The following is a 72,089-nucleotide window of genomic DNA, read 5'->3' as shown; positions in this document are numbered from 1 at the left end:
AGCATGCCTTGATCAATGCCTTGTCTATTGTCTAGTGTTGAATTTGACCGTTGACCATTGGATTTTTGAGTAATTTTGTAACACCCCCTCTAGCACGTATCACAATATTGTCCGTTTTGGGTCACTCGGCAAGGGGACTGCCCACGGGGGTCACCCATCCCGGTACTACTCCCGCCCGAGCACGCTTAACTGCAGAGTTCTTATGGGATCTTCAGCCCTCACGGCTTTAAAACGTGTTATGACAAGGATGGTATCCACACCCCTTATAAAGAGTGTTTAGTTCTCCTTCCAAGCCGATGTGGGATCAGGTGCAACCCACCTTCACCCCCCATTATAGGGTTCGACATCTCCATCGAACACATCGACCTGTGCCCCATCTCTGATACCATTTGTAACACCCCCTCTAGCATGTATCACGATATTATCCGCTTTGGGTCACTCGGCAAGAGAACTTCCTACGGGGGTCACCCATCCCGGTACTACTCCCGCCCGAGCAGGCTTAACTGCAAATGTCTTATGGGATCTACTGCCCTTACGGGTTTAAAATGTGTTGTGACAAGGAAGGTATCCACACCCCTTATAAAGAGTGTTTAGTTCTCCTTGCAAGCCGATGTGGGATCAGGTGCAACCCACCTTAGCTGTAACACCCTGTTTCCAAAAGAAACCATAAAATCAGAAAAAATGTGTTTAAGTATTATTTATTCTGATTTATGATTAGTGGAAAAGTGTGTAACTGACATTATAATTGGTTTTGGAGGTCTAAAGAGTGCCTTCGGGATTCGTAGTGAGAAGAATATTTGAATATATGGCTAGAGAGTAATCAATTGGGTTCGTTTTGTTGTTTGTGGACTTATATTGGAAATATTTTGTAAAAGAGATGCCATTTGGGTAAATATGGATTTAATTTGAAAGGAAAAGAGAAGGGAAGGGTTGAATATGTCATAGTTGAGAATTGGGGGTTAAAAAGGTAAATCCTTGATTAGTTTTGGCAAAGATTCTCAAAGTGGAGGGTTGTTAGGTAAATTTAGTGCCTAAATTGTAATGGATTTTGATGCTGAGGGTTTAAATGGTAAATATTGGCCTTATTTTGAAAGAAATGTCAAGGGGAGGGTCCGTTTGTAACATTATGGAAATAAGTTTGTAGGGGATCGGGGGTATATAACCCGTCACCCCGTCCAAACCCTAACCCTATGGAAAGTGATAGCAGCCGCAAACCTTATGACTCCCACCGGCACCACCATCCTTCCTCGGCCACCGTACAGTCACCCTTGAGCTGGGAAACCGCCAAGACCATCGGTTGAGTGAGTATTTTTGCTGAGAGAGTCAGGAGCGACCGGAAAACCACTGGTAAGCCTATCTGCCACCTTCCCTTCTCCTCTACTTTGCTATTCTTGGTGATTCGGCACCATATACGTCGGATGTTGGTGCCAACAGCCTTTTAGTCATCGTTTTGGGCCGCTGCCGCCATTGGTCGTCATTTTTATGACATTCCGACGATGTCATGTCACCTTGTAGGTGGTTGAGTGTGTGAGTGTTCGCCTTTATGGGCTGTTTTAGAAACTAATAATGAAGCATGTGCGTTTTTGTCGGCAGGAATCAAGTGATCACCGCCACCACCGTGAGGTGGTGGATGCCATCCGAAATCTGTTGTTATCGCTACCATGAGCTACCAGGTTGGTGGCTGGATCGTATAGTGCAATTTGAAGTGTGTGAATGTGTGTCTAGAAGACCAAGAATGCCACTGCCACCACCATGAGGTGGTGGCTGCTGCCATGCGCCACCGCCAGCCACCATTAGGTGGTTGTATGTGTGTTTATTTTTAGTGTGTGTGTTTATTTTTAGTGTGTGTGTGTTTATTTTTAGTGTGTGTGTATATTATTTGGGATGTTGTGTTGTATGATGTAATCGATAAAGAAATAATGGAAATGAAACTCAAAAGCACCACCGTAGGGTGGCGGCTGCCGCCACCGGCCGCCGCGTCGGGTGTTGGTGTGCCTTGTTTGGTTTGTAACTCTTTTGGATGTTTGGACAAGGGACTAAAAGCCTAATGGGACTAATAAACCCTATATGGCCCAATGAAGTCTTAAATTGCCTAAAAGCCCAAACATGTGACTAATGGGCCTAATGAACCTTAATTTATCAAAAGACTTAGGTATTGGGCCTATTGGGCTAAGATGGGGTTGGAAACACTAATTAGGGTTTAGAAAACCCTAATATTGGATTTATGGTCTTGGACTTATCGGTACCCACATTTGGGCCACTGGAATGGAAGTATGTATTAAGCCCAATCACACCATATGATTTAATTAGAAGAATGATGGACTTAATCAATTAAGTCCTTAATGGGTAAGTGAGAAACACTTAAACCTAATCCTCATTTTATGAGAAACCCTAATTTCACTTGGGTTTATTGTAGGGCCTTGATGATTGGGTTATTAATTAGCCATACAAGATCAAGAAAATGGACTAGAATAATTAATGGGCTTTGAGGTAAGGCACATATGAGGAGTTGGGCCCAATTTGGAAAATTGAGCCATAGTTTGGACCTTAATGATTATGTGATATTGGGCCATTAGAATGTTGAATGTTGGACTGGACTAAATGGTTGGGCCTTATGGTAAGACCTTGTAAAGGTTTGGGCCCAATTTGGAAAGTTAGCCATATGTTGGGCTTTAACTCATAGTTGACTTTTGAGCCTTTGGATTGGGCCTTGGGCTTGAATAAAGCTAAGTTAGGGGTAAAGTAGTATTTACCCCAAAGTATGTATTTATAGTTATGCGTTGGAACCTAATTATTAATTGGGTGATGTTTTGATATTGATAGTTCGGGAATCTGTCATCCAGCAGTTGGGGGTTATGTCTACGGGACTTCAACATTGTGAGGTGAGTTACCTTCCAGTATGGGTGGGTCTACGGCCACAATGTTGGACCACTAGTAGGAGTTGTTTGTTAGATGATTGTCTTTGTGATAATTATATGGTATGTCATTATCTGTTATGTGTGTATGCTAGGATGCTTTATGATACATGTTAGTACTAAGTAGAGGTGAAATAGTCCCCGGATACTGGTTGGAAGATACCGAAGGGGTCGTCAGAACCCATGCATGCCTAGGAGCATTTTTATGATATGTTATATGTGATAGTGGTAGTAAGAGGGGAATAGTCACCATGTTCGGTCGTTATGACCGAAGGGTAGGTAGGGCACCCAGATATGCCTGAAAGTATGTTTATGCTATATTTTATGTGATAGTAGTAGGGAGTGAAATAGTCACCGGAGCCGGTTGGAATAAACCGAAAGGTAGGTCAGCACCCCAGAACTGCTTGACATGGGTAGCTCGGGCACCCCAGAATTGCCCGACAGTATGTATGTTGTGTGGTATGGGGTATGATAGGGGAACTCACTAAGCTTTGTGCTTACAGTATTTAATTTTTGTTTCAGGTACTATGTTCTCAAAGGAAAGGAGTTGGCTCAATCGTAGCGCATTACACTATGTTTTCCGTTTATGAGATCCTTGGGATTACACTCTGATATTACTTTATGACAACACGTTTGACTATTGACACTTGGGTTTTGACATCAGATGTTATTATGGATGTTTTTATACTTATGGTTTTATAACAACTTATTTAAAAATGAAATTTTTGGCCTTGAATTTTGGGATGTTAAAATTTCACTTTTGGTCAAACTTTGAGTTGTAAGTTGAGGTTTATGCTGGAAATAGGTGTCCAATTTCATAACTAATTGTTATAACTTAGGGAATAATAACAAAGTCCTTTTAGGGTTGCCCTCATGAGCTAAAAGAGTTAGAAATAATTTAAGAGATAGAGATAAATAATTTATTAATTTGTCATGGCTTGATAAGTTAAGTAGAAACTGATTTGGAATTAATTTAAAGTAATTAGAATTAATCTGGAATTAATATGTGCTAATTAAAAGGTGCATTGAGTAAATGTTAATTGTTCAATAGTTGAACGGTTGGAACATTCTGGATCCCTCGTAAGGGATGAATGAAAATTCCTAGGGATAATCCCTTGGATTTTGATCCATGGGCATACATAAATAAGGGATTTGAATTTGGGATTAAATTGGATTATTTAACTGTTCAAATATTATTTATCTTCAAGTAACATTCATCTATAAATACCCCTTCTAGTCACCTATTAATTTTGTCCCTTGCACATTGCCTTTTGGACTTTCAAGTTTGGCATTTCTCCTCTCTCTTCTTCAAAGTTCAAGTTCTAGCATTTATTCTTGTAGGTATGACACTTTAGGTGTTCCACTTTTCTCAAGCATCAAGAAATCGACTCAAAGGATCTTCAAGTTAGAAAAATATGATTTTTGTTATAAATGTTGGTATTACTTACATATCTTTATTGTTCATATTATTAGATTAGAATTCCTTCTAAGGTTTAGATCTTAACTTGACTTAGAATAAAATTTTAACGCTTCCATTGCTATGTGTTTATTCTATTGTCAGGATCAGTAAAGCCCATCCATGATATCGAAGCCTTAGTCTATGATATGTGCACTGGATTATGAATTTCTTAAGATTGAATGATGAAATTTAAAGGTTTTCAATTACACCAAAAACCAATAGGATTTTCGATGAACCCTAGGGTTATCGAAATTTTTGATGTTTTATATGAGTTTTGAAAAACTTGAATATTTTAAGAGTTTAAAATTTTATCTTATTTAGTTTCCTAACCAATACAGATTTGAAAGATTCAACAATTAATTGGAATTAATTCATATTTGGTAAGTTTGAATTTAATTAATACTAGATTTAGTTAAAAGATAACATTTTAAAATATGATGGATAACTATGTAGGAGTATAATTCGATTTTAATAAATATTAAGATAATCCTTAATTTAGGTTAATAGATTAACGACTAGATAACTATTGGTAAATAGGGGTGTAAACGAGCCGAGCCGAGCCCGAGCCTGACAAAGCTCGAGCTCGGCTCGTTTAATTTGAGGAAGCTCGAGGTCGAGCTCGAGCTCGATTCAAGCCTTAAAATGAAGCTCAAGCTCGGCTCATGAACAATTTATTGGGCTCGCGAGCCTAATTGAACCTAAACGAGCCTCTATGTGTGTGTGTGTGTGTATATATATATATATATGTGTGTGTGTGTGTGCGTGTGCATGTGTGTGTATGTATGTATGTATGTGTGTGTGTGTGTGTATATATATATATATATAGAGGCTCGTTTAAGCTCGTTTAGGCTCGCGAGCCCATTAATTGAAGCTCGGCTCGAGCTCATTTAATAAACGAGCCTCATATTTAGGCTCGAGTTCGGCTCGAGCTCGTTTAATTCGATCTCGAGTCGAGCTTTTAACGAGTCGATCCCGAGTAGCTCACGAGTAGCTCGACTCACTTACACCCCTATTGGTAAATATATATACCAATAGAAATTTGACAAATACATAGATATAATTGATTTAAATTTAAGTAACAGTTAATAGAATTATTATAACTAAACCTTATAATTTTAAATTGTTTAAAATACATGTTACATATAATTATAATTGTTTATATATATATATATATATATATATATATATATATATATATAAAATATTAATAATATTTTTAGTCAAATCAAGAGTAGACCTCATTCATGAGACCACACTATAAGAGATGTATAAGGAAATATCCTATAAAATGATTGTTGAATGAGTGCCCTTCTCACTCACCTATTCTTTGTGTGGTTGATTGTCGTTATCCAAAAAGTTTTGATAGGACGATGTCTTGTTAAAAGTATAACATATGAAGTACTAAAAGAAAATTCCCATCTTAGTCACATTAGGAAATGTGAACTGTTGCTAATCCATGAAAATCACACATTATTCATTATTGTCTATTTACAGAGCATGTGCGGGTAACTGAAACATAAATATCAGACATACAAAGAAGATTATGTAGCACATGTGGTTGTGGTTTGTTGATGGAGTGGGTGTGGTTAACCGGAACATTAACTGTAAACCATAACATAATCAAAGGGTCACGTAGGTTTTTCATGGTTGGTTCACCATCTTATATTTGAGACCTCGGTATCTCAGGTACAAATAAAAGATGTGAAAATATAAGATTAACATGCCATTAAATAGAATTAATAAATCTGAAATGGTCTAGGAATTCCATAAATATTAAAATTAATAAATTGTATAATCTAACTAAGATAAATTCACAATATGATTAGGACCATCATCGGTACATTCTTGATGATCCCATTCCAAAAATTGATGAGCTCCTTACTAATGAACAAAAGTAGCTCACTAAAAGCACGTTAAAGACTTAAAAAATGTTTCTTGCATCAGGATCGCCTCAGTGTCATCGAATCTCCAAAAGACTTTCAAGACTCTGGCGTATAAGATGAACTTGCATTCGGCTGAAACGTTTCAGCAAAGGGCAATGTATGAACAATTTAAGGTTGTCAGGTCCCTAACGTCATGCTGTAAGATCCCAAGTTTAGGTATACCTTGAAACCCTTGATCTTTTTAGTATTTGTCCGTTTTAGCCCTTTATTGAGAAAAGGTGGTAAATGAGTACATGGGACGTACGCGAGTGTACGCTCAGTGTACTCATATATGTGCATTTGTCGTGAAAGCAACCTAGTACGTTGGGAGTACTAGGCCCAAAGTGAAAACCCTAATATAGGGTGAGTCCCCTATATAAAGGTTTTGATTGCCTCATTCCTCGCCACCATTCTCAGACATCAAACCCTCTTGTGCCCTAAACCTTCGTTCTTAGAGCTTGTGAGTGCATTTGAGAGTCTTTTGTGTTCTTGAAGTGAAGGAGAAGCTTTGGAGAAGAAGGAGTGAGAGTCCAAGCCCTTAGATCCGAGCATATCTGCGTTGGGAGCTCCACATAGAGGTATAAAGCTTCAAGCTTTATCACCCTTTTGATTTGTTCATCATAGTAGAGTATTTTAGGGTTTTTGTCCCAAAAGTTGGAGACTTTATGAGATATTGAGCTCCAGAGACTATGATCAACCCCTTTGAATGTATTTAGTCACGTAGTATCATAAAAATCCAATCTTGGACATTAGAATCAAGCCATGCATGAGTTATGAGCTTCTTGAGATAAGAGAGTGAGTGTTTTGTGTGTTTGTGACCATATCAGCCATGCAAAGGCTTAAAGTCACTGACTTTATGGAGTAAGAGCTATTAGGGAGTCCAGATATGTGATATGAGCCAAGGTCTTAACTGATTAAGACCAAATGAGTGAAAATAGTGAAACTGGGACGTACAATAGGCGTAATCCCAATACGCGCAGCGTAGGGTTCGAGCATCCCCGAAGCCTGCATGGCAGCTGAGTAGGCCCATCGTAGAGAGCTGGTACACGCAGTGTACTTCCTGTCGTTGACTTTTAGGGTTTGGTCAATTTGTGGACTATTAAGCCAATGGAGGGGTAAAATTGTCTTTTACCCTTCTATGAGTTATAGAAGGGTTAGTCTAGCTTCATGAGAGTCACTATTAATTAGGTATAATTCTCATATGTGTTAAGCGGAGGCTAAACCGGTGATTCAAGTTCGAGGTTATCCGATTCTTACGAGGTGACTCTTCTCACTATACTTTACCTAGAGTGGTAATCCTTGTATGACCAGAGGTTCTTATGTCTTATAATTAAGTATTGTAATATCCTGCATTATGTATATGTGATTAATGTTGTGTATTATTCTGAGCCTACTGAGTTAGGACTGGAGGGTCCACCCGAGTTAGGACCGGAGGGTCCACCCGAACTGTGGGACCGGAGGGTCCCACTTAGACACATTGACCGGAGGGTCTTACTGAGTTATATCCTTAAGTGGCTAATGATTTGTGTATGTGGTATTTTGGGGAACTCACTAAGCTTCGTGCTTACCGTGTTATGTGTTATGTGTTTCAGGGACTTCTTAGGATCACGGGATGGCGCCGACTTGATTGTACACACATCATAAATTGAGTTATGTTTTGAGAGGATCCTAGAGTTATGATATATACAGTTTTCGGATATGTGTTTTGATGATTTGATAAGGTGACACTTTTGTGATTTTTGGATTGACATAATTTTTTTTTTTAATGGAAAAATTTTCTTTAAAAATTTACGTTGTTACAAGTTGGTATCAGAGCCTTGGTTTGAGGGACTCGGATGCACCTCCGGGTGTGTTTGGAATCAAACTGTGGATTTGAGAAAAAATTTCAAAAGAGATAATTTTTCTAAAATGAGAAAAGAATTTAAGAGAAAACATGTTGGAGCAGTGTGTACAATCAGCCAGAGCCCGAACGGTCATTTCCCAAAATACCCTTACTTTTGTGTTATGAGATATTTATGAGATATTTTATTAGTAATGCATGCTATTGAGTAGGCTAGGTATTTCATATTCTAGGGCTAGAGTTGCCTGATGTATCATGCCTAAGCCTAGGAGATGCTTTTGATCATTGTTATCTGTTATTTGCTCTGAGTACATGCTGAGTCATGAGTCGAGAAATAATCTAGGAAGAGATACCTAGATGAGCATATGAGTAGTCTACTGAGAGAGTAGTCTAATATTGTGAGAGATAGAGTACTTTTGAATTAGAATCCTAGGAGGAGGACTTAGGATGAATACAGGTTGGTGTGGAAGGTAGTATTGGTTCGTACTACTGGAAACACCGGATTTGTAGGCAGTCCAAGTAAGAATCCTTAGGATGCTAAGGAGCAAGTACGAGTGAGTGATCGTGTGTGCGTATACTCGAGCGAGTCTCTAATGATTTTTTTTGTGTTTAAGATACATCATGAAGAGTACACGTCACAACCCAGCAAGCAGTGGAGTTAGCGATGATGAGATTCGCAGGATGATTCATGACGAGGTGGCTGCAGCCATACGAGAGGCTATTCTGGATATGTTTGGGCCCATTAAGACCACTTTGATCGAGACGTTTGACAAGCGATATGTTGCAGTTATTAAGGCGGTTGCTGTTGCAGCCACCGCAGCTGTCGCTACTGCCAGGCTATAGGAAGGTGACTCGTTGCTGTACCGAGAGTTCAGTAACACGAAGCCACCAGAGTTTGACAAGACTTAAAATCTTATTGATGTGATAAGATGGATCTCTTATATCAAGGGATTTTTCTATACTTGCTCATGTCCAGAGCACTTGAGGGTACGGTTCGCGTTGAACCAGCTTCTCTTGGGAGCGAAGGACTGGTGGAATTTTGTGACAACCAGTTTTACTCCTGCAGAGCAAACTATAGTGATATGGGAGAGGTTTACACTAACGTTCCAAGGTGAGTATGTTCCCCTGGTAGAGAGGGAACGATTAGTCCGGGAGTTTCTGTCTCTCAAGAAGAAGACAAAGTTAGTGACATAGATTATGAGTATGTTTCACGAAAAGGCGTTGTTCTGCCCTAAGTACGTGTCTTCTGAGAAAGCACGTATGAGCCAGTATTTGAGCATTCTGAAGAGGGATATTCGAGAGTTCTTGGCAAACTCGTCTTATCGGACATTTTTTGAGCTTCAGGAAAAGGCGTTGTTCTGCCCTAAGTACGTGTCTTCTGAGCAAGCACGTATGAGCCAGTATTTGAGCATTCTGAAGAGGGATATTCGAGAGTTCTTGGCAAACTCGTCTTATCGGACATTTTTTGAGCTTCAGGAAAATACCCGAAAGAGGGAGATTGAGCTGGAGACTCAGGCCAGGGAGGACGCGGAGTCTCAAGGGAGAGACAAGTGGCCGACACAGTCGCAACCGATAGCCAAGCAGGCTAAGCCCACTGATTCGAGATCAGGGGTCCAGAAAGGCTGAACTTGTGGGAAGTGCGGCAAGAGTCATGAGGGGTCATGTCAAGCGGGTATTTGCTACAAATGTGGCAAAAAGGGGCATATGGCGAAGGATTTCCCTAAGGGGTTTTGCAGTCTGTTTTCACAAAAAACAGACCGTCCATCAGAAGGCCAAGTGCCCCCATATTTTTCAAGGATCAGTGCATGGATCTACACCTGCTGCTATACGAGCTACCAAGAGTCGGCCAGTGAAGGTCGAGACACCTAGGGTTCATGGGAGAGCCTTTCGAATGACAGCAGAGGAGGTCCGCACAACACCAAATGTCGTGGCCGGTATGTGTTCTTTTACTTATTCTATTTTGAGTTATATTGTGGTCATATTGTATAGTGTATAGGTACTTTTCTTGTGATTTATGTACCTGCCTTGGTGTTATTTGACTCGGGTGAAAGTTGGTCCTTCATGTCATTGGCATTTAGTCGCCACATTAGTATCTGACGTGAGGCATTGAATTGACCTTTGCGGGTTTCTATAGCCGATGAGCATGCGGTGTTTTCTACTGATGTGATCCGGGGATGTGTACTCGATATTTTTGGTGTTGAGTTTCCGATAGATCTGGTGTCGATGGTGATGGGTAATGTTTGTGTCATTGTGGGAAAGGACTGGTTGAGTCGTTTCGGAGTTGTGATCGACTGCGAGCCTCAGATGGTGACCATACGAGACCCTAGTGGGGGAGTGCTTACAATGTATGGCGAGGGTACCAGATCTGGGTCAGCTTTCTGCTCGGATGCCAGAGCAAGATAGAGTCTACAGCAGGGTTGCAGAAGCTTTTTAGCGTATGTGATGGATACGTGGGTTGCTACCAAGAGGCCGAGTTTTATCTCTGAGGTTCCAATAGTGAGTGAGCTTCCGGATGTTTTTCCCTAGGAGTTACCGGGTGTGCCTCCTGAGAGGCAAGTGAATTTCTGGATTGATTTGGTTCCGGGAGTGGTGCCTATCATCATGGCACCTTATCACCTTGCGCCACCATAGATGCAGGAGTTGTCCTCACAGCTCTAGGGGCTGTTGGGAAAGGAATTTAGCAGATTGGGTAGCTCGCCATGGGGAGCGCCGATCCTCTTTTTCAAGAAAAATGATGGTTCACACTAGATATGTATTGATTATCGGGATTTGAACAAGCTGACGGTCAAGAACCGTTATCCACTTTCGAGGATCGACGATTTGGTTGATTAGCTTCGGGAGACGTCTTGGTTTTCCAAGATCGATTTGAGGTCTGGTTTGTTGGATTAGATGTCTAAGCCCATAACTATTATTGGTATGTATTCGACCCGAGAGTAGCATGGTTCATTTGGGTTGCACTTCACCGGAACAATTTATATGAATAGTCTTTTGAGAATAGTATGCTTATGATTTATATTAATATATTATAAGTTCTAATATATTAATATGGAATCACATTATTTAATTAGTATTGATCAAGAATTAATTTAGTGATCAAAAGGTAACTAATTAAATATGGACTCTTATATTTCTATGGTGTGGGCCAAGTTCATTTAGGTTGGTCTAAGCTTGCATGGATAGTCCATGGAGTTTTTAACCTATGTATCCTATGGAAATGAAAGGTCATGGGTATTAGGGTTTACATGAATGTAACCCTAATCCTCTATACTATATAAAGAGGTCTTTGGCACATGAAATGGGACTAGTGTATGTGAAAAACCAAGAGTGGGTCATTTCTAGTGTGCTTACTATTCTCTCAAGTTTCCAAGGTGGTTTTGGTGATTTATGATTCCACTTGAGGATTCCACACTATTATGGCTAAGCGCTTAAAGTTCAAGACTTGAAGCTTCATCAAAAGTTATGTTATCTAACTAGGCTTTTGTAGTATAGTTGCTTCATATTATGTTAGTGTTGGAATAAAGAATATTTACATGTATAATAGATAAAACATAGATCCAAGGTATATAAGGTTGCATGTACACCATAGGAGTGTTACAATGCTCAAAACCCATCAGTCATATTAGAGCCTAGGCTTGTTTTCATCTATATTTGATGCAAATGGCTGAAAATCAAAGTTTTTATGCTGCCTGCACAGCTGACTCATTGAGTCCAGTAAGGGACTCGACGATTCCATGCCTAAATTCATCCAACTCGTCGAGTTGGTTCATGCACTCGATGAGTTGGACCCCCTGACAGCATATCTTCGAGTTTTAAGGATGGAATTGGTCTAGAATCATTACCTTAAACTGTTTTAGACTTATAAAAATTATTTTTGATGTGGTAATGATTATGGTAAACCAATTTCAAGGTTATTATCAAAATTTCAAGTTTATGTGTGTTTATGTATTTCTTGAAATTGTTGATATGATTGTTCATACACATACGAGTTTTTGGTAGATAATAGGAATTATTTGCAAATAGTTTGTTAGTTAATTATTGATCTAAATGTTTCAATGGAGTCCTTAATTTGTCCTCAAGTTATGGATTACCAAAATTCATTTCTTTTAAATATCCATTAAAAATTCGTAGGTTACATAATTTTAAGAGTTTTTCTCATAAAATAGTTTTATAGACTCCATAACTTGTCCTCAAGTTATGGATGTTCAAGAGTCTCTTCATTAAAGTTTTAAAACCATAATTAAACACAAAAGTTATGAAAATCCAAAGTTATTTTTTTAATTCATTCCATAAGTTATAAAAATGAAGAGTCTCATTTTTTAATGCTTTAAAGTCTTCCATAACTTGTTCTCAGGTTATGGAACTTGAAGAGTTATTTCATTAAAACTACTTAAAACTCATAAGTTATGGAATTGAAAAGTTTTAAATAGTTCAAAACTTGCCCTCAAGTTTTGGAATTTTCAAGTCTCACACACACCTTAATTCCAAACCCTGGAGTTTTAAAAGTTGAAACTCAACCCTTATACTTTATAGTATTATAAGTTAATATATATATATATATATATATATATATATATATATATATATATATATATATATGTGTGTGTGTGTGTGTGTGTGTGTATAAGAACAAAGTCAGTCTCATTGTTAGTAGGCCTCATTCACGAAGCCAGTGTATAAGGGGGTATAAGGTTGCTGCCTATAAAATGGCAGCTTAATGGGTGTCCACTATCACCCCCACCATTTCCTTGATTGGTGGAGGGCCGTTATCCGAACGGGTAGGATAAGGATAATAATTCTCCCTTCATAATAAGTATAATGATAAATATAAAGTAACTAAACCTTTTATAAATTCCCAATCTTAGTTACTTTAGGAAAATGTGAATTTGGTGCTAACCCATGAAATTACATTTTTCACTTTGCTTAAGTCGTTAGTGGAGTGTGTGTGGTTAACTGGCACACTAACTTGGATATGAAAAGGTAGGAAAATGGTAACTTAATGTTTATCATATGATCTGTGGAGCGCGTGTGGTTAACCGGCACATCGATTAAGTGATAAATACTAAGGGTACCAAGTATATTTGTATGGTTATTCTCACCTTTTTGTAATCCTCGGCATCCCAATCACAAACTTGAGAGGGTACAATCAAGATTGAAACATGCTGTTGAAAAGTTCAATCAATCTCAAAAGATCTATGAGTTTCAAATCCAATTAAAACCTAATATTTCATTTCAGTTTTTATGGTGGAAATTGGTGAATCGTCATTCACCTACCTTCAAATATTTTATAGCTTGGATTACGGCATCCCTCTTCCAAGTTATAAAATATTATGTTGGGACCTAGCCTTAATATTTCATGTTGGGTGTTATATTAAGGACTTGAATGAACTAACTTGAATTTCTCCCATTGTAGATGTCTGGTTCAGACAATAATGATCATCCCAAATCTTTTGTAACAAGCTTCCCTAATGAAGATGATGGAAATCATACTTCTCTTCCTCCACCTCCTCCAATTATTCTCCCTAACCTACAAGCTCGAAGACTTGAAAAGTTCAAGCTCACTCAAGCTCTTCTTGCAATGAAACATAAAGATGGAAAGACATGTGTGCACTCAAGTCTTAGGAATTAAGTCATACATTGATAGGTTGAGAATGTTGGATGTCATTGTTCCAAGGAAGTTGGATATTGATTGGGTTCTTCAGTAACTTTCGAAGTCGTATAGTGAGTTCATTAAGAAATACTATGTGACAGATCACGACATGACCCTAATAGATCTTTCTTATTTGCTTGTTGTTGTTGAATCAACAATGATTTCGCGCAATGGTCAAGCAAATATGGGTGGAAGATCTATTTCTCAAACTTCCATGGACACTAACAATGGTAACATTGGAAGTCCATAAATCTTTTATCTTCCCAATGGAAAGGGATCGGCCTTGGTCAACCCGGTTGACTAGAAGGTAAAGAGAAAGGATAAGTCTGTAATAGTCCCGTGTACCATTCCCAAAGAGTCTATATGTTTTCATTGTCAAGGGAAGGGGCATTGGTTGCGAAATTACCCTAACTACCTGAAAGATCTAAGAGAAAATGAAGAATCAAAAAGTTTGATTCTGATTTAGGTAACTCCATTATCTAACTCTGTTAAGTTCCTAATTGATGATTCTTAATACATGATGTGAGTAGTTTGCCATTTTTGTGGCAGGACCAAACAAAGGGAAGGAAGCGTAAAAGAAGAGTATGTTGAATCTGATCGCGAAGATGGATTTCAATTGCATGGTTCAAAGATTGGATTCTTGAGCTACTACTTAGGAGTTATGATAGATTGCTAGGAAATATGTAATAGCATTGTTACATTGTAAGGAAAACTTTTCCCACATTTTATAAATAAGTAAAATGTTGTTTTACTTTATTTTATATCTCCTTGCAATGGCATTTATTGAAAATTGATGTTTGTATGTTTCTAGCAATAATGTTTGTAAGTTCCTAATTGATGACTCTTAATACATGATGTGAGTAGTTTGCCATTTGTGTGGCATGACCAAACAAGGGGAAGGAAGCGTAAAAGAAGAGTATGTTGAATCTGATCGTGAAGATGGATTTCAATCGCATGGTTCAAAGATTGGATTCTTGAGCTACTACTTAGGAGTTATGATAGATTGCTAGGAAATATGTAATAGCATTGTTACATTGTAAGGAAAACTTTTCCCACATTTTATAAATAAATAAAATGTTGTTTTACTTTACTTTATATCTCCTTGCAATGGCATTTATTGAAAATTGATGTTTGTATATTTCTAGCAATAATGGAAATATGAATTTGATTCTTTCATTTGTGGTAGTGTCTAAATTTACCAAATAAGGAAAGCTTCTCATCACCCAAGTTTTCAATTGGACCGAAACTTGGAATAATGCAAGTTGTATGATCAATGAGAATTTTCATATTTGGAAAATTAAGACTAGTTCCTTATTCACGTGTATATGTGAGTCAAGTGAAGGACTAAGGGATCGAGTACACATTCTTGTGTACTGGTCAAAGTCCCCCACTAAAAAAATGATAAGACTATTCATCATGATTTACTAAAGTTTAGTAAATATGGTTATACTTACAAGTTTAAGTATAATTTTGAAACATTAGAAAAGTTTCGATGTATGGAAGAACGAATGAGAATAATCAAATTAGGCACAAAGATAAAAGTTTCTCAAATCTGAAAAGATGGGAGAGTACTTTAGTATCATATTTTATGATCGTCTTAATGATTATGAAACTATATCACAATTCATCCTCTAAGGATATCTTAGTGCATTCTTATGGATAAGAAGAGGAGTCATGAATTGGTGAAATGGTTAAATCAAAAAGATTAGTCATACTTCATTCCAAAACAAGTCTTAGAGTCATACTCCAAGATTGTAACTTTAATGACACATATTAAAGAAGCTTTATAACGCTTTTCAAATGTAAGAGTAAAATGTTTTCTACTCTTGTACATTTGAAATTGGTAAGTTGTGATGTTTCGGATTAAACAAAGACCAACTAAGGCCAATTGTGTGAAGTGTTTGTCTTGATAAGAATCCGTACTATCTCTTGAATATTTGTTTGTCAAGGAATGGTTCTTGGCAAGAGAGTCTTATATGTCAAGAGGATAGTGGGAGTCTAAAAGATCCTAACAGAGCTTTAAGAAGCTATCAAGAATAAAAAAAAACATGTAGCTTATCACTAGCACGTGACATGAGGTTTATAACCTACCGTGTTGACATATTCCTATTTTTGTGCCCATTCCAGTTAAAGATGGCTTTGAATATGAGTTCTGAAAGTTCTTAGTTAATTGCATAACTACTTGGAAGCAATGACAGGCCCTTGTGCTGCCAGGTGGCAAGAAGTTAAGGTTACACAAGTGCAGTTCATATGAGTTTGGATTTGTCAAATTCACAAGGATAAGAGCATATACACCATAAAATCTAAGTGTCATAAGGTTTCTCTCTGATTCAATAAAATGATGGTCCGGAAACGCTTTCACTAAGTAGATTTTAAGTAGATAGCAATTGTGATATTTTCATTCTCAAAGTCGTTAGTGGAGCGTGTGTGGTTAACCGACACACTAACATGGACTCGTGAGGAATGGCAAAGGTCTAAACGATTGAGACTATGATTACAGCATCCCTATTCATACTTCTGAAATTGTTTAGACACATATGAGTGCTATCTAAGGAAAGGTGTATGATTATGATAAAGTTTTTTATTAAAGCATCTCATATCAGAAGTCTGATCTTTGGTAAGAAAGTCAATAAAGTATTGATATCTAAAAGTCCAGCTGATTTATGAGTACATGTCAAAGCTAGTGGGAGCATAAGTGTTATGCTAATAATTCTCATGTTAGTGGGAGCATGATAATTATGATAAGTATTGCAAGTTAGCAATGTTAATTAAAGAAAACAATTTACTCGGACGATGAACAACCCCTATAACGCTGCTGCTACACACCGGCCTTTAACTCTATGCCAAACCCACAATTAACTCAATTAGGAACTATGTACAAACTCTCACTTTTTAGGTAAAAAGGCAATCCACTAACTAGCCCATTAACACCCTAAAATTCATATGGACCAACAAGGCCCAATAATGAATGGGCTCTCCTAAGGCCCAATTCTCAAGTCCAAGTGACCAACCCTACTCAAAGGCCCAATGCATAATTATAATATTTTCCCTCCTCATAGTCTCCAACACACAAGCCCAAAGATTTAGGCCCAGCCTTTAAGGCCCAACATAAGCTGTAGCCCAAAAGCCCACTAAGGAGCTACGCGGGGCGTACCTCTCTCGGTATGCTCAGCATACTCACGCATTCATGAAACTGATCGGGACATCAACCTAGTACGCAGGGTGTACTGGATCTTATGTTGGGCGTACGCTTTGTTTACTTTAGACCATTCCCTTGGTCTTAACCCATTAAGTCCTCAGCTCATTTATCAGATTTGGACTCCCTAATGCCTCTTAATTCACAAATTTAGTGACCTTAAGCCTTTGCATGGCTGATTAGGTCACAAACACTCAAAACACCCATCCTTTTCCTCATGAAGCTCATAACTCATGCATGGCTTACTCCTAAAATCCAAGATTGGATTTTTATGACTCTACTCCACAAAATAAACTGAAAAGGGGTAGATCAAGGTCTCTGGAGCTCCTTATCTCACAAAGTCACCATCTTTGGGACAAAATCCTAAAACACTCCATATAAATGCACAAATCAAAAGGGTGAGAAAGCTTGAAGCTTTATACCTTTATGTGAAGCTTTCCACACAGCTAAGCTCTGATCCAAACTTTTGGGCTCTCACTCCTTCTTTTCCAAAGCTTCTTCTCTACTTCAAGAACTCAATATTACACTCACAAGCTCTCAAATGCACTCTCCAGCTATAATAACAAAGATTTAGAGTTAGGAGGGTTTGGTGTCAGACCACTCTCGCAAAATATCATGTTAATCGCTCATCGATTAGCAACTCTAAGAACACTCTACCCACTCTGAATTTCTCATCGATCTGATCGAACTCAAGAGAAATGGAAAGTTCATCACCCACTAAGGACCCCCGGCTGAAGAGCTATCAGAACTCATCGAAAAGAATAAACCCCAAAACTCTGACCTCAACTCACAGAAATTCCATGCTTGCTTGGAAGTATCCTCTAACATCTATAAACATAAGTCCCAGCTTCCCCTTCATTATCCCTTTCAATATTGAGCACCAGGTCAAATCCTGACCCCAAAGTCGAACCTCCAAAAGTTACCCATTGCATGCCCCAAAACGTCTCACTGACTTCCTTCTCACATCATCTATCTCGGCCCATTGTGACACATGAGTCACGAAGTTCACTTTACCCTAAACGGATGCCACAATCCCAACTAAAATCGTCTTACCCTCGTCATCTGGCGTCTACTACTCATTAGTTACATGCGCCTGACAGTCCTCCCCCTTGCAACAAACTAACCTACTCACTTTTAATACATCAGATGACACCCAATACCCCTCAAAATGAAACCCATCTCTAACTTCGGAATATCATTTGCCTGCTCAATTCACCACTCAATCCAAGCTCAGACTCAAGCATCTTGTCCGACACAGAATTGGAACCTCTCATCCCAATAAAGCACTCACTCACGACCCATGACCCGCAACCCTTGCATGCTTCCTTCTGATTGCAGTCTCCACAGCCTAACTCATAGTATAATGATTCCCGACCATTATGGAGACCTCCGTCTCTTTTGTGGTCTGGCCACCGGGTTCCCGAAGACTCAATACCATAAGGCTACTCAAGCCTAAGAACTCTCCTGTGTCCTGCTCTTACTAATGAATAACACGGCTCCCCGCAGCACCACGACACTCTCTTACTTACTAGTGAGTACTATGGCCCCCCGCAGTATCACAACACCTTCTCGCTGAATAGTGAGTACTACATCTCCTCGCAGTATCACAACACCCTATCACTGACTAGTGAGTACTACAGCTCCCAGCAACATCACAACACCCTCTCACTAACTAGTGAGTACTACGGCTCCCTGCAGTATCACAACACCTTCTCGCTGACTAGTGAGTACTATGGCTCCCCGCAGTATCACAACACCTTCTCGTTGACTAGTGAGTACTACGGCTCCCCGCAGTATCACAACACGTTCTCGCTAACTAGTGAGTACTACGGCTCCCCGCGGTATCACAACACCTTCTCGCTAACTAGTGAGTACTATGGCTACCCGCAGTATCACAACACCCTCTCATATCACCCTACAATCTCAACCTCGAGTTATTACTTCATTGCATTCACTAACTCACGCTTCGGGCCCCGACATAGATAGGTACACACACCCACCTAGGCTAAGCATCACTACTCCTGACGACCACCGTCATGACAAAAACACTTTTTCTCATTGCAATCCACATTCTCTTATAATCCCGCTTGGTGTCAATTGGCTGAAAGGGCTCCCAATGGAACCGCAGACACCTGATACACCACTTGCCATCTCATAGCTCAAGTCTCAAAATAATCCAAAATTTAGAACATTATACTCAGATACCTCGGTATACCATCACAGAACCTCACGATGTCCTATCTCAACCACTGATCTCCGACTTACAGCATCATACACAAATACAGCAATGCATTCCTTGAGAATCTCATAACTAATCTTCATTTTACATAACACGTAACTTCGGAATATTCCAACTCTTAATTGAAATACGGACGAATCATCAACGGCTCATAACACATTGACGAACATCCGAAACTCCCTCCTCTATTGCTCAAAATCTCATTCAATAATACCCATACCAAACCGGAAACTGGTTGCCCAATCAACTTTTACCCTTCCCAGAGTGCATATAACAACCCATACGTTGAACCAGAAATTCTCAATCGTCGAAACTATCCTTACGAGTCACCACACGGTCTTCGACCGATGGCCACCTGCCGTGGTGACACTCATCCTCTCCTTAACACATACAACATGCATTATCTCGCTCAGCCCTCGCCTCGTCCACCAATAACCCTCGCCTCATGTGTCCGCACCATAGATCTCCATAATCATTTATCCAACCACTCTTGAACAGATCGTTGATCCCCTTAATAGAATACCTAATTCTTCCCCCACTCAGGGTTCGCACCATCACCGATTGGCATGCCAACAATCTGTTCCATAGACTATTTCACTAGGTATGTCACACTTAACTCTTGAAACGTAAGACGCAGCCACTCAATTGCCTTCCCAATAAAACCATGCAATCTCTAAATATCCTGTCTCTGACCAAAAATCTCAAAATCCTCCCAATGCGGGAATCATCATAAAAGCAAGAGACCTCACTCACATAGCCGATACACAACTTAGAAAACGAAATCCACTTCCCCAAAAATGCTCCTCTTGCTTACATGACATCACTGCTAATACATGTCCTACTATACTCAAATAGGGTATATCCTTGTCCTTGATCATCTCAATCACCAATGATGATCTTATCACGGTAGACATACTGCCCAGATACATTGGTGAAAGATCACAAACCATGCTACCCCACGGGGTTTACCCCCAACCTCAGAAATCGGAAACTCATTATCTTGTCTACTTCTCACAATAAACGAAATAGCGCAACTCTGGTCACAGAAAGTGACATCTCCTCTATAGGCCTATTGCTCAATTCAGACCGTATTCCTCCCTAAATCATCATCTACTACTCATCCCTGAGTCTTGCGACTCCAACTGACATCTCACCAAAAAACCCTCGAAAACAAACTCAATTTCCTTCTCAAGGTACGCTTCGTTGAGACTTGTTCAACATGGCCCGCTGGCCCCATACTCTTTCACATCTGATCTCAGTCTAACTAATCACAATGGAATAACTGGTAAAAACAGAAGCACTAACCGCCACGAGTCATGGTACTCGAACCATGTGGCCACCTCTCAATCTGCTATGAACCATGGTACCCGAACCATGTTATCTCCTTTTAACCTGCTATGAATCATGGTACTCAAACCATGTTCTTTCTTCTCAATCCACTTACGAATCATGGTACTCGAACCATGTTCTCTCTTCTCAATACACTTACAAATCATGGTACTCGAACCATGTTCTCTCTTCTCAATCCACTTATGAATCATGGTACTCGAACCATGTTCTCTCTTATCAATCCGCTACTTAGAACTTCTGGAATTTTCCATGTATCGAGTATAGGTCCTCTGCTTTCAGTAGTACGAGACCATACTACCTGCCACATCTACCCATACTTTCCACACAGATCGTCCCAGATTTCCTAAGTAGCTGTTCAACCTCCTCGATCACCAATCTCGTTACGCAAGTTCGCCCTTCAGCGAATACTCTCCTCCGTCAGCGTACTCATCTACCTAATTTCACCCCCCTAAGCTCTTCCTAGGTTCTCACATTTCTCTTCCATCAGTTGCTGAAGAACTCCTCATGATTCCAGCCACCTACCTCCTGAATATCATCATATTCACTTAGTAGTTGTCTCCTATCATCAAGAGTTCCACTAAGCACGAAGCAAGCAGCATTCGAGCATCAGTTAATCTCCACTAGCATGTAAATCCCCTCTAGGTTATTACTCCACTTGCTCTCCTCATACTTGAATGATATCACTGATCTCAAGCAACTTTACCCCACGCGGGCATCTGACTACTCTCTCTTAGTAGGCTCCTCAAATGCTCATCCGGGTATCTCTCCTAGATTACTCCTCTACTTAAATCCCTCTCTAAAAAGGATTCCTGTCGGATACTCTTACTCCGCACATACTCAAAAGCAATTCACAAATAGCAGCAACTCTTAGGCTAAGGTATCACAAAGCGGGCCACTCTAGTACTAAAATATGAAATACCTATCCTATCTCTAACATGCATAATATCTCATAACATATCTCATAATACAAAAGTAAGGTTATTTTGGGAAATCACCGTTTGGGCTCTGGCTGATTGTACATATTGTTCTAACTCGTTTTCTCTTATACTCTTTCTCATTTTTAGAAAAAATTATCTCTTTTGAAAAACTTTCTCAAATCCTCAGTTTGAGTTCAAACACACCCGGAGGTCCATCCGAATCCCTCAAACCAAGGTTCTAATACCAACTTGTAACACCGTAAATTTTCAAACAAAATTTTCATTTAAAAATCACATAATTCTCATAACACGTTTCACAAAAATCCCATTTAATTTATTTACAAAACACAACTCTATAATTATTTAATAATAATCCAGGATCCTCAAATCATAACTCCTTCTCTGGTGTGTACAATTGAGCCAGTGCCGTCCCACGATTCTGAGAAAAACCTGAAACACATAACACATAACACATAACACATAACACGGTAAGCACGAAGCTTAGTGAGTTCCTCATAATACAATGCACATATAATTAGCCACTCGAGGCTATAGCTCTTTAAGACCCTTCGGTCAATGTGTCTCAGTGGGACCCTCCAGTCCCACAGATCGTTGTACCCTCCAGTCTCATTGCTCTTTGGACCTTTTGGTCCGGTCTGGTTGAGAACCCTCTGGTCTCATAGTTCGTTGGACCCTCCAGTCCAGTCTAAATATCACATATAATAGCATACAACACATATATCACACAGAAATATATAACTCAAGCAAGAATGTAAGAACCTCTGGTCACACATAATTACCACTCTAGGTAAACTATAGTGAGAAGACTCACCTCGGATGATGAACAACCCCTATAATGCTGATGCTATGCACCGGCCTTTAACTCTGTGCCAAACCTACAATTAACTCAATTACGAACTAAGTCCAAACTCTCACTCATTAGGTAAAAAGGCAATCCACTAACTAGCCCATTAACACCCTAAAACTCATTTGGCCCAACAATGTCGAATAATGAATGGGCTCTCCCGAGGCCCAATCTCAAATCCAAGTGACCAGCCCTACTCAAAGGCCCAATGCATAATTATAATATTTTCACTACTCATGGTCTCCAACACCCAAGCCCAAATATCCAGGCCCAACCCTTAATGCCCAACATAAGCTCTGGCCCAAAATCCCACCGACGAGTTACGCAGGGCGTACTTTTCTTTGTACGCTCAGCTTACTCACGCATGCATGAAACTGATCAGGACATCAACCCAGTACACGGGGCGTACTGGATCTTACACTCAGTTTACTTTAGACCCTTCTTTTGGTCTTAACTCGTTAAGCCCTTAGCTCATTTCTAAGATTTGGACTCCCTAATGTCTCTTAATTCATAAAGTTAGTGACTTTAAGCCTTTGCATGGTTGATTAGGTCACAAACACTCAAAACACCCATCCTCTTTCCTCATTAAGCTCATAACTCATGCATGGCTTACTCCTAACGTCCAAAATTTTATTTTTATGACTCTACTCCATAAAATACACTGTAAAGGAGTAGATCAAGGTGTCTAGAGCTCCTTATCTCATAAAGTCTCCATCTTTTGGGACAAAACCCTAAAATACTCTATATAAATGCACAAATCAAAAGGGTGACAAAGCTTGAAGCTTTATACCTTTATGTGAAGCTTTCCACATAGCTAAGCTCAAATCCACACTTCTAGGCTCTCACTCCTTCTTTTCCAAAGCTTCTTCTCTACTTCAAGAACTCAAGATTACACTCACAAGCTCTCAAATGCACTCTCCAGCTATAAGAACAAAGATTTAGGGTTAGGAGGGTTTGGTGTCTAGGAATGGTGGCCAGGAATGAGGCTATCTCATTCTTTATATAGGGACACACCCAAATTAGGGTTTTCCATTTTGTGCCTAGTACGCCCAGCGTACCCTTTGGTACGCCTAGCGTGCTAGGTGGCTCCGCTTAAAACCCACGTACATGAGTACGCTAAGAGTACACACACGTACACCCAACATACTCCACTGTCATCTTTTTCAATTAAAGGACTTATCCTATCATAACTTCAAACTTCCATTGCTTCCTCCATATAACCCCGGTTCCAATGAAACTCATACCCACTGAAAGGTGTCGTTACACCCCAACGCTTCTAGCAACTCGTCGCAACCCTGAGACTTCCCCAATCCCGGGTTGCAGCCCACGAACCCTAATCTCAGACGATCTGAAACAAGATGTTACATGAGGTTTGCATGGATACATGATATCTTGCATGGATATCCACTAGGTAATATTGAGGTGTCAAAATCTACTTCCCTCCCATTTATTTTCTTTTCTATTTTCTTTCTTTGTTGTTGGGCCGAGAATTAGGGAAAGGAAAAGAGAATGAAAGAGTTTGGGCCTTTTCTTGGTTTAGTTTGAAATTATGATGCCCAAGATGAAGGTTTTCGGCCCATTGGGCCCTTATGAGGGCTCACGGCCCAATAGTGATAAGAAAAAGGGTTTACAGCCCATTAGGGCTTATGAAACCATTTACGGCGCATCATGGTCCATGAGAGATTATATGAGTCATTCTAGGCTCACATGGCCCAAAATACTTTATTTTCATGAATGTGGGTCCAATTAGAGCCCAAATAGGGTTCCTTGCCCCAACATACCCAACTTGAAAGTTTATTGGCCCATCAGGCCCAGTATGAGGATCCTAGTCCATAATAAACTTGAACCGGGATTTTTAGGGTTTTCAACCCATAGTTGAGTATATGAGAAGTATTGTATTAGATTTTAAACTTCACTCAAGAGTTTTGATTCAAATGAATGGTTACAATTTAGCATATAGTTGTTGGATTGGGTGTCTAAGCCCATAACTATTTTGGTATGTACTTGACTCGATTATCAGCATGGTCCTTTTGGGTTGCCTTCACCATAGCAACTGATAGGATGAATTATGGAGAAAGATGATTAATTATGATTTATTAATATATTATAAGAATAATATATTAAAGGAGAAATCATATTGTTTAATTAATATTAGTCAAGAATTAATTAAGAATTAGTTTTGTGACTAAAGGAGATTAATTAAATAAAGGGGACAAATATTGAAATTATATGATAGGTGCAAATTGGGATATGGATTCCAAATGGAAAGGGCATTGGACGAAATCTATGGATAGCCCATATGATTTTCGTCCAAGGGCTTTCTAGAGGGACTCTATGGGTTGCTTAAGGCCTAAGCAGCGAATTAGGGTTTCACCTGAAACCCTAGCAACCTTCACAAGTATATAAAGACCCCTAAGGCTCCCAAAAACGTGGCTAACACTTCTAAGAGAACCCTAGATGTTTTGGTGCCTCCTCCTCCTTCTCCTAAGTCATCTTGTTGCTCATGGTGCTTGTGATTCCATTAGAGGTGCAACATTTGAGGCACTAAGCCTTCAAGAGTCAAGATCAAGGAGATTTGTGATTTTTATGGCTACATAACAATCAAGGTGAGATCTAAACCCTAATTCATATGTTAATTTGATTATTGTATGCTAGATCTAGGGTTTATGAGTTTTTGATGATTATTGCATGTTTATTAGACAAACTAGATCCAAAGCTTTAGGGTTTGCATGTAAATCATATGATTGATATAGTGCTCAAAACACATCAGTGGTATCAGAGCCTAGGTTGTTTGTTTGATGTATTTGATGCTTAATTGTTCATTGCTTGCTTGAAAATCGAATTTTAGGGTTTCTGACCGGCAGAATCGCCAAGTCCATGAATGGACTCGACGAGTCTAAGGGTCTGTTGCCGGATTTTTCGATTTTTCCTGCCAGATTTTGTTGAGGATTGCTTCCAAAACTCGTTTTTATTGCCTAAAATCGATTTTTTTTAAGTTTGGAATGGTTATCCTTATCAAAATTGATGGTTTTGGTTAAATACGGATAATATAGGATTATTATTTGTCAAATATTTGACCTAGTAAGTTTGAAAAGTTTCAATTTACACCCTTTAGGTTTTATAGTTTAAATTTGAACTTAAAAGTTTTAGTTTTGAAATTTAAATAGTTAAACCCTAATATTTTGGAAAAGTTTCAAAATTTGTCCTCAAGTTTTGGAATTTAAAATTTTGATTAGAAGTTTAATTTTCAAATATTAAATTCTAAAACACTAGTTTTTGAAAAGTTCAAATTACACCCTTATGGTTTTATTAAGTTGATTAAATGTATACTTAAAAAGAGAGTTAATAAATCCATAATGATATGGTTTATATTTAATTAAATTAAAAGTTATAACTTATTAAATTAGACCACCTAGTATTTTAAAAGTGTAAAATAAACCCTTGTACTATATATAAAATTAAAAGTCTAATATTATATATATATGAGTAAAAAGTCAGTCTTACCGTTAGTAGGCCTCATTCACGAAGTTGGTCTCTAAGGGGGTGTTTAAGGAAATTGCCTATAAAATGACGATTGAATAGGTATCCACTCTTACCCACCACACTCTTGACTAGTGGAGGGTCGTTAGCCGAATGGGTCGGATAGGACACAACATTCCATTATAAGTATAATGAAATACGAAGTAACTAAACACTCTTTACAAATCCCCATATCTTAGTTACTTTAGGAAAAATGTGGAATTGGTGCTCATCCATGAAATTGCACATTGTAACTTGTTGGTCATTGTGTAGCGTGTGTGGTTAATCGATACACTAATATGGGACCAATGAAGGATGGCAATGGGTAGCTTGATGTTTATTATAGATTAATGGAGAGTGTGTGGTTAATCGGCACATTGATTAGGTGATTTGTAACATCGAGAATACCGAGCTAATTTTCATGGTTATCCATACCTTATTTGTGATCTTCGGCATCCCAATCACAAACTTGAAAGGCATAATCGAGGTTTAAACATGTCATTGAAAAGTTCAATGAATCTCAAAAGATCTAGGAGTTTCAATTCATTTAAAACATAAATTTCCTTTTCGTTTTTCATGGTGGAAATTGGTAAATCATCATTTACCTAACTTAAAATGTTCTGTAATTTGCATTAAGGCATCCCTCTTCCAAATTGTAGAATATTATGTTGGGTCCTAGCCTTAATATATCATTTGGGTGTGTTAATAAGGATGCAATCAACTAACTTTATTTTTCTCCTGTTTTGTAGATTTCAAAGTCTAACAACTATGGTCTTCCTGAATCTGCTGGAAAAAGTTTTCCGCTTGAAGATGATGTTCCACGATTGGATTGTGGAAATGGAAATCATTCTTCACTTCCTCTACCTCCTCCAATAATTCTCCCTAACCCACATGTTCGAAGACTTGAAAAGTTCAAGATCACTCAAGCCCTATTGGCAAAAATACACAAAGATGGAAAGTCGGTATGTACTCTTGTCTTGGATATGGAGTTGCATATTGATAGATTGGGAATGTTGGGTGTCGATGTCTCGGGGAAGTTGGTTGTTGACTTGGTTCTTCAGTTACTTCCAGAATCATATAGTAAGTTCGTTAGAGAGTACTATATGATGGACCATGATGTGAGCCTCATGATTTGACTTATTTGCTTGTTGCTGCTGAATCAGAAATGATTTGGTGCACTAGTCGAGCAAATTTGTCTGATAAATCAATATCCCAACCTTTTATGGGCAATGGCAACATTGGAAGTCCAGAAAAGTTTTCTCTACGCAAAAGAAAGTTTGAGTCTGAGATAGTCTCGTGTACCATTCCAAAAGATTCCATATGTTTCTACTGCCAAAAGAGGGGGCATTGGTTATGAAGCCGCCCTGGCTACCTGAGATATAAGATATGGGAGAGTCAAGATGTATGACTCTGCTTCAGGTAAATCCACTATCTAACTTTATTAAGTTCCTATTTGGAGATTCTTCATACATGATGTGATAAGATTGCATTTTAGTGCATTGTGGGATCGAAGAAAAGAAAGGAAGCTTAAAGGAAGAAGTGAGTTGAGTCTGATCGCGAAGATATGGATTTCGATTGCATGATTCGATGATCGGATTTTTGAGCTACTGCTTAGTGTTATGATAGATTTCTAAGGAATATGTAATAGCATAGTTTTCATTCGAATTTGCGTTGTAAGGACAAGTTTTCCACACCTATTATAAATAAAATAAATTTTGAGTTTTGTCTTGTTTATATCTCCTTGCAATGTCATTTGTGAAAATTGATGCTTGTGTGTTTCTATTATAAGCAATATTAAGTGGATGTGATTCTTAGTTATGTGATTTATGGTAGTGTTGTAATTTTCTAAGTAAGGAAAGATTCTCATCGCCCAAGTTTCAATTGGACAGAATCCTGGAATCATATGATATAAGTCATGTGATTAATGGAAATCTTGGTACTTCGAAAATTAAGATTAATTCCTTGTTCACATAAGTATGTGAGTCAAGTGAAATTCTAGGAGATCTGGTACGCAATGTCGTGCACTGGTCAAGTCCACCATAAATAACAATAAGATTATTCGTCATGATTTACTAAAAGTCTAGTAAATGTGGTTATGCTTACAAGATTAAATATAATTCTGAATCATTGAAAAGTTTTAATGAATGTCAGAACGAATAAGAAGAATCAAATAGACAGAAAGATAAAAGTTTCTCCAATCTGAAAAGATGGGAGAGTACTTTAGTATCATGTTTTATGACCGTCTTACTGATTATGAAACCATATCACAATTGACCCTCTAAGGACACCTTAGTGCACTAGTATGGCTAAGAAGAGGAATCAGAAATTGTTGAAATAGTTAAATCAAAAGGATGAGTCATACTTCGTTCCAAAATTAAGTCTTAGAGTTATACTCCAAGATTGTGACTTGAGTGACACATCTTAAGAGGTTTTTAACACACTCATCAAATGTGGAGTAGAAAAATGTTTTTCTTACTCTTGCACGTATGAAATTGGTAAGTTGTGATGTCTTGGATAATACAAAGACCAACTAAGACCAATTGTGTGTAGTGTTTATCTTGATAAGAATCCGTACTAACTCTTGAATAACTGTTTGTCAAGAAATGTTCTTGACAATAGAATCTTATATGTCAAGAGGTTAGTGGCAGTCTAAATGATCTTGAAAAGATTCAAGAACTAATCAAGAGTAAACCTATTACACACTAGCACACGACTTGAGGTTTGTAACCTATCGCGTTGACATATTCTTGTTTCTGTACCATTCCAGTTTGGTCAACTATGCATGTGAGTTCTATGAGTTGTCAATTAATTGCATAGAGTCAAGACACCCTGATCAATGGAAAGTACATTGATAGGTAGGGGTGAACTGCTTAATAACTTAGAAGCAATGGTAGGATCCTTGATGGCAAGAAAATAAGAATGAACAAGTTCTGTCCATAAGGGTTTGGATTTGTCACAAACATTATCTTATGATTATGGTTATGACAAATTCACATGGATAGGAACACATGCACCATAAAATCTAAGTGTCATACGGTTTCTCTCCTTCATGAAAATGATTGTGAGGAAACGCTTTCACTAGGAATATTTTAAGGAGATAGCGCTTGTGTAAATTGCATTCTCAAATTCGATTATGATTACGGCATCCCTCTTCATAGTTCGAATTGTGAGATTTGGCAATTAGTTTAAACATTTAAGACTTATTGTTATAAGTGCTGAAATTGTTTAAACACACATATGAGCTACCTAAGGAAAGGTGTATGGGTTTGAGAAGCTTAGATAAAGGCTTATCGAAGCATATCGTATTAGAAATATGAACTTGGGAAGTCAATAAATATTGCTTTCTAGAAGTCCAACTGTTTTCTGAATACGTGTCAAAGCTAGTGGGAGCATAAATGTTATGCTGGTATGGATATAATCATCATGTTAGTGGGAGCATGATTATTATTTTACGTGTTGCAAGTTAGCAATATTAATTATAGAAAACAAAATGTTTCACTTTGCAAAGTTGCAGTGGTTAAATAATTGTTTTTCTATAATTAAGGAGAGAATATTATACTTCGTTTCAAAATCTAAAAGCTTGGATCGAGAAATTTTAATCAAATTTACTCAAAGGACATATATGGATGTTATGTTGAAAAGATTCAACATAAAGGAATTCTATGAATCGTGTCTCATACGCTTCGGCCTATCTTCACCGAAATCTTTTGATTTCGGTCTTAAAGCTCCAACCAAAATCTCATTGATTTCGGTCCAAAGGTTCTCGGTCTCGCATGTTCTCAGCCAAGGGTTCTCGGTCAAAGGTGTTTTCGATCAAAGCTATGACTTCGGTCCTAATTGTTTTCGGTCAAAGGTGATTCCCAAAACTGAAAACCTCAAAAGTAAAGTGAATTTCATGCATTAAGACTTATTTATTTGATTTTTGTTGGCATAATTGACTTTTGTTTGATTGTCTTTGGCTTTTATTGACCTGAACTAACCGGTTGTTACAGATTATGTGTCATTATTTATTTAAATATTATGGTTCTAAATGTTCATAAGTAATTCAAAGAAAATTAGTATGTTTGCTTACACCATCAACATTGATCAATGGCAACATTAGGCCGTCTTTATAAAAGAAGTATATTATTTTGATTATATAGCTTTGTTGTCATTGACAATATATTACTATTATTTAAATATTTTATTTATATATAACTATATTCATTAATCGTTACATTTGCGTACAGGGTATAAGAAGTCTTCATAATGATTTAACTACATATGGATTTGCATTGTTTGATTGTGATGCTTACAATTTTGGGTTGGATCAGTGAGTGTTGATGCTTCGTGTGTAAATTTTGACTTATTTGATATTTACTTAGACTTGTTTTTTAAAGATTTATAAATATTGATGAAAAAACAATGAAAATATTATTATTTTCAATGGACTACAATTAAATTAGTTTTTTATTTAATATTATAGCTAACAAAAATGTGGTGTTGTTAGTATCATAAATTCCAGAATCATGCGCAATTAGTGGTTGAAAACATATGCCACAATTTATTTATTTACTTATTTATTTTTGTTTTTTGTATTGTGACATATAAAAAAAGTGTCACTAAAAGTATGATCAATTTTAGAATTGCATGAATTTTTAGTGGCACAAATGATGTGTCACAAAATAGTTTTTGTCTACAGTGGCAAATAAAAAAATGTCACTAAAACCTTAAAACCTTCGGCATCAAAATTAAAAAGTGTCATTAAAGGGTTTTAGTGGGAGCACTTCTAGTGATACATTTTATTTGTGCCGCTGATTCTCCTTTAGACATTCAGTGACATTTTTTTGGTATTTGGTGGCACTTTTTGTGTGCCACTAAATGACGTTTTGTTTGCAGTGCTTCCAACTCGTCGAGTAAACCCTAAAAGATGTGTGGCCATTAAAACTCTACACGACGAGTTGGAGCCCTCCAACTCATCGAGTTGCCCTGAAAATATGAATATAAAAGCTTAAACTCACACCTAAAGATTGGGATGTTACAGCTATGTTGTAGTGATCTATTAGATTTACTTGCTGTCTACTGATTGGTTATATGTTTATCTATTATGTATATGTCGGCATGTTATGTGTGGTTGGGTTGAGGCGAAACAGTGGAGACTGAAGGCCAAGATACCCAAGGCAGCTCGGATAGACTGAAGGCCTGTAAAGCGAACCAGTTAAGTCGAAGGCCCGAAGAACGATCCAGATAGGCTGAATGTCCGGTGAGGTGGTCCAATCATGCTAAAGGTTCTGTGAACGGTCCAGATTGTCTATAGACCGACACGGCGTTCCAGACAGGCTGAAGGATCTGTATGCATGTTATTGTTTGTTTTGTGTATGTGGTGGTACTTTGGGGGTAACTCACTAAGTTCCATGCATACAGTTTCAGTTTATTGTTACATGTACTTAAGATAATTGCGGCAAAGTGAAGACATGACCGTACACATCCTTGGTTTACTGACTGATTGGATCTTGGGAGACTCTGATTTTAAATAATATTTTGGAAACAATTGTTTTGTAAATACTTATTTTAATAAATGGGTTTGAAAATGTTAAACTTGAAATTTTTGGGATGTTACCAATTTTAAGCCTATGAAACGGAGGAACGGGAGCAGGATCGTGGGTGATGAAGGTATTTGGGGGTGTGATCAGGGGTTATGTAAACGGGGGATTCGGAGGCAGGGGCAATAACTGATTTCGAGGGTGGGGACAGAAGCAGCTATTTTCACACCCATTTGGTCCTGTTGACATCTCTAATACTCATTTCATTTCAATCCATACTTGATATACTCCCAAATACTTATTTCAGTCCATGAGTACGGTCATTTTTGTAAATGACTCATAAAGTTTGTTATAACGTCTCCCCATTTTCGACAGTCGTTTTCGTGATTATCCTTTCAAGATATTTCAGGTTTAATATATTAAAGGTAACCCACAACAGACAAGAATTTTGATCCAATATTTTAGTTTGTAACGATTATCGAAGTATGTTATAGTTTTGATTTCTCATTGCATTAAAAAACGATATTATTGTCCTTTTAAATTTTTTATCCTTTTGTTTTAATGATTTTCCCTTTCCCCTTCCCCTTCCTATACCTCCCTCTACTTCCCACCTTCCCCTTCCCCTTCCTATACCTCCCTCTACTTCCCACGTTGTTTCTCTATCGTCCATCTCCAACTATCATATCTTTTTGAAAAACAATCAACTTAAAAAATTAATGAAAATAAACATAAAAAAAATGAAGGGTCGATTTCAAATCCAAATCCAATATATATATATATATATATATATATATATATATATATATATATATATATATATATATATATATATATATATATATATATATATATATATATATATGGGAGGGTTCAATTGAGAAAAAAAAAAACTGAGAATGGGGTAATCATTCTCTGCCAATCATTTATTTTTGCCGCAAAAGGCTCCAACGTACCGATGGAAATGGGAAGCGAATGCACATGTGTTTTCCAAGATAACATATTTCCTTAAACTATGTTAATCATTACCTTAATATATACAAAAACATAGTTTTTTTCTTTTTTTTTTTATTTTTATAAGCTATTTTTATCAAAAAAATGATTTTAAATATACCAAAATTCATGATTTTTTATTCTCTACAAATAGACATCCATATTGATATAGTTTTAAGATAAAATAAAAAATTTATTTTTTTTATATTTTCAGCTATCTATCGTTATTCATAAATGAATAACAATTCATCAGATTTTATTACAGTACATTCGTTATTCACTTATGAATAAAAAGTATGATTTTTTTTTTTTACAATTTGAGTATCATTCATATATGAATATAGCATATAATACACATAGTATATTCATATTTTAATATTTGACGATGAATTCACTTGTGAATATTAACATAGTATATTCACTTGTCAATATTAGATGATATATTCACTTATGAGTATTAAATAATATTTTGTATGTGAATATTACATAGTATTACATGGTATATCACATGTGAATATTAGATGATATATTCACTTATGAATATTACACAGTATATTCACATATGAATATTACAAAGTATATTCACTTATGAATATTGAAGGTATTTTGACAAATATATATAATTTTTATATGTTATTCACATATGAATAACATACAGACTTGCATATTTGTTTTGTGTTTTTAATAATTATATACTTATTCAGGTGAGAAAACATATTCATATGTGAATATAACGTGGTAATTTAGTTTATGCATTTCATCAAACAGTTGGAGTGCAAACAAGTTAACTATTTTAAAAATATTAAAAACATCAAGTTATCAATTCCAAATCATCATATACTTCCGATTTCAACTTCAGATGCGACATCCTATCTCTGATCGATTTCTCAATTTGATTTTGATTTCCGAAAATCCGATTGGGAACCTGTGAGTACCGATTCTAAGTCCCTCAAAGTCGACTGTGATTGCAAGTCCAGAACTCCGATTCCAATTTCATGAACAACGAAGAAATTCCGGTTTAGTTGAATAAATCTAGATGATTATTGAAGGTTTGAGGAAAAATTTTGATGATGAACGAACAGTTATCGAATTCTCTATAGTTATGTATTTGAGATTGAAGGTTATTACGATATTTACAAGTTTGTCACCGTGTCTTTTATGCTTAGATTAAATGAGTGGCTGAAAATGATTCCTCCATTCTCAACCTTTTTTATTTTCTTAATTGAACTCTCACTCTCTCTCTCTCTCTCTCTCTCTCTCTCTCTCTCTCTCTCTCTCTCTCTCTCTCTCTCTCTCTCTCTCTCTCTCTCTCTCTCTCTCTCTGTATATATATATATATATATATATATATATATATATATATATATATATATATATATGTGAAGCCTAGAAAAGTTGATGATGATTAACAACGGAACCATTTCAAATCCAAATACATTTCAATACACATTGAACTTATAAAAGTCGATGAAGATGAACAAGAAAATCAACGAAGACGACAAAGTATTTATTTCAAATCCAACATACAAATTCCAATCTGTTTCAATATATATTAAACTGAGAAAATTTGATGAATACCTCGATGAACTAGCAAAGATAAAATCCGACAGACCAATCCAAATCATGTATATTCCTAAATACAAATCTAAGTTGGTGCACATGTCACTACAACTTCTTCTATTTCCTTTTGCCTAATGAAATAGCCAAGTTAAATCACAAAACAAAGGGAAGTGATTTTCTACACAATAATTTTTCTCTTTACCCAACAATTTATGTATTATAAGTCAATACTATTATCTCGTTTAATACACACAAAAGTTGCAATTTCATCCTTAATTACATCAAGACTTTTGCATATATTAAACGAGCTATATAACATTAACCGTGTAGATGAAGGTGGCGATGATAGTGAGGCTCATAAGATTCATATAGTTTTAGACCATCACTAAAACGTATAAAATAATATTGTTCAATTATTCATCAGAAATTTCAGTTATATGTATATTTGATAACTACTAACATACTACCAAGACCCATTCGACCTCTAGTGCAAAAGACATAATTAATCTCCACCTACTTATCATCGAAAATAACCCTATCAACTCTATTCTTTTCTTTCATTTCAAATTGTCACAAAATCATTTAAAATAACATTTCTCCACTTCTCTTCCAAACATACGGTTTTAGTAGTTTCAACTCTTATGGCTCCGTTTCTTATTTTTGTTTATTAAAAAAGACAAGCCAGACATGACAAAACAAAAAATTAATCCAAAACCGAAACTAATTTATCAATGATACATCTAAAAAGATAAAACAAGATAGCAAGATAGGACAGATACCCGACTTTACACACAGATTTTGTAGTCCACAATCCATGTTGTTCATCATCAGTTATCAATCACTACCACATAAAAAATTAAAAATACTAATCTTATCCAACAAGAAAAAAAAAATACATAAACGAAACAACAAGAAAGAATACCCATTTTACCCCCGACCAAGTCTGACGTATATACATCTTATTCATCTCACATTCTAGGGTTTCATAGGGTTAGAACAAACGGTGGCGCATCCTTTCGTGGGCCAGCCACAGTTCGATAAACATAAACCTTATGAGCCTCACCATCATCACCACCTTCTTCCTTCATAACCTCAACATTTAACCTCGGTCTCTCTTTAGCCAAAACCCTACACCCATTCATAGTCACATTACAAGCCGACATCCACAACGACCTCATTGACTCATACTTAGTCAAACCCGAAAGCAACGCCGCGTTTCCAAACGGGCAGTCTCGTATCTCCAGCTTCCTCAATTTCGGGCAGCCGCCCAACACATACTCCATCCCCAAATCACTGCTGCCCGCAAACGCCACCGAAAGTGTCTCAAGGTTTTTCGAGTATTTCCCGATGTATTCGAACGTCCGGTCAGTTAACTGCCCGGAAACCGCAAGGCGTTGGAGATTCGGGCAGGCTTTGACCACGGACCCGAAGGCTTCGTCCATTGGTTCTTTTGTCAGGTAATCGGGTTGACCCGGGTTCATTATGCAGAGACGGAAGTGGGTGAATCCCGGGCAGTTTCGGGCAATTGTGGCGACCGCTGCGTTTGTCATTTGGCGACAGAAGTAGAGGACGTAACGGAGTTTCGGGCAGCCTTGGGAAACAGAGACGAATCCTGATTCGGTCACCCCGAGAAAGATCTCTTGGTCAAACGGGTCAGCTGGAAAAACCCGGAGTTCTTCAAGTAACGGGCAGCTGGATCCAACTGCTTCTAGACCTTTGTCTCCTACAGTATCAAGAAGCTGTAAAAAAAAAAAAAAAAAAAAATTAGTTAGATAAATTTTTAATTAGTAAAAAGAGTAAAAACGAAGAGAGTTATTTTACCCAAAGGCGACGAAGGCTTTTACAATGAGAAAGAAGATTTGAAAGTTCACCACTGCGTAAAGTTGCATAACTCAGATTTAAAAAAGTGAGATTCACACACGCAGGGTAAATAACTGGAAGATAAAGTGACGTGGCATCCCATAACCCCGAAAGAGTGATGAGTTTTTTACAGTTGCTAAATGTATTTTTGAGGTCAGTAAGTGGGCCCGAAACAAGTTCTTGCATGAAAGCTCCTGTACCTAGCTCCATCAACTGTGGAGCTTGTAAAAGAAGCCTTTGTAATTGATCTAAACTTATGTTTCGATTCACTTTCAAAACCCTTAGAGATTTTGATCTTGAAATGAGCTTTTCTAGGGATTCGAAACTGACTTCACTGTTTAAGCTTGCAAAGTTGAGAACTTCTAATGAGGTTAAGCTTTCTGGGAAGCAACTTAACCAATGGCCACCAAGATCATCGATTCCATTTTCTTGAATGTCAAGCTCTGTCATGTTCCTACAAGAAATTGTTTTGTTTTTTGTTTTTTTTTTTTTTTACAATATGTTAAACAAGAAAAAACATAATGGCATGTGAAGGTAGGTGAAGAAGAAACATAATCATTTGTTAATTTAATATATATCTAAAATCAAATTGCAAACTTCATCAATCGATGTAAAGATTTTTTATTTTTTATTTTTTTTGGTTTCTGTAGAGAATGACATCAAGAACATGCCGCCCATTAAATAGGCCAAATGTCACAATCAAGAAAGCAAACAAAGAAAAGGCAAAGAAAAAGAAAGCATAAAGTAGCACCACCTAAGTTTCCACTCAAACCCTCTATTGTAATACTCCCAAACCACACAAAGATAAAAGAATTAATCACCCATAAGAAAAACGAATTCTATGAATTTGGTTGTACCTTGTGGAATAGAAGTTATACGTTGCTTTTGACTATGAGAAGAAAAGGAACCATAAAGAAATATGACTCAATAATTTTTTTCAGGAGCTCAAATGGTTAAGTACAAGCAATCATTTATATGGTGATTTGTTACAACTGCAATAAAATTTGTACCTTATCCAGAAAAATGTCTAGCCCAAATTGAGCAGAAAGATTTGATAATTTTCCAACCCAAATCATACCCAATGTTTTAAAGGCACCAGCATTAATTTTCTCAGGTAAACCAAACACAAAACCTGATTTTTCTTCTTCTTTTTTTTTTTTATCTACAGAAATCGTAATCAATCTTCTAAAGGCACCAAGACGTGATCTTTTCCATAATAAATCAAACACTACATGCAAATATCTTGATTTGTTTACCCTTTTGATTCTAGTCCATTAAATATATATTCAACTTTTCATTTTGGATGATGACAGAAAAAATAATTTTCTTGTGCAAAACATTCTCATAATTGATCTATTTCTAAAAACTGACGTTGATCAAAAGCTTTATTGGCTAATAAACACAATCCAGTTTACTAATTTACAACGAATTAGCAACGGGATCAATATATCAGATTGGAAATGAACTACACAATATGGAAAAACAGCTCGGAGTTTGATCTGGTTTTATTCAAAGTCAGATCAAGATTCAAGATCAAAAATCAAAAATCAAAAATCAAAAACCCATTTTGATGAAGTTTGAAACTTGGAAGAATTTTACAATATCAACGATAAACACAACGGAATTAGGCATTGCTGAGGTTATAGGAGAGTAAATCTTACTTGCAATGAGTAGCAATAGCTTTTAGTCCATCAGTACTGAACCCATCACAGCTCAGTAGCGACAGGGCTTTAAAACCTTGAAAATTCGTCGCTAGAAACTCCAAACTCTCATCGCTAACAGCCATTCTCTTCAGCCGGAGCTCCTCTAGGAATGGATACGCAGAAGCGAAGACACTCAGCCATGGCTGAATGTCGGCTCCCCAATCCTCTGGTACCAAATTGAAATCCGAAAACCTGGGTTTTCCCTTAAGGGTAACGCTCTGAATCCTCGGAAACCTAGCAGCCACAATCTCCGGCGACACCGAGTAGCAGTTACCGATGAAGACGTGCCGCCTACTCCAGCGCTCGGCGTTGTACCAATCTTTACAAACCAGTGACACCGAGCTCCGGTCCTTGTTGGAGTCTATTAGCGACAGTACTCGTTCTAGGACCTCATCCGGGAATGGGCACATCCGAGTCGACTCGAATGATGCTACACCGGTGTCGACCGAGTCAACTCGGTCAACCACTTTGGCTCTCTTCTGATTCGGATCCATATTCTGCTACAATAGCTTCATTTCACCATGAAAACCAATTAGGTGTGAGATTCACATCAGAAAAGAAAGGGAATGTTTCAGAGTATAACAAGATTTGTAACGGAAGAAGCTGGAAGAACTCTAGATTCAATGAAATGAATGGGGAAAGGAAAAGGGAACATAAAAAAGAAACTAAAAGCAAATGGATATACTTACCGAAGGATTTGATTTACATGATGAAAGTAGCCATTAATGGAGCTCTGTGTTGTCTTTATCCATCTCTCGTCGCTTTCTCTCTCTAAACCACAGAAGAAACTAGCAGGTTTTTTGGCGATTATAAACCATGTGAGCGTGTGAGGGATGAAAAGATAAATGTTACGATATTAGTCCCTCATCTATAGGATGATTTGAAATATACGACGTCAAAACTTTTAGCCTACATTAAAACCACTTTGTTCCATTTCTCAAAGTTTGAACGATTGTATAATTGTATTTAGACACAATTCATAAATCGTCCCTGTATTTTCCAAAAGTTTTCATTTTCAGGATATCTTCCAAAAACATTACATCGATGGTCCTTATGGTTTGAAAATCGAGCATAATTTGTGTCCCTTACACCAAATTTGAAATATATAAAATACGACAAGAACCTTTTCTGTAACCTTATCTTAAAACTCAAAATTCCTTTTTGATAGTTAACAAAAGGGTTTTTAATAACAAATATTTTTTTGATAGGTTAATGCTTTAAGATTTTTTTTTATTTCAACAAAAATAAAATACATCAAGGTTTTTTGATAGCATACTTTAATACAATAATGTTTAATTTCATTTATCAATAGTTTTTTCAAAATACAAATAGGAAAAATCATTTTCTCACAATATTTCCATAACGAAATTATTGATTTAATACTACCAACATCTAAAATCCAACCAATATCACATTAAAAGAACTTTAGCAACGAACTTAGTTCAACAAATACTACTAGTGATCAAAATACAAACAAACCGCAACATAATCATAAAATATTTAGAATGTATTTTTCACATTTTCCTTCTTACAGTGATGCCAATAGAATTAGTCAAAAGGACACAAGATGTATGGTTTTGAAATCACAAGAACCATGAATATAATACTTTTTAATATATCTTGAAAATATAAATTTTTTAAAACCATAGGATCATTTATGAAATTTTGCGTTGTATTTATTATTGGTAAACAAAGTGCATAAAAAGCCTATAACAATTCGTATTTATAATTTTCCATTTGAAGAATAAAAGAAATTGCAATTCATTTTAATTTTGTATTTATATTTTACTATAAAAACATTAAAAACTACCGTTATTTAACGATTTGTTTGATTTTCTAAAAAACTAAGGATTTTCTAAGGATTGTAAGTAAATTAAATGATAGCAAAAAAAATTGAAACTTAAGGAATATGTTGTCATCCAAAAATATTATTTGGTTTGAATAAATTGTTTTTGTCAATGTTAGATGGGATGTTTTTATAGAAGTAAGGTATTTTTTATATTAAAAATACTCATTTTATTTTCATTAAGTGATTAAATTCAAAATATTTCAAATCACCTTGAAATTCAAATTTCAGCAATTTACATTATTGTGTTCTATACAAAAACTGATTTATGGTGCCATGTGCAAAAAGTTTGTATAAATATGAAAAGTTTTCTATAGAGCCTTCGAATGTACGTGGGATTCAGATGTCCAATGTCCGCCTGAAGTTGGTGTGGATGTCCATCGGACATTTGCTAGGAAACCAATTTAGATTTTGTTGATATCATACTACAGATACAACAGGAGAAAAAAAAAAACACTTTGATTATTTTTATTTGTAACATATTCCTTCTTTCTAGTACTAAAGATCTATTCAACACTCCTTAAATGTTTTTTGGAAGAATGTTTAGTACTAAATGAATCAAATTCAGTATGAGGCCTCTTATCGAAGAGTTTTAACATTCAATTACAAATCTAAAGTGGTTATGAGCATTGAAGATTAATTTGTTGCCTCTAACGACTTGGTGTGTTGAAAGGTACAAAGAATCGAAGATGTTAACACCCTTGGTCTGTTGAAAGGAACATAAAAATTAATAAGAATTTAATATTTGGAGAAACATGTTAAATGTAAGTGTTAGCAACATTAACAAACTTTCAAAAATATTAAAACAAAACTATAAAATAGAATGTAATATGATATGTTCTAACCCTTTTTATCATCTCATCTTAAAGTCCAAAATGTCTCATCAATGATGTGATGAGCGTGTTGTTGGGTTTTAGTTTAAAAATATTTTCAAAAACTAATGAAAATGGCAAACAGAAGTCTTCAATATTCGAACTTAATAAGTTTGTTAAAACTCACCAAGGATCATCTTACAAGTAATGGAAAGATAAAAGTGCAACCATAGAAAATGGAAGATAATAACAGCTTTTGATGATCTTTTGGATTCTCTAGAGGAGGCTTTGGATGTTGATGAAAATGGATGAACCTTTGAGATACCAACAAATTGTCAACTTGATAAAAGATGCTAGTCTTGTAAGTAAAACTCTTAAGCTTTAAACCAAAACCAAGTATGGTTTAAAGAAACCAAAATGATGAAAGTAACTTGAACTCTAATCTTCTAAACAAGAAAGAATCAGAGAGAGCAAGGAGGTCACATGTTTTCTATCAAAAAATGAAGCGATGAAAGCCTTCATAAAGTTAAATCATTACGCACGAGTTATTAACATTTTAACCACTCCATACCCTAAAGCCTACATGTCTCTCATTCCTTCTAACCAGTGCTTACTTTCTCGTATTATATTCAAAAGACCATGGCTTGTTTCCTAGAGACTAGCTCATCTTTTTTTGTATAAAAAGAGAAGAAACGTTTATAAAATTCTTATAACTCTTTATATGATATAAACATTAACTTTTAGCAAAAAGACAAAAGAGTTTTTCTAGTCCAAAATAATGTACATGACTTATTAATTCATAGCATATAAAATAATATATTACTTGTTATTGTAAAATAATTATTTCGATGAAATAAATATTTTCTCAATTTATTATAAGAGTTTATAAATATTTATTAAAATCAATTTCTAATATATAATCAATTATATAAAGTTGTTATTAATACGATCCTTCGGATCATATGTTAATTAGCAATATCATTTTAATATGGCTCTTGAGCATACAAGAGCTTTCAATCTCCCACTTGTGCAACACTCATATTAGACTAATATAGATAATGGTGAACGTCTAGCAATATTTTATTGCCCCTATTAACATACGACTTGTTCCATTTATTCAACACCTAATTCCCCATATCCTAAGGCTACAATTGGTGTATAAGATAAGTTTATCAAGTATCCTTTTTCTATAGACATCATGTTGAACATGAGATATAGATCGCAATCAGTCTCATATAAGTGTTCAACTTTACATCAGGCCTTGGATGTCTAACTCTCAAAAAAATAAGAGAAAAAAGTCCCATCTTGACTACATTTTTGCATGGTTCATACCATACCTGATAATAGCTTTTATAATTATCTGATTAAACAACGGTATTTGACTATATCAAAGCATAACACTCCCTATACTCAATACTCATGTATGTATCTAAGGGGTTAAGGATATACAGATATTACCTTTTATCCAGTATTATTCATGACAACGATCCATAAAGTGTTCTTGAACGGGTCTATTCAATACTTGTTCTCTATCAAGTACCTATGAAATTGGTTATAACACTTTGTCAACTATTCCAATTCATATTAGTATTATTTCATTCTTTCTTCCATAATAATAACTAACTAATGATTTTAGAGTGAATAAATTTACTCAATGATTAAACATGTTAATAAAGAACTCAACAAATATTTAATGAAAATATCATATGTCGTATATATCATAGTCGATACAATAGATGATACTATAAAATATTCAATACTCAATACTAATATATAGATCAAAGCCAATCCCTAGAATAACGAAGTCCAATTCCTCGAGCATATCTTTCAAACTTAGCTTGAGGAAGGGGCTTTGTGAAAGGTTCTGCAAAATTTTGATCAGTATGAACCTTGTGAATACTGATATCACCATCTTCAACTTTATACCGAATGAAGTTGAATCTCCATCTAATATCCCTAACTTCTTGTGTGATATGGGTTCTTTTGCCAAATCAATTGCACACTCATTGTCACAAAAGACTTCTAGGGATCTTTAATGGAAGGAAACACGCCTAAATCTCTAATGAATTTCTTCATCCAAGTAGCCTCTTGTGCAGCTTTTGAAGCGGTGATGTATTCTAACTCTATAGTGGATTGTGCAACAACGCTCTGCTTGGAGCTTTCCCAAGATACTTCACCCCTATTGACAATGAACATATCATGATTGTGACTTGCAATCATCTTGATTTATTGTGAAGGAAGCATCGGTGTAGCACTTTAAATTTAAGTTTTCTTCCACGCCTCCATAGACAAGGAATATATCCTTAGTTCTACACAAGTACTTAAGGATGTTATTCAAAACAATCCAATGAGTTTCCCCTGGATTTTGTTAGGATTTGGTTATCATGCTCATAGCATAAGAAAGATCAGGTCTTCTGCAATTCATGGCATATATGATGGATCCAACTGCCGAAGCATATGGAACATATTTCATCTTGTCCAACTCAGTCTTTGTGCTAGAACATTGGGATGAACTTAGTATTGTGTCATGTGCCATAGGTACACACCCTCTCTTATATTTTTCCCATCTTGAACCTTTTTAAGACTTTATCAATATATGTACTTTGGCTTAAACCTATTAATCGTTTTGATTTATTTCTATAGACATTGATTCCAAGAATGTATTGAGCCTCACCAAGATCCTTCATTGAGAAACCCTTTCCAAGCCAAGCCTTTACACCTCGTAAAGTTGGAATGTGATTTCCCATGATAAGTATGTCATCCACATATAGGACCAAGAAAGGTCACCGATCTCCCACTAGTTTTCATGTAAACACAAGATTCATCTTCGTTTCTAACAAATCCATACTTTGTGATTTCATCATCAAAATGATGATTCCAATTTCTAGATGGTTGTTTTAACTCATAAAGGCATTTCTCGATCTTAAACACTTTATGTGGATGCTTTTGGTCAATAAAACCTTCAGGTTGAACCATATAGACATCTTTTTCCAAGTGTCTATTTAGAAAAGTGGTTGTAACATCCATTTGCCATATCTTATAGTCATAATATGAAGCTATGGCAAGTAGTATCCTAGTATATTTAATCATAGAAATTAGTGAAAAGGTTTCATCATAATCAACCCCTTGATTTTGATTGAATCCTTTAGAAACAAGTCTTGCTTTTAATATGTGTAAATTGCCATCCATGTCGATCTTCTTCTTGAAGACCCACTTACTCCCTACATTCTTACATTAGTGAGGAAGTTCAACCAAATCCCAGACTTGGTTTTCTCTAATGGATTACATCTCTACATTCACAAATTCAAGCCATTTATCAGATTCAGGATCTGCCAATGCATTTCGTTAGGTGACGAGTTCATCAACATTCATCATCATGAAACATTCATCAATGAGAAATCCATATCTCTTAGGTTCTTGAAGAGTTCTACCAAATCTGTGAACGCCTTGTGTTTTACTAAGTTAAAGAGTAATGATCTATTCATCTTCAAAAACCTCTTGTTCAATACTAGTGCCAACTTGAGTTGCATCAGCCTATGGTTCTTGATATTATCCAAGTTCCATGCGCCATTCACTTGCTTCATCCATTAGAAGCATTCTTTCCAAGAATTTGGATTTTTGTAAAATAAAGATCTTATTCTCACTAGGTTTGTAGAAGTAATATCCTAAACAATCTTTAGGATATCCTACATAGATACACTTGGTAGACCTAGTATCAAGTTTTTAGAAGCCTCTTATCTAACATAGGCTTCACAACCCAAAACTTCCATATAAGATAGGGATGGAGCTTTTCCATAACACATCTCATAAGTGTATTATCTACCTTCTTAGTAGTGCCATATTCAAGATACGAGTTTCAGTGAGTAAAACAGGGTTCTAAAAGGATAAAGGAAGAGTACTCCTGCTCATAATGGATCGACCCATATCATGTAAAGTTCGATTTCTCCTCTTAGACACACCATTAAGCTATGGTGTTCTGGATGGAGTAAGTTGTAAGATAATCTGACAACTCCTAAGATGATCTTGGAACACTTGAAACAATTTAAAATTTCCAAATACTTCAGGTTTATGTTTCATCATATACATATAAGCAAAACGGCCGAATTCGTCAATGAAGGTGATGTAAATCTCTCACCATATCTAGACACTGTTTTGAAAGGACCACATACATCGGTATGTATGATGTTTAATAAAACACTTCCCCTTTCACTAGTTCCAGAGAAAAGGGATTTTGTTATCTTGCCACATAAGCAAGACTCACATATGTCAAATGACTCAGTGTCATTTGCGCCCAAAGGTCTACTATTTTGGAGTTGTGATATGCACTTCCTGTTTATGTCTCTAAAGCAGCAGTTTCATAGATATGTATGGTTCAAACCTTGTTTGATCCTTTTGGTGTTAACATGATAAAGGGACTTATCGTTTGAAGTGTTGTCTAGGTTCAATTCATAAATTCCATTTATTGGTCTAGCCTCAAAATAGAATATTCCATTCGAGAAGGAATGAATACTATCATCAACAAATGTGAAGTCATAACCAGATTCCCTTAAACATGAAACTTAAATAATGTTTCTAGTGATAGAAGTAATCAAACACACATTTTTTAATGTAAAGGACATACTAGATGGTAAGCATAAATCAAAATATCCTAATGCTTGGACCGAAACATGTGCTCCATTGCCAACATGTAAAACTATCTCATCTGTCTTCAGTTCCCTACTCTTTCGAAACCCCTGTAACAAATTACATATATAAGCTCCACAACTAGTTTCAAATACCCCAAGTATTTGATGAAAAATTAAATAATCCCATTTCAGTCATGAAAACGAATATACCTGCAGTGCCCACCCGGCCTTCTTGTTCTTTAACTCAGCAAGGTACTTAGGACAATTCCTTTTCCAATACCCCACAACACCACACTCAAATCATGTGTCATCTTTAGCAGCCTTTTTCTTCTTCTTGGAGGGTGCGTTTTGGGGAGCTTTCTTACCCTTTCCCTTGCGAACTTATGGCTTCCCTTTGGAGTTCTTTCCTTGTTTCTTCTTTTTTACTTGTACTTCACGAATCATGAGCATTTGGGGGGTTTTCCTTGGGATGTTTTTCTCTATAGTTTTGAGCATCCCGTGCAACTCGGAAATAGGTTTATCCCACCCATTCATGTTGTAGTTCATGATGAAAGTATCATAGAACTTGAGTAATGAATTCATAATTATTTTTGTGGTCGAGTCCAATGGATATGGAGAGCCCAATCTCTCCAATTGACCCAAATGGATTTTTATCTTGAGAAGATGAGTTCTGACATTCCCAATTTCCTCCATCTTATAGGAATGAGTGGCTCAAACAATTTCAAAGCTTTCATTCCTAGCTTGATGACCAAACATCTGCTTGAGATGTTCAATCATGTCAAACGCAGTGAATATTTTCAGATTCGTTGATGGTCAAGAATCATTGTGGCAAGCACAAGGCATGAAACATCAAGTGAATAATCCACATGCTTAATCCAAGCATCATATGCAACCTTTGGGACAAAAGATGGTTCTTCTGGGACTTATGATTCAAGGACATAGTCTTTCTTTTCTTGCTTTAAAACGATTCTTAAATTTCTATGTCAATCCAAAAGGTTGTAGTAGCCCAGTTTTTCTTTTTTAAGCATTGATCGAATGTTCATTGGGTGGTGGTGTGTTACAGTAGTTGGTGGAGCCATCTACAAAATTTTAACAAAGTCTTATTTAGTAGTTGATTCATTAAAAATAATACCCTTTTGTTTCCAAAAGCATTATTTATTTAAAGTGTAGGATCCAAGTTAAAAATTAAATGAATGGTTAAGTGACTTTTATCCCACTTACTCAATTTTAACAAGGTAAATAGCTTTTATTAATTACACCATTTGTAATTCCTAGATGTATGAAACCCTTAACAATCCATTTGTTAATTTGACATGTTTGGTTTCATCTATGCCTTGGAACACTATTGCTCAGGTTACATTTTCATAAGAGGTTTCTAATCAAGTCATCCAAGTAGAGAAAGTTGTATAATTAACCTATAACTTGGTTATAGAAATCGTAAAAATACTTTGGCCACCAAAAGATAACACAAATGGTTAGGTAATATTTATCCCACAAGCATTATACAAATGGTGTGCAAATATTTCTAAAGTTGGATGGCATAGACTTGCCTTTTGAAAAGGGATTTGTATATTTTATTATTCTATTTTAAAACATGTTATATCATGATAATTGCATGTATCCAATTAATCATGGTATCAATTTTCCAAAAAAAAATCCCTTTTAAGGTTCATATATAAAACCCGATTTTTATATTTTGATGCGATTCAGATTTAACGATAATATTCAATACTAAGTTTGAGTTAGAGCCATGTAGAACCTTATTATATTACTTAATAAAACTTCCTTTAATGATTAATAGTCTGGAGTATGAATAAGTTATGAAATCGCCATTTAGACTTATAATTTTACAATTTCAAAATTTGTCATTATTAACGATTTAATAAAAGCGGTTTTTCTTTTAAAGTTATAACTTGTATCATCTCATGTTCTCATTTTGAAAATTGAAAAAAAACTTCATGTTGTGTTTATTCTTTTCCTAAAAATTGTTTGAGTTTGTGAAAATCTAATTTATCAACCACACAAAATATTTGCATAAAAATAAACAACACAAGCATGCATTTGGCATAAACAAGCCTTAAACTAGATAACACTTTTGTGAGCCAACACAAAAGTGTTAAGTCCTTACTAAGAGGCAAAAGGACCAAATATTACAAATTGTTCTTCATGTGATCTTCAAGCTCACACTTGCAATGACAAATAACTTTGTTGCAATTTTATAAAAACGTTATAAAACTCATGAACTTTATAAAATCGTGGTCTCCTCTTGCTATCTTCAAAAATGGACTCTATATTCATCTTATTACATTTTTCATAAAATAAATCTAGTCCAAAACTAATATATTCCATAAAAAAACAAGAATAAAAACTAGCTACTTTTATTACATACTTTATGAATAAAAGAATATCACAAACCATTTTTTTAAACAAATCACACAAATAACAACACAAATCGTCCAAGGCTTGTTTATGCACTCTAAAATACAAATAAACATAAAACAACCTTTGGTTTTCTAATCCAACTTTAAGTGACAAAAAATACATGTAAGTTTTTGTCACATAAAAATAACAATTAAGAATTTGTCAAAGAAAATATGTATGAATATGTTTTTTTCTACAAAACCAAGTTACGGTTCCTGACACCGGTTCCGGTTCTTAGACCCGGTTTGCCCGGAACCGATGGACCCAAACTCGGATTACCCGGAACCTAGATAAAGCCATTTTTAAACCCGGAACTAGAACCGGTTCTATATATTCCAGTTACAACGGTTCTGGTTCCGGTTCCGGTTTTCCGATTTTAAATCTCATCCCTAGTGGCCACTAAGGCCCCAACAATTCACCAAACCTATCTTCAGCCTAAACAACCATAAGTGATAAATCCATAAGGATGGAAAACACACTGCAATGAGTCATGGTGCCAAACTATACAATCTACCGCCAACTAAATCCTTACAATCCCCAAAATTCTCCTTAATTTGAGTACAGATCATGTGCTTTCGATAGTATTGGCCCAATAGTACCTTCCACACCTAGCTATACTTTCCTCAAGGATTGCTCCAAATCCTCTAAGGAACTTCATAGGTTCTCCTAGGATTCCAACCTCACCCTATCATCAGCTACTAAAGAATCCCTACTAATAACAGCTAACTACTTCATGAATATAATTACATAACCGCAATCAAACAAATCTTCAGATACTTGAAAGGAAGAAAAGCTCTTGACATATGGTATCCTGCAGGGAACGTCTTCAGCCTTCAAGCCTTCACAGATACGGATCATGTCAGATGCAGATTAGATAGGAAAAGCACTTCAGGTGGTTGTCGATTTCTTGGAGGAAGACTGGTTAACTGGTCTTCATGAAAACAAAATTGTGTTTCTTTGTCCACCGCAGAAGCCGAGTACGTGGCTGCAGCAAGCTAATGTTCTCAATTACTATGGATGAAAACCCAACTGATGGAATATGGATACAGAATGCTGCAGATACCGATTTATTGTGATTTAGAGAGTGCTATAGCGATTTTTCACAATCCTATTCACCATTCGAAAATGAAGCACATTGAACTTCGGTACCACTTCATCAAGGACCATATACTCAAAGGTAATATTGAACTGATTTTTGTCCTAACTCACCAAGAGATTGCAGATGTGTTTACAAAGGCACTTGATGTAATAAAACTAAACAGTTGTCTATAAACGTTAGGGATGATGAATCCGGATCCACAATTCTTTTTGAATTGATAGGTACCGTAGACCACCTCGGCCTCCGTTGCGGTTCTGGTCTAATATATCTATTATATATGGTTTTAGTATACTCCATATACCGCAACCATATATCATATTTATATTTACTGGATCCTTATTGCTTGTTATTTCTAATATTTTGTCAAGTGTTCCTTTCAGTTCTTCTACCGTAGTCATATTATCATCCCCCGCAATAAAGAATCAATCCGAAATGAAGAATCAATACGCAATGAAGTATCAATCCGCAGTCTATGAATTCTCAAAAACTTCATAAATTCCCGGAACCTTGTGTGATATTTAATGATCCTCATTAAATAAAAATTCTTTCATATTAAATTCAAACATTCGTTTTGTAGCATACAACATTTCAGTTCTCTTCTAAAGTTCTTCTTGTGTCATACACTCATACTCATACCTATTTTAGGTTAATTAACAAATAAACCTGGTTCCCATAAAAGAAATCTTTTAAGAATTCTTTTTCCTTAAACTGTCAAATCTCCTTTACCCAAGACGTCCAGTCTGTTCCAAATTCCACCTTTATTCAACGGTTTAATGCCCCTCACCAATTTATTTTAATTTATTTTATTTGTGGCTGATAATGGTTAATACCCAAGGGTTTTACCATTAACAACTGTAGATAGGGTAAATTCAATAACTGTTTGAGATCCGAAACTATATAAACCCTTTTTGCCTCCCTAGAAAGCTTTATGCTTTCTGAACTCTTAGACGATCTTCATCCTCTTCATCGTCTTGCACTCAAAATTTTCTGCAAGTTCTTCAAATATTTTCAAAATGGTGAAGTCTAGTGTATCGAAGAAGCAATCCAAAGCATTAGGGTCAGTGCAACCCACTGGTTCAGAATCCACAACGAGAAATCAATCGCAAACAATTGCTTCGAGCAATTTTAGTGCTATATTTGAAGATCATCTATCCTACAAGGAATCCATTCGCCTGCTGATCAAGTTCATATCTTCTCACCCCCTGTTTGGAGCTTTCGATTCATTCACTGATGTCGTTCCACTTTCAACCCTCTTCAAATGTGCATTCTTTGCGTTTCGCCCAATCAACAATCTGCAAGAAGTTCATCTGAACTTGGTTGATGATTCTTTGGCCATCTTGACGAAAGAAAAATTCTTGAATGCAATCAATCTTCGTGTTCTTCCTTCCACAAGATTTTACTCTCCAAGCATAAATGACATCATCTCTACTCTCTACCAGATGGGATATCAGAAGAAGCTCAAAGGCATTGGGGAATTCAAGAAAAACCAATTGCATGTGGTCTGGCAATTTGTCTGTCTCTTCATCATTTGGAGTCTCTCTGGCAGAACCGGAGGCACAGACAACATGGGTCTCAAGCTACTTGAACTAGTGTGGAGCATCTTTATAGGGAATGATGTTAACTAGATGCAGATCTTATGTGATGAATTTCTTCAATACATTCCAAAGGAGAATCCAAGGGCAGCCCCAACTGATCTCACCTTTACATGTTTCTGGTCTTTGTACATTTTTGATATCCACTGAGATGCAAGAATCAACATGGGCAATGATATCAATCTCTTCATTACCCGCGATCTTAAAAGGTACACACTCTCTAAATACCAATATATCTTTGGATCACTGAGACGATTACCCATTCACGTCTTGATATCTGTTAGAATTGAAACCAAAGAAGTTACAAATCATATAGAGGCTACGGAAGGTATTGACCCATGCCTTTCTACCCCGCCTCTACCCAGTTAGTCCATACTTGACTCTACAGAACCCCATGGTCAAGTGAGTACCACAGTCCCTACTACTACTACACAGTCAAGTCAACCACTAGCCAGAAGGCTAAAGAAGATGGTATCATCAAAGAAAGCACCCCGCAACAAATCCAAGAAAGGTGAAACCTCTAGGAAATGCAAAACTGTTGTGTCCTCGGATAAGGCTCCTATTCATCCTCAAATCCCTCCAGTTAATATTGAAGAGGAGTCTGATAATGACTCCGGACCAACACTTGTTCACAAGAGACAGAAGACCAACCCAATCCCTAGCCATATGCATGACTGGACAGATACCACAATATCTCTACAGATTTCGGTAGTCCTTGGGGTCCCCGCGGACCCATTTACTGAAACCCTCTCCAGCTACTCAGACACATCGGGTGTGTTTGTTTCATCTGATGATGGAGACTCAACCCCACTTGAAACCCAATAGGATCTAATTGGCTCTAAACGCCCTAAGGTCTCTAGGGCTTCCCATCCTCACTTCTTTGAACCATAAGAGTTGCACTCCATACTTCTTGCTATCACCCAAACACTTAATACACCTTCCCAACCACAAGGCACTTCTTCAGCCCTAGCCAGAACTGATTCGAGGCTACATTTGACTACGGGTCAAGGAAACCAAGGAAGCTTAAGAAATCCAACTCTTCTTACATTACAATCAAGTGGTTTAGGCATGGTGAGCACAAATGTGCAAGGATCCATGAACTCGGGGGACACCCCGGTGCAACCTCAAGGATTTGACGGATATGACTCTAATGACTCTTAGATTCGATATCAACCAAATACTGAATCCTAATTCAAAAAGTATGAACCTTTTCAAAGGGCATTCCAGGCCCACAAGGATTAACAAACCAAACAACAACAGTAGAAGGATTGGGAAATTCAAACGGTTGCTAAATACTGGGTGGATGCAATCAATAACGCCAACACTATCACCACCATCCTCAAAGTTCAAGACTGGATTACCACAATGGCTGAAACAATCCAGAAAGCTCATAATCTTCAAGGTGATGCAGGTCCTTCCAAGCCCCCTCCAACTACTGAAACCCTCGGATCAAATGAAGAGGGTACTACGATCGAAGTTAGCTCCAGGCCAACCTTTGGTGTGGATGATATGGAAATGACTGAAGTAAATCAACCGGCTTAATCAGATGATTTTATGATGATATTTGATGATGAAGACTCAAGCGGTTCTTAACACTCCACTTCTAAGCCAAAGGAGAAGAAGAAGAAGAAGTTGGCTGTCACTCACAAGGAATTCTTAAGCCTTCAGGAGAAAGTTGACAAGATCTTGGCCGCAGTCACAACCCCACAACAAACAAAAATTGTTGGTACACAATCTATTGTTGAGAGACTTGAACGACTAGAGACAAGGGAACATCTGGCTGCTGAAAGGATATCGCTCAAAGTTGAAATGGGTATTCGAGCCCTGGACAACAATAAAACCGCAGACCACAAAGAGTTCCTAGCAACTACTAAACGTCTTATTCTGGAACTCACCTCAATCAAAATTGAACTTCAATCATCGATTGATGATCAGGCTATTCAATCCAAGAAGCTTGTTGAGGAAACTCACAATGCTTATGAATCAACCATTGCAGTGCTTCAATCCACGATCAACCACCTCCGATGCTCCTTGACTGCAAGCTTTCATGGTCAAGAAATTCTGAAGCTCACAAAAGATATTCACCAACTACTTTTCAACACAAAGATCCCTGACAATCAACAACTATCTGATCTTCTCAAGTCACAATTAAATAATGTCTTCACCATGATTGATGGCCTCCGTCAATGGTTTAAGGAGCAACAAGTTACTTCCTCAAAGAGGGAAATGAACACTCAGATCAGCAGCTCCATCAATCTCATTCAGGAATCCCCATCCCAAACTTCAGTCCATCTCATTTTGCATCTAATCAACCAAGGATTGAAACTCATCAATCTCCAATCTTAACTATGGATCAAGCAAAATCTCCTACTCCGGTGCCATCTCCTCCCGGATCTCCTCCACAACAACAAAAAATTCAAGTTGAACAACATGACTCTCCTCGTCAAGAAACCCCACCTCATTTTAAAATCTAGAACCAACCATGTCATCTGAACAATCCAATGACTCTCCCGCAACAAAACAAAGAAAAATTGACTGGAAAGAAACCAAGTTTGCGGAGATGATATGGAGAGACCATGGGTTCGATACCACCATGGATGAAACCCTAATCAGTTCATGGGTTAATCCAACCCGCAGGCTTCTCGATGAAGACTACAGTACGGTGTTAACATATGTTGAACCTCATGAAGACAGCTACTGGGATATTCCTATCTCTCCAAATGCCATGTTTTTCATAGTTTTTGACCCTTTCGATAGAAGCCTCCCTGATGATCAAAGGCTACCTCTGGAATTCAAATGTCTTAACAAGTTTCATGGAAATCATTGATATAAATTCGAGGATATATAGTCAAGTGATAAGCCTTTAGGAGTCAAAAACTACAAATTCAGAAAATCATGAAATCCAAGTTCATCCAGTACACTCTGACAAGAAGAGGCTGTGATTATATCAGAACTCAAACTGAATTTCCGTGTATGAATCTGGAAGAGGTGTTCCTAATTACAAGGGTGTTTCAGCTCAAGTTGGAGAAACATTCCAAAATGAAGATTGTTTTTGAAAAGGCTTGTAAGTACCTGAGACGCACAGTGTGTGATTTTGCGAAGATAAATGTTGATATTCATCCAACCCTTGTTCAAAAATCCAACCTTCCTGCAATTGAACCCACACCTGTTTTTACTGAAGGATATCAAGAGCGATCCTTGGGTGCAACCAACTTTCCAAAAGTGGGAGTTATGTTTAAAAGAGTCAACAACAACGTGAAGTACTTCATCCCCATCACTGCTATGCACCACCTAACCCGAAGGCAACTGGAAGTCACTCTGACTTCGGTGCAGAGGTCGAAGCACACAACTGACGAAATCAAATTTGAAATCACAAGAAGGATCACCTGGCTGGGTAAAGTAAGAAAATTGTGGAGGTTGTTGATCAAGTTTCTAAAACTCAAGAAGTAAGAAGGTTAAAGAGGTCACTTAGGGGGTAATTGTTAAATCAAGAAAGTGACCCTCTTGAACCTTAATCCGAAGTCCTCCTCACTACCGCAATGTTGCTTCTGCTACCGCAACGAGAAGAGTCAATGCCATCCGCAACCATCTCATCTGGAACAAAGACTTAGTGTTTTTTAACTTATGTATTTACTATGTATTGTCCACTATGCCTTGCATGGACACTTCTTTTAAAATTATAGTCTTTGTTTATTCTCTTATAATGTTCTTGGGACTCTATAAATAGAGGGTTCCGTTTCAAATAAAATACACATCTCTCTTATCTCTTACATCTCATAGATTGCATCTCATTACTCTCTCTTATTCTCAAAGATCTTACTGAACTTACATACTTATCTTAAGATCGAAATCTCTCCTTCGAAGCAAGTCATTCTTGACATAATCACTTTTAGCTGATCACACTTACAAACTTGGTTTGAGTGCAATCCTTGTTAAGAATCAGATTAGTGTTTACTTGACATAATACTTGTTGTCATTTATATTTCCTTACATTTTCATCATTATATTTCTGCATCTAATTATCTAACTCTCTAACTCTAACTTCTTATTATTGTTGAGCTTTATGATCCTTTGAGTTAAACTTATTCCACATTATAACTTGTTCTAACGCTTGTTCAAGTGTGTTTCCCAAAAGTTTTTCTGTCAACATAGAGGATGGAGAAGCTATATGCCAAGTTCTCCAAGTGTGATTTCTGGTTACGCGAGGTTCAGTTTCTGGGATACCCCGTCAACCAAAATGGTATCCTGGTTGACCGAGCCAAGATAGAGGCGGTGGTGTGGTGGGAAGTGTCGAAGTCTCTATTTGAGATTCGGAGCTTCCTCATTTTGGTGGGATATTATCGGAAATTCATTCGATACTTCTCTAAGATTGCAGTTGCTGTAACTAAGTTATAGAGGAAGGATGTCGTGTTCATTTGGGGGTCTAAGCAGTAGGTGTCATTCAAGACTCTTTGTCAAAGACTTTGTGAGGCACCAGCACTTGCCCTCCTTGAGGGAAGTGAGGATTTTATGATCTACTGTGATGCATCCGTTTCAGGGTCGGGTGCCGTGTTGATGCAGACAGGGCATATGATTGCATACACTTTGAGGCAGCTGAAACCTAATGAGGCGAAGTATCCCACCCAATATTTGGAATTGGGGAAAGTAGTTTTCTATCTCAGGATTTGGTACTACTAACTTTATGGGGTTCGATGTACCACCTATATGGACCATAAGAGCCTAAGATATCTTATGGATCAGTCTAACCTGAATGTAAGGCAAACGAGGTGGCTTGATGTAGTGAAAGATTATGACTATGAGATTTTGTATCAACTAGGCAAGGCCAATGTGGTGGCCAATGCCTTGAGTCGAGAACAGTTAGTCCCCTGATTCAGGAGACGTGTTTGAGGATGATAATGTTGAACCAGTTCTGGAAGCGATCAAGGAAGCACAGTCGAAGGCCACGAAGGAAGATACCGAAAGAGTGAGAGGGTGGACAGTCACATTTAATCCTTTGATATTAACAATAGGGGGATTTTGACTCTTCATGGGTGGGTTTGTGGTGTCGTATACAGGTGGGGCTCAACGAGTATTGATAGAGGAGGCCCACAAGTCGAGATTCTCCATTCATCCAGGGTATACCAAGATGTACCTGGATCTGAAGTATAGTTATTGGTGTTCGTGTATGAAGAAGGATGTGACCTAGTTTGTAGAGTGATACTTGACCTGTTGAAAGTTCAAGTCCGAGCACCAGCGCCCTCACGAAAAATTGTAGCCTTTGGAGGATCCCATGTGGAAGAGGGAGTAGGTCATGATGGATTTCACCATAAAATTACCGAAGAATTTGAGGGGATTTGATGCTATCTGGGTGATAGTTGATCGTTTGATGAAGAGTGCTCACTTCTTAGCCATAAGTGAGCGCTCTTCTGCAGAGAAGCTAGCTAAGATTTATGTTCGGTAGGTGGAAGCTTGGCATGGGGCGCCAACTTCTATTGTTTCAGATCGGGATGTTCCGTGTTCATTTCACTTCCAGATTTTGGAAGAAGTTTCACGAAGATTTAGGCATCCTGTTGCATTTCAGTACCACCTATCATCCTTAGACTGACAGATAAAGTGAGCAGACTATTCAGAAGCTTGAGGATATGTTACGGTCAGGCATAATCGATTTTAGTGGGAGTTAGGATTCCTACCTTCCTTTGGATGAGTTTTCTTACAACAATAGTCATCATGATAACATTGGCATGCCCCCCTTTGAGCTTCTTAATGGGAGGAGGTGTCATACTCCTATTTGTTAGGGCGAGGTTGGGTAGAGAGTCATGGGGAGTACTAAGATAGTGCTCAAGATGACCGAGCTTATTCAACAAGTCAGGTGGGAGTTGTTGACGACTCAGAGTTTTTAGAAGAGTTGCACGGACCGGCGGCACTCTAAGCTAGAATTTCAGGTTGGAGATTTGGTGCTTCTGAAGGCATCACCCTGGAAGGGTATTATATGCTTCAGGAACTTGGGAAAGCTGGGGCCTAGGTTTATTGGTCCTTTTCAGGGTGTTGGCTAGTGTAGGCAAGGTGGCTTACCGGTTGTAGCTACCTGAGGATTCGAGTCAGATTCATGATAGCTTCCATGTTTTCCAGTTAAGGAAGTCTATAGCCTATGAAACAGTTGTGGTTCCTTTTGAAGACATCCAGGTTGATGGTCGCTTAAGTTACATTGAGAGGCCGGTGGCGGTTCTATATCGAAGAATGAAAACCTTGAGGAACAAGGTTGTGAACTTGGTTAAAGTTCAGTGGCACATCGGAGAGGCTCTAAGTGGACTTGGGATACCGAGGATGAGATGCGGAAGCATTATCCAGATCTATTTGTAGATGCTAACTTTGAGGGTGAAGTCTGATTCTAGTGGGGAGACTTGTAACACCCGTTGTCAGGTAGTTTCCTCTCTAGTCCCTTGTATCTTAAAAGTTTGCAAAATGGTCCTTACACTGGGCGTCCAAGCTGTACATAGAGCGTAAGTCAGCTGGCCTTGGGGGCGGGTCAACATTTGAGTATGTTGGGCGTACATATGTGTATGACGGACGTACTTGTGTTGTCTCCAAACCCTAAAGTTTGGGGTGTGAATCCTATTTAACCATCTTATTCATCCTTTAGACACCATCTTATCCACCCTCCATTCCATCTAAACCCTAAAATAAAACCTTAGTGTGTGAATGAGAGTTTTGAAGCTTGTAAGGTGATTCTTATGTGTTTGGTGTTTGATGGAAGATCTTTCAAGTGAAGGTGGTTCATTCAAGCTTGTAAATCCAGAAACTTCACCTTCTTGTGCACCTTTTCCAGGTATAAAGTTTGCATCTTGAAGCTTGTATTATTAGATCTTGTTTAGTCTTGTATTTTAGTATTTTTCCAAAGCATGGATCTTGGTGAGAATGGAGTGCTACAGATCGATTAAGTTGTCCTTTTTGACATCCTAAGGTGTCTTGAGTCATAAAAATGCTAACTTAGTCACTACTTTTCTTCCATGCAAGAGTTGTGGGGAGGTTTTTATGAAATAGAAGTTTAGGGTTTTGAGTTATAACTCCTTATAGCCATTTAAAGGCTTAAAGTCAGAGACTTTATGGTTTAAGACGTTATTTAGGGCCAGATCTATGTTTAAAATGAATGTCTTACATGCTTAATACATTTTGCATGGAAATGGAGGAACAATGTGCATACACTGCGCGTATGCTTAGCTACACCCCATGTAGTCTTATGTGAGCCCGATTCTGGTGATGCGCTCTACGCCAAGCCTAGAGCTGAGTACGCCAAGCATACTAAACTTTTTTATTTTACTTTTCGGAATTTTGACAAATTGGGCATGGAGTAAATTGTGTGGGGCATTATGATTGGTAAAATGATCTTTTAATCTAAGTGTGGAATAGACATTTCTTGAGCCTTAGAAGTGTGTGTGAAAATACCCTAATTATCAATTAAGGTTAATTAGTGTATCTAATTAGCGGAGTCTAGTTTTGGCAGTTCGGGTGTGAGTTCTATCAGTCATTAGTCTAGGTGAGTCTCTTCACTTATTCTTACCTGTGTGGTAAATTGGCCCTATATAGTTGAATGTGATGAACAGTTGGGCCTAAGTACTATTATTGTATATGTGTTTTTTATATGTGTTGAGACTTCTTGTAGTCTCCAGGGTTGCTGATAACCCACGTGACGTGTTGTTTGCCCATTGAGCCTTCCGGTAGTCTCCAGGGTTGCTGATAACTTATAGTTGTTTTATGTGTTGTGATATATGTGATATTTTAGGAAACTCACTAAGCTTCGTGCTTACAGTTGTTAATTATATATGTTTCAGGTACTTCTGAGGATCGATGGAAAATGAAGGCTTAATTGTACTCATTTGCTTGGAGATTTTATTATTAGATATTTTGGGACCCTCTGATATTTGTAGTGATGATTTGTACTTGATACTTGTGATTTTATGATGGTTTAGTTTCATGAATACTTATTTGGGTAAATTAAAAATGAAAATTTTGGTTTAAAAATTTAAATGCCATAGTTTGTTTTCAGTATGGTGATTACGAGAGGTTCGAGATCTAGAGTAGATGACCCGAAGAGGCCAGGATTGACTAATGATGATATTTGTGAGACGATCATCACTCAGGTGATCGTGGATATTAGGGCGATCCCGAAGATGTTTGGATCTATCAAGACCGTAATGATTGAGCTCTTTGATAAGAGATACATCATTTTTACTAAGGATGTTGTTGTCGTAACCACTGTAGTTGTTGTTACTGCGAGACTCCAAGGGTGAGGGACGATTCTATATCGAGACTTCAGTAACACAAAGCCCCCAAATTTCAATGGGGTTGAGGACCCCATTGTTGCTATGAGGTAGCTATTTGATGTGGGGGGTTGTTTCTTCACTTTCTTGTACCCATAGGACCAGAAGGTCAAGTTTGCCTTGAACCTTCTTCATTTGGGAGGGAAGGACTGGTGGAAGCTGGTGATCGGTGCTTATTCTCCTACGGAGAAAGTCGTAGTGACATGGGAGCAGTTTACATAGATGTTCCCTACTGAGTATGATTTGTTGGTAGAGAAGGATATGTTGACCCAAGAGTATCTGTTGTTGAAGAAAATGATAGAGTTGGTGATGGATATCACTAAGATGTTTACTGAGAGAGCTCTTTTTTACCCCAAGTATGCTGCTTCAGAGCAGGTCCATATATCTTGTTACTAGAGCATGCTCAAGATAGAGATCTATAAGTTTGTATCAATGCAAAGGTATAACTCTCTTTCTGAGTTGCAATCTTTCACTCGGAGGAGAGAAATTGAGATTGCGACCCAGACCAGAGAAAATAGGCAGATCCTAGTTCAGACACAACCAGTAGTGAAGCAGTTCAAACCCGCTGATTCATAATCCGTAGGGTAGGGGGCTGCACTTGTGGAAAGTGCGGATAGGTTCATGAGGGTGAATGTCGATCAACGACTGGAGATATTCGGGGTATCTTACCTGCTCGATAAGATTCATCTCGTTATGAGGGATGTGTGCATGATTGTAGGGATTGACTGTTTGAGTAGATTTCAGCCATGATCAATTATGACGGACAGTTGGTGGTAGTTCAAATCGTAAGTAGAAGAGAAATGACTATTTATAGGGAGGGTACTTGGTTCGACCTTTTGTTCAGCTTCCCGTGCTCAACAGTATCTTAAATGGGTGTTTGGGTTATCTCGTGTATAATATCGACACTTGGGATGAGGGGTGAGTTTCAGTTTCAGATGTGACATTGGTTAGAGAGTTTCCAGATGTATTTTTAGAGGATTTACCTGGTGTACCAGTGAGGCAGGTAGAGTTCAGGATCGATCTGATCCCTGGTGTGGCCCCGGTTGCTAAGGCATCGTATCGCCTCGCACTACCAGTGATGACCTCTTCGAACCATTGTAGGGTGCATCTTGGTTTTCCAATATTTATCTTAAGTCAAGTTACCACCAGATGAGAGTCAGGGAGGACGATGTGGAGAAAACAGTGTTCCAAACTAGTTATGGTTATTACGAGTTTGTGGTGATGATGTTTGGGCTCACCAACGCACCTGCAACGTTCATGTATTTGATGAACTGGGTATGCATGCTGATGATGTTATTGTTTTCATTAATGATATTCTAATCTACTCCAAGACCAGGGAGCAACATGAGGAGCAACTTAGAGAGCTACTTGGAGTGCTGAGATAAGAGAGGCTTTATGTCAAGGTCTCCAAGTGTGAGTTCTAGTTATGAAAGGTCTATTTTATAGGACACCTCGTTAATCACAACAAGATTCTGGTTGATCTGGCCTAGATTGAGGTACTGATGTAGTAGAATGTCCCAAAGCTGCCATATAAGATCAGGAGTTTTATTGGATGGGCTAGTTATAATCACATATTCATCTAGGATTTCTCCAAGATTGCACTTCCTCGGACCCGTCTGACAAAGAAGGGTGTGGATTTCCATTGGGGGTTCGAGCAGTAGGTTGTATTTGAGACCTTGAGGAGGATGATATATAAGGTCCCAATGTTGACTCTTCCTGAGGGTGTTGAGGATTTGTTCTATTTTTAATGTATCAATCAAAGGTTTAGGGGCGGTACTCATACATCAGGGTAGAGTCATAGCTTACGCATCTTGGTAGTTGAAACTGATGGGTTTTACACAAAATAACATCCTATGTGCTCATGCAAAAATTAATGCTTGGATCTAGGATTCTCTATTGTACATGCAATTCATCCAAGAGTTTCAAACCCTAGATCTAGTGTATATAATCGAAATTGACACAACAAAACAGATCTAGATGTTTACCTTGTTGATTAAAGATCTTGGAGCCTTGAGAACTTTAGCACCTCAAGTGCTGTGCCTCTAGTGAATTACAAACACCAATAGCAATTGGAGGAAGCAAGAGAGAGAGAGGGAGAGGAGAAATACGACTCTAGGACTTCTAGGGTTCAAGTGGCCTAATTTCCCATGCCTAAGGGATCTTTATATAGGTGTAGGAATTAAGGTTTCAATCATTATCCTTATCCGGTTACTTAGCCACCAAGCAACCCATAAGATAATTCTAGAACACTTCATTTGGACGAATTCCTAAGGCATTATCCTTAGAATTCGTCCACCCTATCTATTAGGGTTTCCTTGCCCAACTTTGCAACTAGCACATAATTACAGTTCAGCCCCCTAGTTCAATTAACTTCTTTTGATCACAAAACTAATTCTCAATTAATTCTTGACCAATGTTAATTAAACAAATATGATTTCTCTTTTAATATATTAGTCTTATAATATATTAATAAATCATAATCACCTCTTTCTATATTATTCCTCCAGTCAAGTTGCTTTGGTGAAGGCAACCCAAAAGGACCATGCACAACCGGGTCAAGTACATACTAGATATAGTTATGGACTTACACACTAATCCAATAGAAACCTCACGAGGATAGGTATCTGACGCATGAGTTGGAGTTTGGGGCTGTGGTTTTCGCCCTTAAGATTTGGAGACATTATCTCTATGGAGTCTAGTGTACCACGTACATGGATCACAAGAGTTTGAGATATCTTATGGATCAGCCGAATCTAAACATGAGGTAGTGCAGATGGCTTGACATGGTCAAGGATTATGATTGTGAGATTCTCTATCTTTTGGAAAAGGCAAATGTGGTTGCTGACACTTTGAGCCGTATATAAGCTAGTCCTCCTACCTGAGAGCACTAGTTGAGGATGACCATCGCCTCCCCACTTCTAGATTTAATCATTGAGGATCAGGCCAAAGGAGTCAAGAAGGAAAATTGGAAGCATGAGAGAATCAGAGGTGAGATTGACAAGTTTTCTACCAAACATTTTTGACCCAATGTAGTTAGGTATGTGTGCCTTTTCTAGCGGGGTTCGACAGATTGTATTAGAGGAGGTTCATAAATCCAATTTGTTGATTCACCCTAGAGCCACAAAAATGTATCGAGACTTGAGACTTAGTTATTGGTGGTCATGCATGTAGCGAGAGATTGCATGGTACGTGGAGATATGCTTGACATGTCGGATAATCAAGGATGAGCACTAGAGGTTGCATAGCAAGTTGCATCCCTTAGAGGTTCCTATGTGGAAATGGGAACATATAACCATGAATTTCATCACCAAGTTAACAAGGATGACCAATGGATTCGATTATATCTGGGTCATTATCGATCATTTTACCAAGAGTGCCCATTTTTCCATCATCGTAGAGAGTTCTTTGACTGAGAAATTGGTCGATGTGTATGTGTGTAAGATCGTTTCTTGCCATAAGGGTGTAGGTTTCTATCATCTTCGACAATGATGTGCGGTTTACTTGTCGATTTTGGCAGAAGTTTCATGAGGAGTTGGGTAAGAGACTGCATTTCAACACTGCTTATCACCCTTAGAATGATGGATAAAGTATGCAGACCATTTAGACACTTGAGGATATGTTGAGGGCTTATTTCAATGATTTCGGTGGAAGTTAGGACTCCTATCTTCTCCTAACCGAGTTTTCTTACAATAATGACTATCATTATGGTAGTGGTGCAATGCCTTTCATGCTTCTCTATGGAAGAAAGTGTCCCACGCCAGTTTTTTGTTGAGAGATCAACCATAGGGTCATGGTTAGGACTAAGGGGGTCCATCAGACTACAGAGCTTATTCAGCAGATTAGGCAGAGATTGCAAACAGTCCAGATCCGACAGAAGAGTTATGCCGACAGACGATGATCCAAGATAAAGTTTCTAGTGGGAAATATGGTTTTATTGAATGTATCACACTGGAAGGGTGTTATACGCTTCAGGAAGAGGGGAAAGTTGGGTCCCCGATTTATCGAGTCGTTAAGAGTAGTGGATAGAGTCGGCAATGTGGCTTATCGATTAGAACTGCCTGAGGATCTTAGTCAGATTCACAACACCTTCCATGTTTCTCAGCTTTAAAATTATGTGTTTGACGATTCAGTGGTGGTTCCCTTGGATGCCATTCAAGTTGATGAGCGTCTTGATTATATGGAGAGACTGGTGGAGATTCTAGACATGAAGACAAATTTAGTACAACTTTTGGATCAATGTTGTCACATATGACATTGTTTTTAATTCTTTACACAACAACCTGTTTAAAGTAAATACACGCATTAAGATGTATGATGAATAATAAGTAGAATCTTATTCAAACCTCAACATAGACTACCATATAGTAGTTAAATATCTAAAACTTTCTATAGCATAAAGAAACAAAAATCTAAAATCTAACTATAAAGTATAAACACAGGAAAGAGGAAACTTATAAATTAGTATTGAAAGTTCATATGTCTCTAAATGCTCATCCTCAACAGAAGGGTTTCCAGTGTATAAGGGTTTTAATAGTTTCAAGTTAGTTCACAAATCACACTATTATAGCTATATCACTAAACCTTCTTCTTTTGCTCCTCTGGTGAATCAAGAATAACCCTACTTTTCTGCAATACTTGTTGGATAACCCAGAGAAATTGGGAAAATTTTAGCCCAGGGGTATTTTAGGAATTGTTTAGTAAACTTGCATTTTTTATGTCGTATTTGAATTAGACTAGGTTTCATTTGTGTTTAGTACAAAATTGGACTTGCATTACATTGTAATTTCATTCAAAATCGTGTTTTTAATAAGTAGTTTTACCTTTGGCAAGAAGTAAACATTATTCCTCTATTTTTTGGTTCATTCCCATGTTCATCTTTTTTTTTTCTTCTACACTTCCTATTTCTCTATTTCTTTTACCTTGGTGAACAAGATGCAAACTAAAATCTGCCCCTACGTAGTAGCAATTCTCTGATTACACTTGGTATTTAGGTCGCCACTTCCCCTGTTCAATTATTCTTATTTTCCATTTAGTAAGAATCAAAGTCAAAAAGTTCAGGTTGTTGAAATCCATCTCCATTCCAACAATGGCATATTGCTTTTGTATTTGTGTTCTAAGATCGTTCGTTCTTTAGATCCTCTTCAATAAATGCAGGAAATAAACCAAAATTTCATTAGTGTTGTCTCATACTTGTCTACTTTTTTTTGTTATGATTACTGCGAATAGGACCAAATATGATGAATTGGTGCTTATTGATCTTGGAGATTGTTTATGGAAGGAAACAAGTAATAAAAGTTCTATAATAACAATTAGGTATACAATTTGATCACAAAGGAATGGAATGGAACAAGTTCTTTTCATTCTCAATTTATACAGATCTTTTTCTAGCACCAATTCAGTACAAACATCAGATAAGTCAAATACAACACTACGTTCTATTTATTTATTGTGAGACATTCAAATCATGGTTATATTTTACCTCTCTTTGGAAAATTGTAAAAATTTGGAACAGGTGAATTGAAGACTGAGGTAGGATGAGAACGATTAGTGATAAAGGAGAATTAGGTGCCCTACCATCACCCTCAGCGTAAAACAAACGCATATCTCAACAATTAGGCATGCAATTTTATAAACTGGGGGATGATTTCCTTGAAAAAAAAAACACAAGATTTAAGAAGGTGAAGTGATTCATGTTTAGAAATTAATATGCACATATATAAAATAAAAAAACGAAAATCGAATAAATTGTAAAGGGATCATAGAATTACCAGAAAAAGGAACATATAGAGCACTGCTTTATAGAAACTGGTCCCCCCCCCCCCCTTCAGCTCTTCGACAATCTTCATCTGGTGGAGGAGAGACATCTTATGGCTCCAATGGTTGCGTTTTTTTATCACCCACATCTTCTAGCTCCATCCCTTATGTGGAATTAACCTTCTCTATACGTGTAAAGTTTTTTTTTTTTGGAATGGATGACCTGTTGTATACTCACTGCTGCTTTCGTTTCCAACTATCAAACACCACCGAGACCAACTGCAACAAGGAAGCACGAACAAAGGAGAAAGAAAAATATTCATCTATGGAGGAGAGAGATGAGAGAAAACCCAGTGGAGGGGGAGAGACGAGAATGTGGATGCATCGATTAGGGAGAAAACAAACTCAGAGAGTGGAGAGAAGTCGGATTTAGGAGAAGTTGTACCGGTTTTAGGGAGAAATCAAACCAGTTGGTGTTTGTTGTTGATCTTCTTTGCTGATTACTGGCTCGTGAATAGAGAGAAAGGTTAGGGTTTGTTGATTGAGAGAAAGGTTAGGATTGATAGAATTTATGAGAAAGATCTTGTGGAAGGAGTTGATAAAGCCCGAGGCTGTGACGATAACCATATGGGATAATGAACGGCTGACTCCAGCGCAGGTGCAATATGCGTGCATTGATGCTTTTTCTGAGTTATAGAACGGGGAGGTTCTTGATTGAGAGAACCTGAACTAATTCGAAGTTGAATTCACGGTTTTTTATCTAAGGCACCGTTTCTCGAGAACAAATTAGGGATCTTAATATTTAGGGATTTATGATTTAGGGTGATTTAGGGAGTCGTAGTAGGCGAGATGTTTAATTTTTTTAGGAATGGAAAATGGTTATGAATGATTTAGGGTTCTTAGCAGAGGATTTTAGAAGAAGAAGAAGGAATATCAGGCGGGGTATTTAATTTTTTTGGGATTTCATTTCCCAAAAAAATACGGAGAACGCGCCCTCTTAAAAAAATATAAAGCGACACCTTTACACGACACGCTTTTTATGATAGGTGCCCTCCGTATTTTTTTTCTTTTCTGACACTAATTTCAAGGCACACATAAATGTGTGTCCTCTATCCTTAAAAATTTAGAAGTGATGACATTATTTTTAGGGCGCACACTTTTGCGTATCGTAAATCACTGCGTGTCATTCTTTGCACGTCATTCAAGGGTTGTTTTCTTGTAGTGCGTTGACTTTGATCAAGTTTGACTTTAGGTCATTTGGGGTATAATTTGAATAATAAGATTGAGGTTAGGTCCCTGTTTATTGTATAAGTAATCTATAAAGACAATGTTTAGAGCAGTGATCAGTTCAGCTATCTTTCAGACTGTGAGGTAAGTTTTCTTTACTATACTCCTTACTATACTCGTGGGTCGAAGGCACCAATGCCGACCTATTAGATTCTGTTATATATCCTAGTATATACGATGCTACTATGTTGTAGTAACCTGTTAGATTGGTAGAACTGTATGATTTACTTGTTGATTATTGTAATCTATTGCATGTGTCGACATATTGGTGGTTGGGTTGAGACGGGAGGCCAACAAACCATGGATGGGTGGTACTGCTTCGTACGGGAGACCAAAAAACCCAGGATGGTTGAGTTGAGACTATGAGCCAACAAACTCTGGATGGTTGGGTTAAGACAATAAGCCAACAAACCTTGGACGGTTTGGTTAAGGCCATGGGCCAACAAACCATTTATGCATGTATCGTACTTGTTATTATGTGTTGTATTTTGGGAGAACTCACTAAGCTTTAGGTTACACTTGGATTTTATGGTTTTAGCTACATCTGAGGATAAGGGCAAGGTGAATGCATGATTGTGCACATCATCGTCGATATTGATGTGACCTATGATTTTAGGATACTCTGATTTATAATTATGACTTTTGAAAACTATGATTTGTATGATATATGGATTTTGATATGGTTTTAATAATAATAATTTTTATCATGATTTTTGGGATGTTATAATCAAGGGCAATCACCTCAGAGTTCTACCTCGACAACTAGGGTTTCCTCATCACCAGGTAAGAGACATGTGCCATCTTTATCTTCTAAGTGAAAAAAAAAACACCTAAGCAGTGAAATTGAGTCAAAAGTCAAAGTTTATTTAAATAAACTATTTCATAGAATCTGCAAGCTCTAGCAATTAATTATCAAAGAAGTTGTAATTGAGTCTGCAACTTTGTTAGGCGTTTTAAAAAAAAAATCACTCGAGTATGAGAGGTGAGTTCATGCAATATGTACACGGTCGGGTAGGATCAATACAAATGTGGCGGGGAAAGGCAACTACATGGCAAATTCATGTTATGGCATGACAAGGAGTACCCCTTCAAATTTTCTATAAGGGTCTTTTAAACCAAATAAATTCCACATTATGACCCTAGAACTCAAAAAAATATCTTCACAGACATTTAAAAAAAAAAATTATTGGGCATCAATGACATTAACTCAATAATTATTTATTAGCTTTATAGTTTTATTAGATTTATATTTTAGTTTAGATGTTCCCGATCAGTCAATAACTTGTGATACACTTCATAAAATTTGAGTTATAGAAGAATATTCCTTCCATGCAATTAATATGCGCACGGTGCATAACCTTAATTTCAAAATGCTTGATTTTATAATGTTAAACAAAATTAAAATGATAAATGCTAAATTATTACAACTTTACAAGTTTAAAAAAGGTTAAGAACAGACATACAAGATGCATACATACTTAGATTGTTTTCATAAGAATTACTTTTACCATTCAGAAAAAACTAACAGCTCATTTTGTTATCCGTTTGCCTTCCGTTGATATGTATTGAATTTTTTTAGTACGTTTATATTTAATCAGAAATATATTTTCTCTCAAGATGCATACTAAAAAAAAACTAAAACTTGTTTAGAAAGAAACAATAATAATAGAACAGTATTTTATTAAATAAATGTTTAAATCAGACGATAGTTATTTAACTCACGAAAAGCCATTCTTATCGGTGCTAATAAGTGTAGATGCATCGAATATTAATGTTAATACTTTTCGTAGACATTATCCCATTTGTCCTAAATATAAGCATAATATTTTAATTGATAGGTTGATACATAGTTTAACAATAATGTTTATTATTAGCAAAATACCTAACTTATATGAAAAACAGAAAAAGTAAAACAAAAAATTTTATAAACCAAAGATAACGTAACCCATTTTTCTTAAGAAAAAATATTAATCATATGTAGTCTTTGTTTTGAAATGTATAGATATGAGTAGAGATAACAATGTATTTTATTTATTCATTGAATACATGATATTATCTTTATTCTTCAATAATGCATTGCAAATAAAAAAATGAATATAATCTTGGCATTAAATGCAAAGTAAATTTACTGTTATATTTGAATAGACTTTTTAGAATATGATTTTACTGTTCTATTTGAATAGACTTTTTAGAATATGATGTATTGATCATTTCTATTAAAATATATAACATTTAGAATATTATACTTTAATAAGAATTTCTTTTAAATACAACATTGTGATAAGAATAATACTATATGATATTTTGGTTTTATTATTTGTATCAGGTGATTGTACATATTTATATATTAATAAAATATTTTGAAGATATTGTTTTCTAATAAATTATTTAAATGAGTGCTTTATTGATATGGGGACTAGCGATTATTAGCTGTGAAAAATTAGATGCTACAAGTTATTGGCGCTTGCTTCAACCGCCTCGTGCGTTCAAGGATGATCTCACGTGACCCACCCAAAGGTCAATGCTGTCATTTACTTGCTTCCAACTTATTTTTCTCTTTGCGAAAATCCCATTACACGACAAAATATTGTCACTTGTATCATTTCATACAAGGGTCTTCTTTCGTTTTTCCTATATTAAATTCAATACACGTAAACATATTTTACGTTATTATCCGTAAAAAAAAACGAAAATATATTGTTATTAGTGTAAACATGTTACTGTTACATACCCTAATATTTGTAAGGACCAGGAGCGGCTCAACCAGATTGAAGCTCTAAACGAACAAATTTTGGAGCCCTTTGCCCTTTATTACATTCATTGTTATAAACTCTTCTCTTTTATACGGATTTGTGACCAACTATAATAAACTAAAATCTTTATAAATAGCGGAGTTAATTTTTTTTTTGATGAATTATAGAAAAATATAAACCTTTTGATGTGGGTGATCTATCTTTTAACACAACAAGACACCAAAAGGGTACATTCTTGAATTCAATTTGAAGAACGAAATATAAGAGAGGACCTCCTTCTGTTTGTTTCCATAACCATTTAGAAACTGCAGAATCATAAGAAGCAACGTGTTGGAAAGCTTTCCAGGCGAGTTTTGTTTTAAATTGTTGGTCATCTTTGTTGGATTTAAGGAGTTTTGGAACTAAAAGGTAATCTTATGTATCAACTTCAACCAAGAAATCCTTGTGATTCTGTTTCACAAAAAAGTAACTTTATAAAGAAATCATTGTTGTTGATAACTTGATATCATAGCATTTTGTATTGAACTATTTATTTTAACAACCTTTGTTGTTGCTCTTATCATTGTAGGGCCACAAATATCAATGTTTTCCATTCCATCATCAAATGTAACTCCAGTGGTGAAAGTGATGTTTTCATCAAAGGAATATAAATTTACCACTACAAGTTCAAATATACTTAAAAGAGCAATCAAGATTTATTACTTAATAACCAGTTCAATATATGTCAGCTGCCTTTCAAGTTTCATGAGTGAATGTTAGCTATATAACTTACTGATATTGTGCTTGACAGACTTGAGAATAAAAGATAATGGAAAACATATAACTAGAAAATTAAAATTCATTCCAAGTTCTAACCTTGGGTCCTTAATTCTATATTCTATAATCAATGGACAATGAATAGTGTAAAAAAACTAATTCTAATTGGCTATTGTTCAGAATTAGTTAAGGAGATAATGAAAACACATACCATTTCAGTTGAGGTTGAGCTGCCTACCGCCCCTGATTTGTACGATCGAGATAAGGAAGAAGAACAGTAAGTTGAAGCCAAGAAGGAAGAACAACAGAAGGCTGCTTTGTTGTGGTTGTGGAATTTCTATTGCATCGTGTGTATGAATCATTTCTAAATTTCAAATACTAAAATTAGGTTTAGCATTGAGGGGCCCCTTAGAATTGGGGGCCCTAAGCCTTTGCCTAGCTCACAACAAGCTAAAGTCAGCCCTGGTAAGGAGATATATCTACATTGTTGTTATTGATAAAAACAAAATTGTATTGTCTATATTGATAGTGAGAATAAAGTACAATGTTATTCCCACCAATTTACTCTATTATTTAAAAGGCTACGTAGGATTTAAGAGGTCGAGCTAGAAGAATTGAATATTTTGGTTCAAAAACACCAAAATATTCTTAACACAAGTCATTAAATGACCAAAAATTGTAATTGTACCAATTTATAAATACGATGGTTATGGAGAGTTGATATCTCCTTGAGGTTTGACGTTAGAAAATGTATATATGTGTGTAATGTGTATTTTAGAAATTTAGGTTCAAAATAGTATATTTTTAATAAGAGGTGTAAGTGTTAAGTTTGACTATATAGCTGCTAGGCAGACCAAGCTTAGAGCCCCGCTCAGATCCCTGCAAATTCGTTATTAGTCGGATTTTGTCAAAGTTTTTAGGTTTGACTTTATTGTCAGTTATAGGTCAACTTATGAGTATTTATATTCTTTGAATTCGTGTAACCTAATGAATAATAAATTCATTTGGCTAAAACAACAAATCTCTCTCTCTCTCTCTCTCTCTCTCTCTTGTTCATCCGTAGACATAGTTGGTCATCATAATTGTGTGAACCACATAACTTGATGATGTCTTTGTTTTTTGTTTTGCATTATTACTCTATGTGAAATTGTCTACCGTCTGTTAAAATGCTTAAACCTTAACAATAGGTGTCATCTAAAGATCCATATGTTAAATGTATGCTATTTAACATATGTTAGTGGAATGGTGTATCATTTTATAATACGTTTTGTGTAATCGAAGAAACATGAGCATCCAAGTGGAAAATTGGTTATATCTTAGCTGTTTGTTAAATCTTCATATTTCTTCATATTATCAAGAAATTTATATAATTTTCTTTGTGAAAAATTAGTTTTTATTAACTATTAGTGTGCTACATATAAAAAAATACATTACAAAAATGTACCAGAAATTTTAAGGTTTTGTAACTAACCAAGCCAATTTACTTTTAACCTAGATTTTATGAAAAAGACCAAAAATACGTTTGAGAAACAATCATGTAAAATATATTGTCTTCTTAGATATAGTTTACAAGAAACAAATAGATTTCAAAAGTGTTATTCATATGTAAACTATAAGCTCACAACACATTAAGGACGTTTTCGGCACAGAGTTTTTGGGAACGTTTGAGAGCTTCTAGCTTCTAGTGTTTGATGCAACGCTCCGTTTTGAACAGAAAGCCTTGTTTGACACTATAAGCTCCTAACGTTTTGTTTAAACAAAACGCTCAAAATCCAAATGCTACTTCATGTAGCGTTTAACAAAACGCTACAAACTACAAGCTACCCACTACAAGCTATCAGCTACCAGCTAATTTTGCCGAAGACGCCCTAAGAGTATTAAATTGGATATTAACATAAGTAATATATTTTAAGGTAAGTTATTATTTACTAGCTAAAATAAATAAGTAAATGATTGGTTATTTATTATTTATTAATTAAAGTGAAATAACTAAAAACCGGGTACTTTGTTGGTTAATATAAAACGTTTTTAAAAACCTATCAAAATGTTATTATTATTATTATTATTATTATATAAAAGAAGCTATTTTCTTATCACCACCTTTAACTTTTTAATTTCTTATTTAATTAATACATTAAATTCATTATTATTATATTTTTAATATTAATTCTTTATTTTCAATATATTATACTTAGTTTGTTAATCTAAATAGGATAGTTAAATTCAAAACATAAATCTTATAATATATTCAAAACCTATATTTTCTTAATAGTTAAAAAGTTTAAATATAAGATCAAAATCAAATGTTAAATTAGAAAAAAAAACATAAAAATTTACTTTTTATAATAAACCTTTTTTCTTCAAAATAAATTAAAATATTAAGTATAATCAAATGATAGTTTTAAAATTCTTTAAAAATAACAAAGGTATAAAAAAATGTTAGATATAGAACCTAAATCAGGATTTCAAATTCATAAACAACCTATAGATATATTTCATTAAAATAATATTATATAAAATATGTCAATCTAAATTGAGTTTATATTTATTTTTATGGTTAGTAGCTATTGAGATGATGCAACTATAATATTTATGTATAGTACCATTTATTTAAATACTTATAATATTTTATAATAAATTAGTGTAACAATTATTAATTTAAAGTTACTAACAAAACTATATTTACTTTAATAACATATATATGTATATATTTTAATTATAACTAGAGGTGAAATCGGTACAATACTGAGTTTTTTTCCATCCAAACTGTATATCGTACCAACTACAGTTGGTAGAGAAATCTAACTACCAGTATTGAAGTGTACCATCTAATTTAACTACCAACAAATTTGTTTGGTAAATATTGGTATTTAGTATATAACAAAAACTTTAACTAATATATATTCTATAGGTGGATGTAATATACGTGAATGTAAGTTGAATTCGTGGACATGTGGTCGTCGCTTCGCTCGCTTGTGTAAGTATTCCTTTTCTTTTGGAAATGGCTAAAAGGATTAAAAGAGGCCAACCCTAACAAGTTGAAAGAGGAGACAAATGGAAAAGGTACAATGAGAAGTTAGTATTCCCTTTAGCATCATGTGCTAACCTAGTAATTATTTTTAGTATCACTCTATCGTGTGTTTTAAAAAAAATAAGTATTAAGAAAATTGCCGATTAATGTGTTAGTTTAGTAATTCCAAGACTTGTTAATTGTTATTCTAAATAAAACATTAATATATGATAATTGATATTTCTTTATATTTATTAATTGATATATATATATATATCTATATATATATATATATATATATATATATATATATATATATATATATATATGTTG

General features: G+C 36.4%; 1 protein-coding gene and 1 long non-coding RNA gene across 2 annotated transcripts; both read right to left on the bottom strand.

The window, feature by feature from the left end:
• Nucleotides 1-34,644: 34,644 nt before the first annotated feature.
• LOC145042118 (transport inhibitor response 1-like protein Os04g0395600) lies at nucleotides 34,645-38,332 on the bottom strand. Its single transcript, XM_078990491.1, has 4 exons — nucleotides 38,194-38,332; nucleotides 37,463-38,013; nucleotides 35,763-36,255; nucleotides 34,645-35,680 (listed from the first exon to the last, which is right to left on the bottom strand). The coding sequence occupies exons 2-4, from the start codon at nucleotides 37,996-37,998 to the stop codon at nucleotides 34,925-34,927; spliced, it is 1,785 nt and encodes a 594-aa protein (XP_078846617.1). The 5' UTR covers nucleotides 37,999-38,013; nucleotides 38,194-38,332; the 3' UTR covers nucleotides 34,645-34,924.
• A 29,261-nt stretch (nucleotides 38,333-67,593) lies between these two features.
• LOC145038605 (uncharacterized) lies at nucleotides 67,594-68,132 on the bottom strand. Its single transcript, XR_013679458.1, has 2 exons — nucleotides 67,969-68,132; nucleotides 67,594-67,868 (listed from the first exon to the last, which is right to left on the bottom strand). It is a non-coding gene; the product is annotated as an uncharacterized LOC145038605 (long non-coding RNA).
• Between the last annotated feature and the right edge of the window lie 3,957 nt (nucleotides 68,133-72,089).

Source organism: Lactuca saligna, chromosome 4, assembly GCF_052625555.1.
Source record: "Lactuca saligna cultivar CGN05327 chromosome 4, ASM5262555v1, whole genome shotgun sequence".
Classification (NCBI taxonomy): Eukaryota; Viridiplantae; Streptophyta; class Magnoliopsida; order Asterales; family Asteraceae; genus Lactuca; species Lactuca saligna.
The sequence above is the reverse complement of the archived record's forward strand: the minus strand, read 5'-3'. Positions and strand labels throughout refer to the sequence as shown.

Coding starts and splice junctions, on each gene's coding strand:
- LOC145042118 (XM_078990491.1), bottom strand. CDS start 37,998: ATGGATCCGAATCAGAAGAGAGCCAAAGTGGTTGACCGAGTTGACTCG. Junction 36,256..37,462: donor GCTATTGCTACTCATTGCAA/GTAAGATTTACT, acceptor AATTTCTTGTAG/GAACATGACAGAGCTTGACA. Junction 35,681..35,762: donor AAAGCCTTCGTCGCCTTTGG/GTAAAATAACTC, acceptor TTTTTTTTACAG/CTTCTTGATACTGTAGGAGA.